Source organism: Myotis nattereri (assembly GCF_964212035.1).
Source record: "Myotis nattereri genome assembly, chromosome: 9".
Classification (NCBI taxonomy): Eukaryota; Metazoa; Chordata; class Mammalia; order Chiroptera; family Vespertilionidae; genus Myotis; species Myotis nattereri.
Window position 1 is genome coordinate 508,123 of NC_138084.1, and position 69,214 is coordinate 577,336.

Sequence of the window (69,214 nt, forward strand, 5' to 3'; positions counted from 1 at the left end):
TTCACGCGACGCCAAACATGAGCACAGAGACCCCGGGGAACATCGCTGCAGCAAAGCATGAATCAACGCGGAACCAGACTACAGCGGGCGGACTAGAAGCTCAGCGAAATTCTCATGGGCCAGTCCACGCGAGACAAAAAACAAGTCGCTAAGGATTCAAGGATTCGGGGTTGCCATGCTCGGGCCGAGTCTGTGAAAAACCAAGCTCATTCTCCTTCGAAAACAAAACCGCACACACGACCAAAAGTTAGTACAGATTTCCAAACCGGTAACAGGCCGGTGGAGCGAGGAGCCTCGTGGTCAGCCTGGCGGCTCTCAAGAACCTCGTCACCCTGCACCAACCAGACATGTATCACCTTCCTGCCAGACACGGTGCCACCAGCCCAGCCGCTGGCTCCGGCGGCAAAAACCAACAGCCGTGTGAAGGGGGAGCTGGACCCGCCAGGTGGTGCCGAGCGTTTTAAGGAGGGGGAGGAACTGAAACAGAAAAAACCTGAGAAGAGCCTACAACCCACCAAGGCAGCAGCAGCAGCAAAAGCTTTTCTTTGGGTGAGCCATCGTCTTCATTCCAGACCGCGTGGCCGCCACGAGAAAGGAGGCCCAGATCATAGCTCTTCGTTTGAAAGCTGATATATGTGGACTCCCCGCAAGCAGTGTGGGTTTTGCAAAAAAAAACAAACAAAAAAAAACCCCATGGCAACAGGTGTGTGTGTGTGTGAAAACCCTCATCAGTCCTGGATTCGTGATCGAGGGAGCCACAGAATTTACAAATGGATTCTCTTAGCACATTTTAAAGAGTATAGCGTGACCAACCGTTGGTATACGTGGATGAGTTCCATCATCGTAACCCGTCGGTGTAATTTAGTCATTACATGTGGAGAAAAAAAAATGCTTTTTTTCCTGCCCTAACCGGTGTTGCTCAGTGGATAGAGCGTCGGCCTGCGGACAGAAGGGTCCGAGGTCTGATTCCGGTCAAGGGCATGTACCTTGGTTGCGGGCACATCCCCAGTGGGGGGTGTGCAGGAGGCAGCTGACCAATGTTTCTCTCTCATCGATGTTTCTAACTCTCTATTCCTCTCCCTTCCTGTCTGTAAAAAAAAAAAAATCAATAAAAATATATTTAAAAAAAAATTTTTTTTCCTGCTAATCAGGAAATGGTTACACTGCCTTGGGTCTCTATATATTTTATTTGGCGTGAGAAAAATTAGTAATGAAGTGTGAAGGTCATAGTGGAAATTCTACTTTTCTTTCGAAGGTTTGGGGAGGGGGTTAAATGAAGCACGCTCTGACTACGACGACTTCTTAACGATCCAGCTTAACCTTGGGGTGAAGTTTCACAGCTAAAGCCACTGTATGTTACCCGGGTGAAGTTTATAGGTGTCATGGAATGGAGTGAAAACATTTACTAGTTTCTTTTTTTGGACATTTTTAGTGATTTGGAGGATTTCTTGTGACTTCTGATCGTTTAAGAAATGGTTTTAACACGGTCTTCTGGCATTCTTTCCTTAGGATTCAGTGTTTTGTATTTTGAGGGCACCCCCACCCCCACCCCCATCCCCCCACATCGGCCCATATATTTTATTTGCTAGTTTTTTAAGAAAGGAAAACAAGAAGTGGAGTGGATATTGATTGTAGCTACAAGATGATCCTGTTCAAGTGTTCGGACTGCTGTTGGGACTCCTATCACCATGGATAATGATAAAAGGACATCATAACTTTCACACTGTAATGCCCTCCTTGCTCACAAAAGCAAATGTTAGAACAGCGGTTCTCAACCTCGGCTGCACATGAGAGTCACCTGGGAATCTTTTTAAAATCCTGATTTCTGGGCCTCCGCCTCCGGAAGTTCTGTTTCTTTGTGATGGGGTGAGGCCACAGCATGAGTAACAAAGACACAGAATTTCTGGAGGAGGAGGCCCAGAAATCGGGATTTTAAAAAAAGATTCCCAGGTGATTCTCATGTGCAGCCGAGGTTGAGAACCGCTGTGTTAGAATGACTTCCACGGCACGATCAGATGACACAAGCGAAACTATTTAGGGGGGACCTTTCGGTAAAGTGCGTTGTACCTTATTTTAGTGCAGGAAATGTGGTTGGGGAGAGTGTGTGGGGGTCATTTTGGGGGCTATTCCCATAAACAATAATTCAAGTTTATGCCAAAGGGTTTCTTCATCGTTGATTCCGCCTGTGGCCTGTTTTCCGTGGGATTGGTTATTTATTTTACAACAACGTGTTTCAGTTTTTCAAAGTGGTGACTTGTCTGAAGGCACTGCTACCTCGGCCCTCACTTGTGTCGTTATGCTTTTTTAACTTAAATCACATTATTCAAATGTTCTGGAGTCGGCCTGTTGAATGTTCAGGTCTGAGAGAATTGGGGGCTGGATGGCACATGGGAGTGCTCTTGTAGGCAGCCCCTTTCTCTTTCTTCCAGAATCTTCTACAAACTACCCCCGTGACGTGCGGTCAGAGGAATAGCATAGGAGTCTTCGAGCGCATGAATTTCTAAAACGGCACTTGGGCCTCGAGTTGGAAGCCAGGCTCAGGATGGTGTCACGTAACTTCTTCTGCAGGTGAAAGTTCTGCCGTGCTGGTCGGTCCTTAGTAGCCCTGCTCAGGGTTTTAAATGACGACGGCCACTCTATCAGCATCGACAGTTACTGTCCTAAAGGAAGCTTGAGTGAAGTCCCACTTTTCCTACCGAGCGCTGCCTTTTGGATCTACGCTATAAGATCTAGAATTTCCTGGCCTCGTCTGGAAAATGACAGTATAGGGATTTTGAGCTTAAAAGAACCCTAAATAAAATAATAATAATAATAATAATAATAATAATAATAATAATGATAATAATGCAGATACCGGTTAGTAATGTGGATTGACCCTTTACTGGTTAATAATGTGGATACCGGTTAGTAATGTGGATTTTGTAATTAAAGAAAACAGTAATTTCAAGAGAAACATCAAAAGTGCTTTGTTCAAAGTCATGTCCATCGCTAGCTACACATCCCCCATCTTTCAGGTGATTTGTGGAGACCGTCCCAATAGAACTTTTCTTGTTTTCAGGCAGACCATTCAGAGACCCCATTTTCCACGTCTTCATACGTGTTGAAGTGCTGCTCAGAAAGCGCGTGTGCCGTCGATCGGAACACGTGGTCATCTGAGGGAGCAAGGGCTGGTGATCACGGTGGGTGGGTTCATACCTCCCAGGCAAGATCTTTTAACGTGTCTTTAACTGGTTTTGAAGTGTGTGATGGTGCGTCATCACGAAGCAAAATTACTTTGCCGTGTCTTCTGGCCCATTCTGGTGGTTTTACAATCAAAGCGTGGTTCAAATTGATTATTTGTTGTCGGTAGCGATCAGTTTTAATGGTTTCACCTGGTTTTAGAACAGCGGTTCGAACAACCCTTTCCCAGGGGTCGCCTAAGACCATCGGAAAACATATGTAATTACATATTGTTTTTGTGATTAATTACGATGCTTTAATTATGTTTAATTTGTAACTGGAAATACATCTTGCATATCAGATATTTACATGACGATTCATAACAGTAGCAACATTACAGTGATGAAGTAGCAACGAAGATAATGTTATGGTTGGGTCACAACATGAGGAGCTGTGTTAAAGGGTCGCGGCGTGAGGAAGGTTGAGAACCGCTGTTTTAGACGCTCATAATCCACCACACCTTCCTGATCCCACCAAACGCAGAGCAGCGTCTTCTTTCCGAAGGGGTTTGGCCTTGCGGTCAATGTTGGTGGTTGACCCGGATCAACCCATGATTTTGTGCGTTTGGGATTCTCAACATAAATCCACCTTTCGTCGCCAGTCACAATTCGATGTAAAAAAAAGGCTTTCTTTTGTGCCATTAAAGCAACATTTTATGATGACTTTTCGGTTTTCCATTTGTCTTTCGTTCAGTTGATGTGGCACCCGTTTTCCTTCCTTTAAAATCTTTCCCATTGTTTGTAAACGTTTGGAAATTGTTTGCTGAGCAATGCTTAATCTTTCTGCAAGTTGTTTTTTGAGTTTGACACGCATCTTCATCCAATAATGCTTGTCATTGTTGGTCTTCAAACTTTTTCAGTTGACCTGGACATTCTCTGACTTTCACATCGAAATCGTCACTTTTAAAGCGTTTAAACCAGAGCTCACAGGTATCTTGAGATGGAGCATGTTCACCATAAGCTTCCCGAAGTATACGATCACTTTCAGCAGCACTTTTCTTCAAAATAAATGAATTAAAACTTGCCGCAAATGCTCTTTTTTTGGCACGAAATTTGACATTTTTAAGCGTAAAAATATCTATGATGTTAACACCTTCAGCAAATTTGACATATGAAGTTTTGAAGCTTGTTGTCAATACAACAAAATAGCATACATATCAAATCGCATATATATCATCATATGTGTAACTCCATCTAGTGAAAAAAATTGCATTAACCGGTACAGTAGCACCCCGAAAATGAAATACTTGCATATAAATATATATATAAAAAAGTGTGTAGATTCTGTAGACTGAAGGTGATAAAACACTGATGAAAGAAATCAAAGACCGACATAAATGGAAAGATACACCATGTTCACGGATTGAATGATTCAGTGTTGTCAATTGTTGATCCAAAGATTCATACATCCAACCATTTCCCCAGCAGATCTTTTTGTAGATGTTGATAAGTTGGTTCTAAAATTAATAGGCTAATGCAAATAAGCCAGAATCGTTAAAGCAAGTTAGAGGAAGGAGAACACAATTGGAGGACTCACACTACCCGGCTTCATTTTATTTTATTATCTATCTACTACGGAATACCTGGTTTTACTAAAAGCTACAGTCATCAAGGTAGTGTGTCCTCTGAAGGGAACGACTCGTGGGTCAATGGGGCAGAACAGAAAGCCCATCTAGACCCACACACAGACCCACACACACACAGTCGGTTGCGTTTTGGCAAAAAACACAAAGGCAATTCGATGGAGAAAGGACGGCCTTTTCAGCAAAAGGGAAAAGTGGTGCCGGGCCGACTGGCCATCCGTCCGCAAAAACAGAACCTGGGCGCCCAAGAGATCTCACGACTCACACAAATTAACCCCCCGTAAGATCGTGGGCCTCACTGTGAGACATAAAACGAAAGAACAGCTAGAAGAAAACATGGGAGAAAGCCCTGTGACTTTCGGAGCCTGGGTCTCCGGCCTCAGTCAGCACTGCTGACGTGCGGGGCCGGGCAGTTCTGCCGGATGTGGGACAGTATTCCCCTCCCGTTACGACAACCAGGAATGTCTCCAGACATTGCCAGGTTCCCCTGGGGGCAGAGCGGCCCTTCGCTGAAAACCCGCGTTGGGCAGTTCTTTGGTGTCCAGATATGACACGGAAACATGGCCCGACAAAGAGAAAACGGCCGATGCCCTTGGTTGCATGTAAGATATTTCCTCTGCGAAGTCAAACCCCTAGGCTGGGAGGGTTTGTGTGTCATTTTATTTCAAATAAAATGAAATATTTGCAAATCACTTACCAGGCACAGAACTTGTATCCAGAATATGCCAAGAACTCCCAACACTCAGCAAGAAGAAAACAAACAGCACAATTTAAAAACCAACAATGAGCCTGGCGGGTGTGGCTCAGTGGTTGAGCGTCGACCTATGAACCAGGAGGTCAGGGTTCAATCCCGGTGCACAGGAGGCAGCCGATCAATGATTCTCTCTCTCATTGATGTTTCTATCTCTCTCTCCCTCTCCCTTCCTCTCTGACATCAATGAAAATATTTTTTTAAAAAATCAGCAATGATATATGCAGGTGATAAATAATTAGGGAAATGCAAGTTAAAGCCACAGAGGGGCACCTCCAGGTAAGACCAGACCATGGAAAACAGGCAGAAGGAACAGGGCCTGAGCCGGGGTGGGGGTGGGGGGCGGCCGGGAGGGGGTGTGCAGCAAGCAGAGCCCGCACGCTGCCCAGGGAGCAGGCTGCAGCGGGCTGCGTGCCAGGGCAGGCGCTGTGTTCCTGGGGTCAGCAGCCTATGGGGGGACTGGCTAGGAGGGCCAAGGGGTGGGGACCACAGAGCCACAGAGATGGCGGGGTGGCCTCCTGGCACGGGGCTCCCTCACCCCGCCCAGGGCAGCCTGGGCCGTCACCATAGCCGAATGGCCGCAGCCCAAGCCTGCTGGTGTGCGTGTCTGCGTGTCTGTGTGCCTGGGTGTCTGTGCATGTGTATATGTGTGTGTCTGCATGTATGCATGTGAGTGCGATGAGTAACTGTGCACATGTGGGTCTCTGTGTGCATGAGTGTGATGGCGTGACTGTGTGTCTGTGTGAGTGTGTCTCTATGTGTATGTCTGTGTGTGTGCATCTGGGTGTGTTCTTGTATATGTATGTGCGTGCCTCTGTGCTATGTGTGTATGTATGCATTGTGCTCCTGTGTCTGTGTGTATGTACGTGTGTCTCTGTTGTGCATGAGTGTAACATGTGTGACTGGATATACCTGTGAGTCTGTATGAGTGTGTGTGTGTGTGTGTGTGTGTGTGTGCACGCATATGAGTGTGTCGCTGTGGCTGTGCATGTGTGTGTCTCTGGGCATGAGTGTCTATGTATGTCTGTATGTGAGTGTGTGTGTAGGAGGCAGGGAGGCTCTGGCTGCCTGATCTGTTCTGAGCAAAGGCCCTGGGGCTGCGGGAGGGAGGGAGGCAGGGAGGGCGAGGCTGGGCGAGGTTGCGGGCCTTCAGGTGAAGTGAGGCAGAAAGAGCTGGAAGCCACCCTGCCCTGCCCAGAACAGGTTGGACCTGACGGAGCACTGCCCGCTGTGCGTGGGGGGCGGGGGGCAGTGAGGGGGGTGTGGGGACCGGAGGAGGGGGGCAGGCACTGTCTGGGCAGGAGGGGAAGCCAGGGTGGGCTGGGTGGGACCAGGCCTGGCTGAGCCCCTGGGCCACCGGGGCTTGGGCTGGGCCCCCTCCCCTGGGGTCCCACACGGCCTGTGAGCCCACTGCCAGCCGCGCCATTGGCCTGCAGGTTCTCCATCCTATGGGCTCCCAGTCCGCCTCCAGGAAGCCCTCCTGGCCTGCCAGGCCCCCAGCCCCCAGCCCCCCAGGCCCCCAGGCCCCGCCCCCAGGCTCTGGGCGGCTCCCTGAGCTGAGCTTTGACCCCCACGTCACGTCTCCTCCCAGCACCCACAAGGGCTTCGAAAAGGGGGGAACCCAGGGATCCAAGCGAGGGCCCCTAAAACCCTCAGCCAGGGACTGAGCACGAGGGCGGGCTGGCCACTGAGGGGGTCCTCACTCAGGCCCAGCACCACGCGGGGGTCACAGGGGTCAGACGGCCAGTGCGTCCCTCCTGCCTCGCATCTCACTGTCTGCCCTCAGGCAAAAGCTCCGGTCTCTCTTTCCTTTTTGCTTAAAATCGGGGCATCTATTGGTTTTATGACGTTCGGCCTCGTTCCAGAAGGAATGTGAGGAGAAGGAGCAGAAACGGGAGCTCCCTGAACCCGACAGAGACGAGCAGGCCCCCTCCAGGGGTGCCCAGCGCCCCCCACACCCCCCGACTGCCGCCCAGGCCCCAGCTCCTCAGCGGAGGGCGTGGCCCCAGTCTCCCCATCGGCTCAGCGCACAGGCCCAAGGGCCACGGTGGATGCGGTGAGGACGAGCCCCTGGCGTGACAGGGGTCAGCAGGGCAGAGGCTGGGGTCTCCGGACGCCCCCTGAGCAGGGACAGTCCTCTGGCGACCTGGTGCAGACTCACACGTTTTAGGTAAATTCGACCCCAAGCAGATGACCGTGCTGCTGGGCAGTGTCGCCAGATCCGCCGACCCCCAGAGGCACCCGGAGGCCCAGGAGGAGGGGACCCAGGCCGGGCCCGGGGTGGCCCCCAGGCTTCTAGAAACCCTGGGAGTGTGCGGTGGGATGGCTGGGGTCCGGGATACCCAGGCGAGTCCATGGAGCCCCAGCTGCACCCCCTCCCAACTCCTCCTCTTCCTCTTCTTGGCAGGAAAGTGCAGGCTGTGTCAGGGCTCACGCAGGGCTGGGTCCCACCACGGGACACCGTACGGGACCTGCCCCGTGGCCCCCAGGGCTGTGGGCTCGTCCGTCTTATCCATCCCCCTTGTCCATCCATCTCAGCTGTGCCCACCCTGCCGGCAGGCTTCCGCTGCAGCCCCGCTCTCTCCTGCTGCTGGCCAGGCGCCTGCAGGCTGGGTCACTCCCTGGTCCCCAGGTCAGGTGGCCCGACCGGAGCCTCCCCCCCACCCCCGGCCAACGGCACTTCTCCACACTCAGCTCATCGCTCGGACCCCTGAGGCGCTGGACGCCACTGCCCCCTCCACCTCTGACCTGTCCCCCGCCCCTCCCCAGGCTCCTGCTGCAGCCTCAGTGCCCACCCCACCCCCGGGGAGGAGGGGGGATCACAGCTGGGCCCAGGGGTGAGTGGGGCCCCGGGGATGGGTGCCTCTTGAGGTCGCCCCGAGGGAGTGGGAGGGTCCTCGCTGGCCCTGCCTGTGGGACCAGGGGGCGGCTCCAGAGGGAGGTCTGGGGAGGGTGCCGTGAGATGGTGCGGCAGGAAGGCGGCCTGGCAGAGGCCGGGCAGCTGAGGGGAGATTCAGCCCCCGCAGGTGGAGAAGTGGGTGTCAGGGACCCCGGGGGTGGCCCTGGATGGCGCGCCTGACCCCAGCCCCCCCTTCAGGCGGGAGGAAGCCCACGGCTCCCGAACACTACGTGCAGCTCCTCTGGCCCAGCCCTGGAGGCTCCCCCCGACTGCTACAGGGTCGGGGGGTCATGTTGGGGCTGAGGGACACTCGGGGGAGGGGTGACTGCGGGCCGGCCACGGGAAGGGTCCCCACCCTGCCAGCCCTGCCAGCCCTGCCAGCCCCGAGCAGAGCGGCCATCGCGTCCCCTCCCCGGAAATCCTGCTCGCTGACCGGCCTTGAGTCTCAGTTTCCACACCTGTGCAATGGGCACAGCACCAGGATGGACTGAGCAGGCCAGACCCGAGGGCAGTCAGGACGTGGCCGGCCGGGTGACACAGCCCCACTCACAGGCACACACCAGGCAGCACAGAGAACCCAGCTAAGAGGCCTGCAGGGCTGGGGCTCGGAGAGGCAGTCAGGCAGGGGCCATGGGGCCCCTAAAGGCCTCCTGAGGGGGCGGGGGGCGTGTCTGGCCGGGAAGGGTGAAGGGGGTGAGCCTGGTAGAGCTCAGATCGCCCCACACCTCGCCTGCAGGCGGGCGGGCATAGGCTTTGTCTTGTCACAAAAGACATTCAAATGAGAGACAAATATTTGAGCGGGAGGGGTGGCGGCTGCAGGAGCTGCTCCCAGGCCCTCATTTGGGTGTTAATTGGATTTAATTTAGAGATTTGCATGCTTATCAATGGGGTGGAGGGCCAGGGCTGGGGCCTGGACAGAGCCCCAGGGCTTGTAGGCAAATGCCAGGTGAGGAGGCGAGGCGGGTGGAGGGGAGGCCTCGGGGCACTGGGCGGGGCACCTCCTCACTGACACCAGGCAGCCAAGCTGGGGGAGGCCACGGGGGAGGAGGGGAGCGGGCCAGGCCGGAACCACGCGGAGCCCAACGGGACGAGCAGGGGAGGCAGTGGGTCCGCACACAGGGCTGTGGTGCCGAGCTCCCATGACACCCACCGAGGGCCGGCCGGCCGGGGTGTGAGGACAGCGCTGGGGCCTGTCACATGATGTCAGAGGAAGTGCACGCGGGGCCCTCCCTGAAGCGGCCGGGAGCCCGGCCCACCCTCCGTGGGCTCAGGGGGTCCCAGGAGGAGAGGCGTCTTGTCCGAGGCCATTCAGGGACCCTGGTCTGTGTCCCCAGCAGTGCCCACCCCCCGAGGGGCCCGTGGCCGCCCGCTGAGCCAGCTGCGCCCACGAGGGGGCCGGGAGGGACAGTGGCCGCCCACGCGTGAGGCTGTCCCAGCAGAGGAGGGGAGGGGGGGGGCAGGGGCCGCCGGAGCTGGGTTCCTGGAACGCTTGTTACGGGTTGAGGTGTGTCCCCCAAATTCACACGGTGGTGCCCTGAGCCCCGCAGCTTGGAGCGGCCGCACGTGGGAGCAGCCTCGGCGTGGAGGTGACGTCACAGCAGGTCCCCAGGGCGGCCTCCTCCCGCCGGGAAGGGGGTGCGAGGATGCAGACGCCGGGAAGGGGGTGCGAGGATGCAGACGCCAGGAAGGGGGAGCGAGGACCTGGGCCTCCAGGACCGGGACAGCGGCTCCTGCCGGCTTAGCCCAGCTCTGGGGCCGCAGCAGCCTCTCCAGCCGCCAGGGCCCGGGTGCTGCCGGGACTCTGCCAAGCCCACCCGAGGGCGATCACGCTGGGCCCCTGACCGTGTCCCAGGGGTCTGGCCCCCGCTGGTGAGCCGAGCAGGTGTGTGGCCTTGGGCCGGGGCTGCTCTGGGGGTGCTGATCCCCCCAGTAGGCCCCCCCCCCCGCCCCTGGATGTTCACAGCTCCGGTGACAAAGGCCTTTTCACTGTGTAGGGGCGGGCGGGGGTCCAGCCTGGAGGGGGGAGGGCGCCGCAGGGGGCAAGGCTGGCCTGCTGATGGCAGCTCCTGTGGCATCCGGGGCCCCTGGGTGACTGATGTGCCCCATTAATCACAGGGACCCAGGCAGGAGCCCCTGGGGGTCCTGGGAGGGGGTGGGCGGGGGTGGGGACAGGGCTCCAGACGCTCCTCCATCCGTCCCTCTCTCCTCCTCTTCCTCCAGCCCGGGCCGGGAGAAGCCTGGGAGCCGGCAGGGTGCTCGGCCCCGTCCAGCACCCAGGACCGGGCGTCGGTGGCCTGGCTGGCGGCCTGGCTTCTGTCCCTCGGGGCTGACAGACCCCCCAGCTCCTGCTCCCAGCAGGAGACCAGCAACAGCGGCCTCCAGGCGGGTGTGGGGCGCGAGGAAGCCTGATGGGAGGCCCCACCGCCTGCGAACCCCACGCACCTCTGGCACCTGGGCCTCGGGCCTCTCACTGAGCTCCCGGGCCCAGAGGTGGGGACATGACCCCTGAGAGGGCTGGACTCCAGGGGACCTGTCCCCACCGCCGTCACTCCTAAGAGCTCAGGACTGACTCACCCACAGACTTGGGATGGCCGGCACTGGGCAGCCCCGAGGGTCACCTGACCCACCCCCCGTGTTTATGGGAGCAAAGGCTGAGCCTAGGACAGCCCCACAGGGGGTCCCCTCAACCTTTATCCCTCCTCCACCCCCAGCAGCAGGTGCTGCCTCCCCCGCCTCCATCCCTCCCCATCCTGGGGGCCCCTGGGGCGCTGGGAGATGGGACTGGAGCCCACACCATCCCTGCCCTCCCCCCTCCAGTGCCCACTCGGGAGCCGTCCACTGCGTGACCTCCCTCCCAAGCCCTCCAGGCCGCACAGCGAGCACAGGAGGGTCCACGTCACCGCGGAGCAGCCTTCGTGGCCTCTCCCCTCCCCTGGGCCCCTCCCCAGGCGAACACAGCAGGGGTGAGAGGTGGGTCCCCAACCCAGCCCAGCCAGGGGCTCAGAGGCGAGGCTGCCTTTGGGCACAGCTGTGCTGCCAAAAAAAATAATAGCAAATAAAGTTTCACGCATATCCTAGAGAACTGAAATGCATAAACGTATCGCCACATATATTTATAGGCTGTGTACGAGGCCCCTGGAACCATAAGAAATGCAAAAACATCATCGTGAAGAACTCGTCTCGAACTGCCCCCCTTCAGCGTCAAATGGCCCCCCTGTGGGCGCGCGCCCCACACTGGGAACCCCTGACTCAGGGCCAACCACCCTCTCCCCCTCCATCGCCTCCAGGAGCCGCCGTTTCCGATCCCGTGGTAGGGGCCCCGCTTGGCTCTGGCAGTGACCGTGCGCGGACGCTCTCCCGGGGGTGACGGGTGACACACCTGCTGTCCCGGCTGGTCGCCCACCACTGCCCTTTACCCTCAAAAATGCCCTCCCCGGCCCGGCCGGCGGGGCTCAGAGGTTGAGCATCGACCTATGAACCGGGAGGTCACGGTTCAATCCCGGTCGGGGCACAGGCCCGGGTGGCGGCCCATCCCCAGTGCGGGGCGTGCGGGAGGCGGCCGGTCCGTGACTCTCCCATCACCGGTGTCTGTCTCTCTCTCCCTCTCCCTTCCTCTCTGACATCAATAACCACGTAGTTTCTAAAGCAACGAAGTACAGGGACAGACGGTGGCAGATAACGCCCAGGAGGGGCCAGCAGCAGCCGCCAGGACACCGGAAACGCCGAACAAACAACCCGTTTCTTCAATTCAGAAACACGCACGGCGGCCGCACAGGCCCCGAAAGCAAATCGACCGTGGCCCTGGGCGGAGCATCAGTCTGCGAAGCCCGTTGTGGACGCTGACCTGACCGCCAGAGGCCGTTCACCAACTGCTGCGGACGCTGACGGGCAGAGGCCGGGCCTCCGGCTGCTGTGGACGCCGACGGGCAGAGGCCGGGCCTCCGGCTGCTGTGGACGCCGACGGGCAGAGGCCGGGCCTCCGGCTGCTGTGGACGCCGACGGGCAGAGGCCGGGCCTCCGGCTGCTGTGGACGCTGACGGGCAGAGGCCAGGCCTCCGGCTGCTGTGGACATGGACGGGCAGAGGCCAGGCCTCCGGCTGCTGTGGACGCCGACGGGCAGAGGCCAGGCCTCCGGCTGCTGTGGACGCCGACGGGCAGAGGCCGGGCCTCCGGCTGCTGTGGACGCCGATGGGCAGAGGCCGGGCCTCCGGCTGCTGCGGACGCCGACGGGCAGAGGCCGGGCCTCCGGCTGCTGTGGACGCCGACGGGCAGAGGCCGGGCCTCCGGCTGCTGTGGACGCCGACGGGCAGAGGCCAGGCCTCCAGCTGCTGTGGACATGGACGGTCAGAGGCTGAGCGCCGGCTGCTGTGGACATGGACGGGCAGAGCCCAGGCCGCTGGCTGGGCACCCAAGGAAGCGGAGGGCCAGGTGTGCACCTGGGCGAGCGTGGGATGGGCCTGTCTTCGGAGCAGTCAGGGGTGTAACGATACAGTGTCTGGGATTTGCTTCAAAACCACGTGGGAGTAAATGTGGCCCCTTCTCAGGCACCCTTGCCGCCCCATCCTCCCAGGCTTCCCTCCCCAAACTCACGTGGCCCCCCCTGCCCCCCACCACCTGCATCCACACCTCTCCTGGGGTCAAGGCAAAGAGTCGCAGGAGAGCCCGGGGCCTGCGGCTCAGTGAGGTCCCAGAAGACTGCGGGGTGACCATGCCCCCTCCTGTCCCCTAGAGGCCAGTTCACTCCGCCAAGTCTGACCTCACCCCCCGCCCATCACCATGGGTACCCACAAGACATCTGCTCTCTGCCAGCCGCCAAGGGTCCCAACGGCTCTGACCCCAGCACTCCCTGCTGAAAGAAGGGGTGCCTTCGGCACCTTAAAACAGCCTGGGGGATCCCCGCCCCCACCCCTGCAATAAAAGAGAGCTTTGGGCCTAGACTTCAAAGCTGCCGGCCCAGGTCAAAGGTAGTGCCCGCCAGCAATCTCTGCAGGGCCTCTGAGCTGGGGGGCCTGGGCGGGGGGGGGGGGCGGGGGGGGGAGCCCTGCCTTGTTCCTCCCCAGGCAGCTCGGGCTCAGGCACAGTGGCCAGAAGCCGGCCACGGGGAGCCAGACACATCCTGAGTCCCCTACAACCCTGCGGGTGGCTCTGGGGTCACTCGCATTTGCAGGCCGAGCAACTTGTCCAGGGTCCCCTGGCAGTGGCAGGAAGTGGCCATCTGAACCCTGGCCCAGAGGGTGGGCTGCCAGTGGGACCGTCACCTTGGGCCTGGGCCTGGGCCAGACTCCCGGGTTGGTCAGCAGCTTCCAGACCTCAAGTTCCCAGCTGGGAGCAGCCCCGCCCAGACTCCCCCCTGCAGAGAAGAGGTGGGGTCTGGGGAGAAGAGACAGGAGCGGGCTGGCAGGGCCCAGGGTCGGGACCAACACCCTCCACCCATCTCCTGGGAACAGGGCCTGAGGGTCTGCAAGGGCGTCCCCAAGGCCCTGCCACCAGCACAGGTGACCGAGAAAGCCCGCCTTGCCTCCCCGCAGCGGGAGGGCCGCCCTGCCGCAGCCCAGGGCGTGGGGACCCTGCCAGGGGCATCCAGATCTTGGCCAGGTTGGAAAACGCCAGGTCCTGCGGCTAAACCATCTTTATTGTGCTCCCAGTTAAGGAGTCTTTGTATAAAAATAAGTTTCACGTTGCCAGGGTCCCTGGGCAGTTCAAGGGAACGTATAAAAGTAGGTGCTGTGTCCGCAAATCGCGTCTCCCTTCAGGAAAACTGCGCGCTGTGCCCAGCCCGGTGCCAGCAGACAGTCTCGAGGTGGCAGGCAGGGTCCCAGGACGCCGCCACCCGGGGAGGTCGGCCGGGACCTGTTTCAAACTGGCACGTGGTCAGGCTGGACGCAGGGAGTCAGGTCGGTGGGCGCGGGCTCGCAGACGGCGCGGCTCCCCGGGCGGCGGGACAGAGGCCAGGCCGCCCCTGCGCTGGCTCCTCGCTGGCTCCTCGCTGGGGATCGAGTTGCGCTGGGCATCGGGGCTGAGCTGCCGGGAAGCAAGGGCGACAGGAGGCACGTCAGTGCGGGATCCCGCCCCGCCTGCTCCCGCCACCATCCGGGCGGCAGCTCCGTGTGTTGGGTCGGTTTGGGAGCGCGAGGCTGTGGGTGCCGCGGTTCGGTCCGTGGCCAGAGCCTCCCTGTGGGGCGGGGCGGCGCCCAGCAGGGTGAGTCAGGCTCCGAACCGCCGGCTCCTTTCTGCCCGGCTTGCGATTTGCAATGCAAAGTCACCCCGCCTCCCAGCGCCCCGATCGGCCGGGGATCCGCTCGCGAGCGGGGCCTCACCCGCCCCAGGGCCGTGCCCCCCCCGCCCCCCAGCCACCACCCTCCCCCCGTCTCCGCCCTCCCCCCTCGGCGGCAGAGCAGCGGGAGGAAGTTTTGCAATCCCGGACAAACAAACGCCGGTCGTGCACAGGCTTGAAAAAGTTGGGGGGAAATGAACAGCGAGCGAAATCTAAGCTGTCGCCGGGCCTGGCGCGCGGCTCCCCTGGCGGACAGGGGCGCGAGCCGTGGGCCCGTCGTCTCCCCCGCGCCGCCCCGGCCTCCGAACCCCTCGCCCCTGCCGACCCGCCGGTACCTCGCGGGCCGGGCGCTCAGCAGCCCCCCAACCAGCTGGAGAAGTCGAGCAGCTCGCGCCCCACGGGGCTCAGCGCGCCCTCGCAGCCGCTGTCGTCGGACGAGTAGGCGGAGCGCGGGGAGCCGGGCTCCGAGCTGCCCCCGCGGCCTGGGGACGAGGAGGCGCAGGAGGGCGAGGCGGCGTCCGCGGGGGTCTCGGGCGGCGCGCGGGGGGCGGGGGCCCGCGCGGGGGGCGCCAGGAGCCCCCCGGCCAGCGCGGCGCGCACGGCGTCGTGCTCGGCCAGCAGGCTCTGCAGCGCCCCGATGTACTGCACGGCCGAGCGCAGCGTCTCCACTTTGCTCAGCTTCTTGCTGGCGCCGCCGTGCGGCACGTGCTGCCGCAGCGCCTGGAACCCCAAGTTCACCAGCTTCACGCGGTTGCGCTCCCGCTCGTTGCGCCGCGCCACGGCCGCCGCGCCGCCCCCGGTGCCCTCCGCTCCCGGCCGCCGCCGCCGACTGCAGCGCAGCAGCTCCGGGGACGCGGGTCGCCGCCGGGCGGCGCCGCCACCGGAGACGCCCCGCGCGGGGGCCGCGGTCCGGGGCAGCGCGCCGCCGTTCATCGCACCCGCACCCACCAGCCCCGGCGCACGGCAGGGAGGTGCAGGCGGAGGAACTGGGGGTGCGGGGACGACGGCCACGCCCCGAGGGGGCCTGCGGCACGGCGCCCCTCAGCCACCGCCCGGGGTCCGCGTCCCGAGTCTTCTGGGGCGCGAGGCGCACGAGGCCCGGAGACGGCGGCCGTGGGCGCCCGGGCGTGGAGCGCTCGTGTCCCGCGCGTGCAGCCGGGCGCTCCCAGGTCCTCCCCGGGCGGCGCGGCGGCTGGTTTTAAATGTACAGATAACCCTCCTCCGCGCCGCCGCCTCCTTCACACGCCCTCCTCCCCTCGCCTCGCCCTCCAGCCACGCTTCGCCCTCCCCCTCGCGCGCACAGCCTGCGAAGGCCCAGCGGGGAGCGCGGCCCCCACCCATCCCGGGGGGCACTGTCCGCAGGTCCCGGATGCGCCCACACCCCAGGCACAGTCCGCAGGTCCCCGTAGGCCCCCGCTCACAGCAGGTGCTCAGTGCGCCCCCCAAGACGCAGGACGCAGGTCCCGCGTGCACCCGCCCCCTCCCAAGGCTCCGGGCGCTGTCAGCAGCTCCCCGGTGCGAACCCCGCCGCCCGAGAGCAGCCCGCGGGTCTGCGACGGTCTGGCACCCCCACCTCCATGCGCAGCCGCCAGTCCCCAGCGCGGCCAGTCGCCCGCAGGCGCAGCGCGCGGAGGAGGGGAGGGCGCGGCCCCTGAGCTTGGGGCGCGGACCCCGCCGCCCGCACCCCGCCCCGCCCGGCTGAGAGGCGGACGCCGGTCTCAGCCAATCGCGTGCCGTCTATTCGGCCCACGCCCAGCCCCCGGGAGGAAGCGCAGACGCCAGGCGCGTGGCTCCCGGGAGGGAGCGTCTCTAACAAAGCTGCGCCCCGCCCCGCCCGGCCCTCCCCTGGCGGCGCCGGAGCACGCACCTCCACGTACACCTGTTCCCGGCGCGCTGCCCACCTGGGATCCCTCCACGCGGGATGGGAGGCGGCCACGCAGACCTGCGGGGGGCAAGGAGCCCAGGTAGCGCGCTGAGGTGGGGAGTCCAGGTTTCCAAAGCGCCTTTCTATTGGAGAGAGAGAGAGAGAGAGAGAGAGAGAGAGAGAGAGAGAGAGAGAGAGAGAGAGACACATCAGTGATGAGGGAGAACCATTGATCGGCCCAGCCCTCAACCCCAGCATGTGCCCTGACCGGAATCCAACCGTGACCTGGTTCATAGGTAGATGCTCAACCACTGAGCCACGCTGGCCGGGTTCCCCCAACCTCTTGCACACTCTCTGCCTGAGGTTTGCGTGCGCCCTGGCCCTTGGGGAGCCCTGACGCAGGGCCTGAAGGTTGGCACTGACCACTTCCAACCCGGGGCAACCATCTACCAACCCCCCCCGCCCTGCAGCTCTCTCCGGTCCCGTCTGGTCCCGTATTCCCCCCAAATCTTCCTGCCTCTGGGTCCGGTTCACTCCAGCCATTCACCCCCCTTTGGCCCTCCTCCCTTTTCCTCGGTTCTGCCCCTCTTGGCCTGGGCCTCCCTCTCCCACCTGCCCTGAGGGTGCTGAGATGGAGCCGGTGGGGGAGGTCCCTGGGCAGCAGCCTTGTGGCAGCGCAGGCCGGGTCCCTGGGGAAGTAGGAGGTCAGAAGAGTTTCCCTCTGACTGTCGGGGGAGAAATGTTGAGGTCTGAGGGGACGGGGCCTGAGGAAGCCCCATTAATGGAGAGGTTTGTCCTGCCCCTCAGGAGGCCATAGCCGCCAGGTGTTTGACAAGGGTCACTAGACCAGGGCCCAGGGCCGAGGGCCGGCACCTCTGGGCGTGGAGTAGTAGGGAGACCCCTCTGCCAGGAGGCACCTTCCGGGTCTGGCTGGGGGAGCCCCCCAGGATTACCGCCAGCCTGCGCCACTGCCCGACTGGCTCCTGCCTCCCTACAGGATCCCACTGGCAGCCACCTGGCCTTCCCGCTCGGGAGTGGCCTGCAGGCCAGCACCTGCCTGGAGCCAGGTAGGCCCGGGGCCACGTGTCTTAGGAGGATGGTGACCGGGAGGGTCATGGGCTGTGTCCACAGTCACCCCTCGGCCAGCAGAGCCGTCGGGTAGCAATGGGGGCCCCCACTCTGAAGCCAGGTAACTCTCAGGAGAGAGAAGAGAGCAGACGGCAGCCTGGGCTTCTGGGAAATGAGTGCCCACGGCCACCCCTGTGGGAACCTGCCCCTCGAAAGGTCTCAGAGCTCTCAGGTTCTTACAAAACTGGGGAAAAGGAAAGGAAGCTGGAGTGTCCGTTTTAATATGTAAAAAGGAAAATTTTGGCCTGGCCGGCGTGGCTCAGTGGTTGAGCATTGACCTATGAATCCAGGAGGTCAGGGTTCAATTCCCGGGCAGGGCACATGCCGGGTTTCAGGCTCCATCCCCAGTGGGGGGCGTGCAGGAGGCCGCCGATCCATGATTCTCTCTGATCATTGATGTTCTCTCTCTCCCTCCCTCTTTGAAATCAATAAAAAAAATATATTTTTTAAAATAAAAACATAACTTTTGGAGCAAAGATGATTACCAGGGATAAAGGAGGTGGTTCCCTCACCGTGAAGGGTGAGCCGGGGGGGGGGGTGGGGGACCATCCTGACATTCGGCTGGAGGAGGAAGGTCCAAGCTCCCATCACAGGCGGACATTCCACCCTCTCCCTTCGTGCTGGACAGAGCGCGGGAACGGAACGTTTAACGAAGAGAAAAGGTCAGTAACGCGGCCTCCCGGCTGGACCCGATGGAGGCTGAGGGCAAACCCCACCAGGAACAGAAGCAGACGGTGGCGTCTGAGTGCACGGAAGCAGTCCCCGGGTTACACCACCCACGGGCCACGAGACAACCCGTGAAAGGTGTCCACGGACCCAGCTACGCAAGGCACACTCTCCGGCCACGATGGACCTAGATGAGGCCGGGAAGAGAGAGAGATCTGGGGAACCTCCGCGCACTGGAGAAGGGTCCTAGATGGCGCCCTGGCCAGCGGCTCGGTGGGGTGGGCATCGTCCTGTGCACCCGAAGGTTGCGGGTTCGGCTCTCGGTCAGGGCGCGTGCTCGGGTCTTGGACTCGATCCGGTGCAGGGTGTGCAGGAGGCAGCTGATGGGTGTTATGCTCTCACATGAGTGTGTTCCCTTTCTCCCTCTCTCTCGCTCTAAAAAAAATTTTTTTTCCAATAAAAATATTTGGGGGGGAAAAAAAGATAGAAATAACCCATGATTCGAATTTGAAACAGCTTTGAAGCAGATAAAATGAAAGCATGGCCTTTGGAAATGTGTGGGACGCAGTACTTGGAGGAGAATGTAAAGCACTCGCCGCGGGCGAAACGGAACAAAGGTTTCAGATCGCCGACGTCGGCTTCCTTACGAAACTGGAAAATAAGAGGAAATTAAACCCAACGTAAGTAGACGCGCAGACGTGAGAGTCAGAGCAGAACCAGTGAAACTGAAAACAATGCTCAGCAATCAGCAAAGTCAAAATATGCAGCCGGTGAAGCCAGCGACACCCACACAGGTTTCCCTAAAACACAGAGAAGACGGCAATTACCGGCGTCAGGAAGGAGCGGGGGGCATCCCACAGGTCCCCGGAGGCCGAGAGGACGGGAGGACATCGGGGACTTTTTGCCAACGAAGATCTAATCGACGCCTCGAAAGACACAAGCTTCCAAAACTCGGTCAAGAAGAAGCAGGTGGCCCGGCCAGCGGGGCTCAGTGGTGAGCGTTGACCGAAGAGCCAGGAGGTCACGGTTCCATTCCCGGTCAGGGCACAGGCCCAGGTTGCGGGCTCGATCCCCGGTGTGGGGAGTGCAGGAGGCGGGCAATCCATGATTCGCTCTCATCATGGATGTTTCTATCTCTCTCTCCCTCTCCCTTCCTCTCTGAAATCAGTAAAAGTATATTTTTTAGTAAAAGAAGAAATAGGTAACCAGAAGACCCCATGTCTGTTCAGTAAATTGAACTCGTCGTCAAAAGCCTCCCACAAAGACAACGCCAGGCCCAGGGGCTGGCCTGGCTGGTAAACTCCTGCAAATATTCAGGGGAAAAATAAAACCAATTCTACATAAACTCGCTCGTGACGACGGGAAAGGAGGGAATACCTCCCACTGATTATTTCCCTCTAAGATCAGGAGCAAGACAAGGATGTCTCTCCTCAAAACGGCTGCCTCACGTCGTTCTGGAGGATTTAGTGCAAAACGGCAAGAAAAAAAAAACCCCAAAAACGGGGGTGGGAGAGGCCCAGATCGGAAAGAAAGAGGAAAATGTCCTCGTTCACAAAAAACACGGTCATCTACAAAGGAAGTCTGACCAATTCTAGAAACACTAATCACGGTGAGCTTAGTGAGGTTGCAAGACACAGATCAACACACACACACTCACACACACTCTCACACACACTCATTCACACACACACACACTCACACACACACACACTCACACACACACTCTCATACACACACATTCACACACAGACACACACACTCATACACACATTCACACACACTCTCACACACACACACACTCACACACACACTCTCATACACACACATTCACACACACAGACTCACACAGACACACACACACTCACACACTCTCACACACACACTCACACACACACTCATACACACACATTCACACACAGACACACACACTCATACACACATTCACACACACTCTCACACACACACACACTCACACACACTCACACACACACTCTCATACACACACATTCACACACACAGACTCATACACACATTCACACACACACTCTCACACAGACACACACACTCACACACACACACTCACACACACTCACACAGACACACACACACACTCTCACACAGACACACACACTCACACAGACTCACACACACACACACACACACTCACACACACACACAACTAAAAAATAACTAGAAACTGAACTTTGAAATGCCGTGTACAATAACATCAAGCATATGAAATGCTTAGATATAAATAATGGCCCAAGGTGTGCGGAACCTGTACACTGAAAACCACAGAACACTGGTGAGAGGAATTCGAGAAAACGTACAGAAATGGAGACACATGTGCTCAGGGATGGGAAAGCCCAACAGTAAGATGTCCGTTTCCCCAGTTCGCGCAACCTCCATCCGGATCGGAGCGGGTATTTTGTAGAAATTGGTGGACTGGTGTGAAAATGTCCTATGTTGTTGCCCTGCCAGTTTGGCTCCAGTTGGTTGGAGTGTCGTTCCATCCACGGAAAGGTGGTGGGTTCGAGTCCCGGTCAGGGCACACACCCAGGTTTCAGGTCCGGCACACACGGGAGCACCCGATCCATGGCTCTCTCTGTCTCTCTGTCTCTCTGTCTCTCTGTCTCTCTGTCTCTCTCTCCCTCTCCCTCCCCCTCCCTCTTTCTAAAATCAATAAACAAACAACAAGTAAAAGCATACGCTCTGAACTGGGCATGTGCCCGACCAGGAATCGAACCCTGACCTCCTGTTCGTAGGTCGACGCTCAGCCCCCGAGCCCCCGGCAGGGCGACGCGCCCAGCGTGCTCCTGTACTAAGTGGGATCTGGGCCGTTGTCTCTGCTCGTGGGGGCGCAGGCACGGGAGCGGCCCCCTCGCTGCTCCCAGTTCCGCGTCCTGGGCAGCGTCCGGGATGGACTCCTCTTGCTGTGTGAGAACGTGGCTGGCGCCGTGGGTGCTTCTGTAAACACTCGACATTTCTGCGGCTCTGAAGGCATTTCTGTCTGTCCCCCCCCCTTCCCACTTAAACAAAAACAGACCCTCAAGGACCCCTGGGCCAGGCGACCCTCTCCCATGCTCTCAGAATGCAGCTCCGACCTCCAACCCAGGGCTCCCTGCAGAAGGGCACGGCGACCCTCATCCTCCAGGCGGCCTGCGGGGGGCTCTGGAACGTTCCGGAACTTGGCACTTGTAAAGGTCACTGTGACATGTGTGGTTTCTTCCTAGTAAGTCCTGCTGGGCCTGGAGAGCCCTGGCTGTCCTCTCTTTAGCTCTGGGGTGATTCTTTTTATCACTTTTTAAAAAATACTTTTGCCAAACTGGTTTGGCTCAGTGGATAGAGCGTCTGCCTGCGGACTGAAGGGTCCCAGGTTCGATTCCAGTCAAGGGCATGTACCTTGGTTGCAGGCACATCCCCAGTGGGGGGTGTGCAGGAGGCAGCTGGTCGATGTTTCTCTCTCATCGATGTTTCTAACTCTCTATCCCTCTCCCTTCCTCTCTGTAAAGAATCAATAAAATATATTTTAAAAAAATAAAATAAAAAATACTTTTTAAAAATTTATTTCAGAGACGAAGGGATGGGGAGAGAGAGAGAGAAACATCATGGATCGGCTGCCTCCTGCACGCCCCACACCGGGCATGGAGCCCCAACCCGGACCTGTGCCCTGACCTCCCGGGACTCGAACCAGTGCCTCTCGGTTCCTGGGTCGATGCCCAGCCACGGAGCCACGCCGGCCGGGCCGGGTCTTGGCGTCTAAGTACCGTTTTCCACGAAGGGAGAGCAGACTCCTGGGAGCCGGGCTGGGCCCAGAGCTGAGGAAGGGGGGTGCTGGGATAGGCCTGGAACCTCTTGATTTTCAGGAGGTGACGAGCAAACTGCTCACAAAACGATGAGCATTGATCAACCCGACAGAAGCCAGCTCGCAGGGGCGCGGGGCCAGGTTTAGCATCCAAATAGGTAGATGCTCCTACGTCGGTGTGGCTCAGTGGGTAGAGCTCCGTGGTAGAGCGTCGGCCTGAGGACCGAAGGGTCCCGGGTTCGATTCTGGTCAAGGGCACGTACCTGGGCCCTGGTTGGAGCTCGAGCAGGAGGCAGCCCATCGGTGTGTTTCTCTCACATCGGTGTTTCTCTGTCTCTCCCTCTTTCTTCCACTCTCCCTGAAAATCAATGGAAACGTATCCTCGGGTGAGGCTTAAAAATAAACAAATAAATAAAAGAAAAAGAAAGTCAGTAGCTGGTCACAGGCGGTTGAAATGTATTTATTCGTTCACTCCTGGTGGAGGAGAAAGCCTTGTTGGCGGTAAATGTAGACGATGACGGACGTAGAACATCGTCACCTAGAATCACAGCACAGTGCCCCCCCCCCCCAGCCACGGGGACACATCCCAGGGCCCCAGGGGATGCCTGAAGCCACAGGTAACACCGAACCCCATACGGACTATGCGTTTTCCTCCAGACATGCCCGCGATGAAGTGTCATGGATACAGGAGCCCAGTGAGATTCCCAGCAATAGCCAGGAATAAAACCACCATCATGACAACACGCTCCAATAAACGTTCTGTGGCCGTGGCCCCTCCCTCCCTCTCTCCCGCAGACAGGCTCCTGCACTGGGCTCGCCTCGTCCTGTGATGATGCGAGGAGACACGCTGGCTGCCTACGTGACCGGATGCAGGGAGGCGACGCCTTGGGCACTGGGCAGCAGGAGGCCGCTGTGACCTCTGACCCTGGAGAATGGCCAGCACCGCTGCTCCCCTGCTCCGGGGCCGGGGACCTGAGCAAGGGCACAGATTTCTCCAGCAGCGTGGGCGTCCACAGAGGCGTGCTGCTGGGGTCGCGAGGGCCACGGGGAGCCAGCAAGGGCCGAGGGACTGTTTCACGGACGGCGGTGGACAGCTCCTTGGAGGACGAGGGGGTGGGGCGCCCCGGTTCCCGGCGGCCGAGTTAGCCTGGTGCGGTGACCGCCTATCTGATAAGCGAGGGCCACTGGGTGACTCACTGGCGGGGAACGTCTGCGGCCTGGAGACCCTGGGGACCCTGGACGGGGTGAGTCAGGCCCCGGCGGGACGGAACCGGGGCCTGAGATTTCATCAAACTGCTCAGAACGGCTAGCGTTGTGCGCGTGTGAGTTGTTCGTTCTGGGGTTTTGCGCCTCATGTTGCTGGACCACGTCGACCGTGGCCGACCGCAACCTCGGACCGTGCAGATCACCCGCTGACGCTCAGACAGTGAGGCTGTGACGGGTAACAGGACACACAGGGTCCTTCCCCACAAAATAGGAATGACAAGGGCCACACGCTCACCGCACAACGTGTGACACGGGCACGGGCGTGTGCCACACAAGCGGTCAGTGTTGACCTGCTGTGTGGACTGTGGCCAGGCCTTGATCGGGGCCCTGGTTTCCCCCTGGCCCCTCCGTCCCCGGACCCACCGGGACCCGCGTCCACCGGTCCCCACGCCTCCTCAGGCCCCGGGGCCAGGCCGGTCTCTCGGACTCACTGGTTTTGAGGAGACGGGGCCGGTGTCTGCAGGGTGCGCTCTGTTGGGGTTTGTGCCGCGATTAGACTGGGGTTGTGCATTTGGGGGAGAACCCGGGGTGCCCTTCTCATCTCGTCCTGTCAGGCCCCACGGCCTCAGCACCGCCTGTCCCTGGGGGCTGACCCTGGCCGCCTGGCTGAGGCGCGCTGGTCAGGTCGTGCCCATCTGTCCTGCCCCCTGCAGAGGGGAAGGAGGCCCCTGGCACAGCCCCCAGGGGGGCAGTGGGGCCCCTCCCCAGTGGGGTGCCCAAACTCAGCATGTGGGGTGCTCTTGCACGGCCACTTGCCGCTCCCTCCTCATCCGGTGTCTCACCAGCCCCTGTTCGTGCCGGTGGCCCCGGGCACGTGCGGTCCGACGCGGCCTGGCCCGGTTTTGCACACGTTGTTCCAGCTGTGGCCCCTGGGAGCTCCCGTTTGGCTCATGTGAACACAGTTTTCAATTAACCAGTTACTCACTGGCTGGGGGGGGGGGGGGGATGAGGTCCCTGGGCGGCAAGTCACATGTTACACGCATGCAGACGTGCATCACACATGCACACTCACAGGTGCACACACATGCACACCTGTGCGTATGCACATGAATACATGCACATGTACACAGACACAAAAACGCACACTCAGTGTACACACATGCACACAGACACAGGCATGTGAACACAGGCATGCACTCACACAGGCACATGAATGCTAGTATGTGCGCACACATATGCACATACACACACGTGCGCACAAACACATGTATACTCCCACTTGCACACTTGGAGGCCTGCATTTCCGTGGAAATGAAGACAGGAGGCAGCCTAGGCCTGACCCTCCGGACGGGCCCAGGGAGGGGACGGGAACCTGTCCGCTGGGCCAGCCGCTTGGAGCTGCAGCTGCTGCCGTAGGGCCCTCCTGGCTCCCACAGGCCGCCCGGGGGGAGGGAGCTGTGGCCGCTGCAGGTGTCCAGGGGAGAGGGCGAGGGGCTGAGGGCCGGGCAGCGCCAGTGGCTTCCTCAGATGCCACGGCCTCGGGCAGAGGGGGAGTCGGAGGGGAGGACATGGCTCGCCTAGAGGACAGAGGTGCTGGTGCCTGGAGCCTGCCAGTGGGCACCGGAAAAGGGGCCGCGGTCAGAGGCCTGGTCAGCTCCCCCGTGGCCGGTCCCAGGGGAGCCCGGTTATCTGCCCACGGAGGGGTTAGGGGCCGCTTTGGGAGGACACCAGAGGCCATCTTTGCGAAGTGCCGAGCACACAGTGGGTGCTCAGCAGGGGCAGGTCGGGACCCCAGGCCTGGCTCTCACCCCAACGTTTTCTCCCCGTGGGACACGCTGCTCTCCTCCCGAAGCAGAAGTGGGCAGACCCCACACAGTGGCTCGTCCCCGGGGAGAGGGCTCGGGCCCAGCCCCCACCGCCCACGCCCGGATGCCCCCCTCGGTCACACCTGCGCCCGCCGGGGCCACGCCTGGGGCCACACCACAGGCCCGTGGCGGGGGATCCCCTCGTGCCCCTGTGGGCCAGGGCGGGGCCAGGAGCTCCCCACAGTGCCAGACGCAGGAGAGCAGCTCAGCCCCAGAGGCGAGCCGCACGCACGGGAGGCCACACCCCGTGCAGGGGCCCTCGGTGCAAACCGGCCGGGCCTGGACCCAGATGGTGGTTTCACAGCATGTCCCCTCCGCCCATGTTGGCCCCCAGTGGCCCACTCAGCAGGGCCCCTCCCTCAGGTCCCATCAGGGGCCCACGTGGGTGCAAGTGAGCCCCCCTCGTGTCCTCAGGACGGCTATGTTCCACGTTACTCATCGTGCCTCTGCGCCTCGAAAATCGAGCTCCCTTTTCCGAAATGTCATTGTGACAAATGTGTTGCAGAAGACAGTACTTCCAGAGTGAGGTCCCAGCGAGGCCTGCTCCCAACGCCCCCCCCCCCCGCCCCCCGCCCCCCAGGACTGGGGCCGGGGCAGGACTCGCACACTCCCCAGACGGGGAGCTCACCCCCTACCCCGGCGCCCTCTCCTGCTCACCCACCTCCTCCCAAGGTGTCCTCGTGGCCTCACCTGGAACCAGGCCGTGTCCTGCTGGGCCAGGCTGGGGCAGCCAGGGTGGCAGCGCTGGCCTCACCGCCCCTCCCCTTCCTGCCCGCCCTTGCCCTTCCGGGCACCCGCTCAGTCCTCGGGGTGTGTTGACAGGTGGGCGGGCTCAGTCTACCTCCTGGGAGGGCAGCTGTGGCTGAGGTCCCGCCCAGCTGAAACCCCAGGGGAAGGGAGAGGGGGGAGGGAGGGAGGAGAAGGGAGGAGAGGAGAGGCGACCACCATGGGCCCTCGGAGTCGAGTCAGGGTGGCCAAATGCCAGATGCTGGTCACCAGCCTCTTTGTCCTGGTAACAGGCAGGTTGGGGGGGAGGGGAGGGCCTCAGGGGAGAGGGTGGCTGCCGTGTGACTAGGCCTCCAGCACAGCGGCTCCCCCACATTGGGGTGGCTGCCCCTGTGGGTGGTGTCTGCCCCCCCACCGGACAGCCAAATGCTTGGAGGAGGCCTGGGTGGCGGGTGCACTGGGGTGAATGGGGGTGATGCCTGGGGGTTGCTCTCACAGGGAGGACCGGGGCTGGGACTGGGGGGCCCACTCCCCACTGTGCAGAGTGAGCCGAGGCCCCTGGTTGTGTCTTTGGGGGGTGGTGTGAGTGTGTGTGTGTGTGTGTGTGTGTGTGTGTGTGTCAGGGTGTCTGTGTGGGTGTGTGCTGGGGTGCCTGTGCCGGGGGAATCTGTGTGTGTCGGGGGTACCTGGGCAAAGGCCTCCCTGAGACCACCCCAGGGGCACGCCTGGAGCTGAGCCTGTCTCGTGTGAGACCAGGAGGCTGGAGGGAGCCCCACTCTGGTTCTGCGCCCCCAGCTGCTGGGCCTCCTGGCGGCCACCATGGCGGCTCTCACTTACTTCGGAGCCCACTTTGCCGTCTTCAGCCGTGTGTCCCCGGAGGGCTCCTCCTACCCAGCCCTGCACCGCGGGGGTAAGTGAGGCTCGGGAGCCAGGCAGCCGTGGGGGAGCCTGGCTGGGGTGCAGCCCCCAGAGGGGTGGGCCTGGGACAGGCAGCAGGTCTCTGGCCGCAGTGACCAGAGGGGGTGTCCCCGCAGAGGGGGGCTCAGCCCTGGGGCGAGGGTCCTTGAGCAGCTCACAGGGACAGTGTCCCTCCAGGGCTCGACCTGAGGTGCAAGCACCGAGGAGGGGGCGGGGGGTGCGGGGGGGGGGAGTGAGGCCCAGCCCCAGCCTGTGCCCCGAGGCCCGGCGTCAGCCTTAACCCTGAGCCCCAGCCGCCCTGCAGGAAGCCTGGGTCTGGGCTGATAAGGGGCAGCCCCGTGGCCACCTGCTGCTGGGACGGGGGGGGGGGGGGGGGGCGGAGGGCGGGGGGCGGGGGGGCGGGGGGGAGGGGGGGCGGGGGGGCATGTGCTCCAGAGGCTCCAGCCAGCAGGGCAGGACGCAGAGGTGGGGCAGGGCCTCCTCCCTCCCTCGGGCCCTTCTGAGCGCGGGCTCGGGGTTGTGGCCGGAGGCACGTCCCCGCCTGATAGGGAGACAGGGCTCCCCAAAGTCCCGCAGCCCCCCTAACCCTCCTCTCTCTGCGCACCCAGTCTTCTTCGCAGGGATCAGCCTGGCCGGGCTCCTCACCCTGGGGGCCGTGCTGAGTGCCGCAGCCACCGTGCGGGAGGCCGGGGGCCTCATGGCCGGGGTGAGTCCTCCATGCCCAGCCCCCCGCCCCCCAGGTTGGAATCCAGAGTGTCAGGACTAGAAGCCCAGGGAGCCTCTCCCCACAGTGGCCTGACAGTGAATGGAGGGGTGTGAGACCCGCCAGGCCCCGCCCCTGGACAACAGGCAGGCCCCGCCCCCAGACACCAGGCAGGCCCCGCCCCCTAGACACCAGGCAGGTCCCACCCCCCAGACACCAGGCAGGCCCCGCCCCCTAGACACCAGGCAGGCTCCTCCCCCTAGACACCAGGCAGGCCCCGCCCCCTAGACACCAGGCAGGCCCCGCCCCCAGACACCAGGCAGGCCCCGCCCCCAGGGCAAGGACTCCTCCACCCAAACCAGTCAGGGTCCCCCTAAGTTGACCAGCCACAACCCTCCCCTGGCCCTGCTTCCGGCGGGGATCACCCGGGGCCATGAGAGGCGGAGCTGGCCCCCAGGCCTGGGTGCCATTCCCAAAGGCCAGGGGGGGCGGCGGGAGGTGGGGGTGGGGTAGGGAGTCCGGTTCCGTTAGACCGAGGCCAGGGTCTCAGGTGAGTTTCCTGTCCTGTTAGAAGAGGCCAGCGAGGCAGCAAAAGGCGCCCTGCCCGTCCATCACCTGAGGTCTGGGCTGAGCTGTGGGCCCAGGTGGACGGCACCCCGGTTCTCCTGAGCCCCACACTGCCCTGTGCAGCTATCAGAGGGGCCTCCCCCGCCCCCAAGGCCCCACAGGCCCCACAGCAGTGGCCTGTGTTGCCCCCAAACCTGCCCACCGGGTCCCCACAGACCTGTGCCCCCAGGGCTCGGGCTCCCCCTCTCTCCCCCGGTGCCCGTGCTCCCATCTGCTCCCCCAGCTCCCACCTGGCACGGGTTCAGTGCCCGGGTATAGGGGGTCCAGCCCCCCTCTATTCCAGCCAGGAGGCCCCTGCTTTGCTGCCTCCAGCCCTGGGGGTCGGAGACCCTGGAAGCCAGGGGCAGCGGGGGTGGGGGGTGCTGTGCTTCCCCAGCCGGTGTCCGAGCCCCAGGGCTGTCGGGTTCTTGCCCTGCCTGTGCCATCCATGCTTGTGGAGTGACTCCTGGCTGTAACCTTCTCCGAGGGCAGGGACAGGGCCACCCCCTGGAGCTGCGGCCCCAGCCCCAACCCGGGCCCCGCGGGCAGGACAGGGCCGGGCAGGGCCGGCTGGGTGTCTGGCTGGCGCCAGAGCCCAGGGCAGCGATTTTCAACCTGTGGCACCCGGTGCGCAGCGAGAAATGTACAACATGCCACATCTGGCTCTCGGGCACTGACCTCTGACCCCTAAGGTTGTCAAATAAAAAATGACAATGGCGCCCTCGCCCCCGCTCAGTGGATAGAGCGTCAGCCTGCGGACTGAAGGGTCCCAGGTTCGACTCTGGCCAAGGGCACATGCCTGGGTTGCGGGCTCCATCACCCCCCAGTAGGGGACCTGCAGGAGGCAGCCGGTCGATGATTCTCTCTCATCATTGATGTTTCTATCTCTCTATTTCTCTCCCTTCATCTCTGAAATCATAAAAAATATATATTTTACTAGGTGGACTGGTTAATAATGCAGATTTTTTTCATTAGATGGAGTTACACATATGTTGACATATATGTGATTTGATATGTATGCCATTTTGTTATGTTGACAACAAGCTTCAAAACTTCATATGTCAAATTTGCTGAAAGTGTTAACATCATAGATATTTTTATGCTTAAAAATGTCAGATTTCGTGCAAAAAAAGAGAGCATTTGCACGAAGTTTTAATTCATTATTTTGGAGAAAAGTGCTGCTGAAAGTGATCGTATACTTCGGGAAGCTTATGGTGAACATGCTCCATCTCAAGATCCTTGTGAGCGCTGGTTTAAACGCTTTAAAAGTGACGATTTCGGTGGGAAAGACAAAGAACGTCCAGGTCAACCGAGAAAGTTTGAAGACCGACAGTGACAAGCATTATTGGATGAAGATGCGTGTCAAACTCAGAAACAACTCGCAGGAAGATTAAACGTTGCTCAGCAAACAATTTCCAAACGTTTACAAACAATGGGAAGGATTTTAAAGGAAGGAAAACGGGTGCCACATCAACTGAACGGAAGACAAATGGAAAACCGAAAAGTCGTCAGTAGAATGTTGCTTCAAGGGCATGAGAGAAAAATTTTTTTGCATCGAATTGTGACTGGCGATGACAAGTGGATTTATTTTAGAATCCCAGACGCACAAAATCATGGGTTGATCCAGGTCAACCATCAACATCGACTGCAAGGCCAAACCCCTTCGGAAAGAAGACACTGCTCTGCGTTTGGTGGGATCAGGAAGGTGTGGTGGATTATGAGCTTCTAACACCAGGTGAAACCGTTAATACTGATCGCTACCGACAACAGATAATCAATTTAAACCACGCTTTGATCGTCAAACCACCAGAATGTGCCAGAAGACACAGCAAAGTAATTTTGCTTCGTGATGACGCACCATCACACACTTCAAACCAGTTAAGGACACGTTAGAAGATCTTGCCTGGGAGGTATGAACCCACCCGCCGTGATCACCAGCCCTCGCTCCCTCAGATGACCACGTGTTCCGATCGACGGCACACGCACTCTCTGAGCAGCACTTCAACACGGACGAAGACGTGGAAAATGGGGTCTCTGAATGGTCTCCTCAAAACAAGAAAAGTTCTATTGGGACGGTCTCCACAAATTCCCTGAAAGATGGGGGAAATTGTAGCTAGCGATGGACATGACTTTGAACAAAGCACTTTTGATGCTTCTCTTGAAATTATCGTGTTTTCTTTGATTACAAACTCCGCATTACTAACCGGTAAAAGGTGAATCCGCATTATTAACCGGTATCGGCGTTATTAAGTGGTATCTGCATTATTAACCGTTACACCTGGTAAAGAAAATACAACGGCCAACACAACAATAGCCGCCAGGTGCGAATGCATCAGAATTATACCTTTCCGTTTCTTGTCACATCGGCAGGATATAGAAGTCTTTTTGGTGTGCCACAAAATGTTATTGCTTATCTTACGTGCCACGAGGTGACAGAGGTTGAGAATCGCTGACCTAATCGCTGAGCCAGGCGCTGGAGGGAGGGAAGCCAGCCAGGCAGTGGCCTGCCCCCCAGAGGGGAGCCCTCGGGTGAGGGGCCAGCCAACGGGGCGCACAGTACGGCAGGCTGCCCGCAGCGGGCAGAGCTGGTGTGGAGCCCCGGGGAGGAGGCCTGCAGAGGCCAGCAGTGGCCGCCAGGGGGCGACGTGGTGCTGGCTTATGGCAGCAAACCGGGTTGCTTGTCTGGGGAGCCCAGGCCTGTTCTCAGCTGAGCCAGGCATCAGGGTGTCCCCAGCTCCCCTGACCCCTGACCTCTGCGGGCAGCGCCTGGGAGGCTGCCGTGGGTGTGTCCCGTCCCTGCCCACGACCCCCAGGCTGGCCCGTGGGTGCTGGACAGCCTGGCTCCCAGATACCCGCTCACTACGCTGCCTGCGTGCGTGTGCGTGCGCGTGTGCGTGTGTGTGTGCGTGCGTGTGTGCGTGTGTGAGCACATGTGAAGCAGTTGGGGCGCGGGGCGATCTTTCCCAAAGGGACAGGCGCCCGGCGGCCCCCCTTCCTGCCCCCGCCCCGGCCTCTCCCCAGAGCAGCTCCGGGACAGGAAGCCAGCGAGCCTGCAGGCGGAGCCCAGGCTGCGGGTGGCTGGAGGAAAGCCGTGTCCATGTGGGATGAGGACAAGGAAACCCTGGCCACACCAGCAGCCCGAGCCCCGGGAGGCCTTGGGGTCCGTGGCCCCTCCTCCGCCCAGCACCCCTTCTGCAGGGGCGGGAGCCGTGGGGGGAGAGGCCCTCTCGGAGGAAATGCCGCGCCCGGAGCTGGCTCGGGGCCCCGGCCTGGGAGGCAGCCTTGAGCGATGGTTTCCAGATGGGGAAGGTGGCCCTCAGCCAGCCACGGAGGAGGAGGAGGGAGAGGAAGGGAGAGGAGAGAGAGGAGGGAGGAGGGAGGAGGGAGGGGAGGCGGAGGCGGTAGAGGGAGGAAGAGGGGGAGGAAGGAGAGAGGAGAATGGGGGGAAGGGAGGGGGCGGAAGGAGGAGGCACCTCCAGGCCTGCAGGCTCCTGGGCAGGCGGAGGGCAGGGGAGAAGGGGGGCGGTCTACATCGGGCGGAGGGGGCCCTGCGCCCACACTAGAGTTTGGGGGCTGCTGGGTGGTCCGCCCTTTCACAGAGCCACCCCAACACACACACACACACACACACACACACACACACACACACACACACGAGCTATTTCTCTGCCCCGCCTGGCCTGGCTGGTGTCTGTGTGTCTGTCTGCATCTACAGGCACCTCGCTGGTCAATTGGTCATGGAGTCCCGGGTGTCTCCCCCAAGCAGGGTGGCCACGTGCCCCAGGCTGCGGGCAGTCCCGGAGGGAGGGGGGAGGCCGAGTCAGCCAGGCAGCCCACTCCGTGTGCCCTCACTCAGGGCGGGGGGGGGGGGTGCCGAGTGTGGCTTGGGGCCTGTGGACGCTGCAGACGCGGGGGTGTGGTCAGGGGCCGGACCAGCTGGGCTGTCTGTGGTGACCCTCTGCCGGCCCCACCGAGGTCTCAGGGGCACGAGTGCTTTGTCAGGGGGGGGTCCCCGATGCTCAGTGGCTTCTGACCCCCGAGAAAGAGGCAGAGAGGCAGGCGTGGCTGGACCCATGGTCTCCGGGGACCGCCACCTCCAACACTGGGGTCCCGGCCGTGGTCAGAGTGAGGGGACCGGGGCCCATGGTCTTGGGGAGGAGCAGGGTGTGACGAAGGGAGGGTGTGACCTGGGAAGGTCCCACCTGGCCTGAGCTGTCCCCACCTGAGGGTTGCAGCCGGGGGAGCCCAGCTGCAGAGGTTTTCAAAAACAAAACCAGCCCGGCCGGCGGGGCTCAGGGTTTGAGCGTCGACCTAGGAACCAGGAGCCACGGTTCGATTCCCCGTCAGGGCACAGGCCCGGGTTGCGGGCTCCATCCCCAGTGTGGGGCGTGCGGGGGGCAGCCGGCCCATGATTCTCTTTCTTCATGGATGTTTCTCTCTCTCCCTGTCCCTTCCTCTCTGAGATCAACAAAAATTTATTTAAAAAAACAAACAAACAAAAGATACGCCAGCTGTCCCTGCTGAGGCCTGGCCATTGCAAGGGGCAGGTCCTCCCAGGCCCAGGCCCAGGTCCAGGGACGGCTCTGCCTGGCCCTCCCCGGGGCAGGACCCCCCCACCCCACCCCCACCCGGGGCCGTCTCAGTGGGCAGGGTCAGGCCAGGGATCCCCTCCAGCCTGGGCCAGGAGGTGGGTGGGGTGGGCGCTACCAGTGACAGGCCCGGGGGCCAACACCGGCAATGGCAGAGGTTCCCGAGAGCGGCCGGCGGAGGGGACCCGTGTGCCTGCCCGGGCTGGGGAGCGGGGCTCAGGGCTCCTGACCCACGGGCACCCCTCTCCCCAGGGCTTCCTGTGCTTTGCCCTGGTCTTCTGTGCCCTGGTGCAGGGCGCCTTCTGGAGGCTCCGCAACCCCACCCAGGTGAGTGCCCTCCACCCACCCGAGCAGAGGCCATGGCTGCTCCCGGCCCCGTCTCTAGAGGAGAGATGGGCAGGCGGTTGGGGACCAATGAGGGGCCCTTCTCCGCCTGGGGGTCGGGTGGGGCAGCAGCTCCCAGGAGAAGGAGGGGAGGCAGGTACAGGCCTCAGACCCCCCCAACTAGGGCCCCTCATTCCTGCCCCCTCCTGGCCCAGGAAGATGGCTCCCAGGAGTTGGGGGAAGTGAGGGGGGGCTGTCCCCTCAGGGGTGGATTTGGGGGAGTCAGTTTCCCGAAGATGCACTGAGGGGTCTGCATCCCGATGGGGCCCTCGGGGCAGTGCCAGGGCCGCTGGGAGGAGGGTGGGCAGGGTGATGGAGGCGGCTGCCGGGTGATGGGGGCGGAGTGCGTGCTGTGTGCTGTTAGGTGTGTGACCACCCTCTCTGGTCCTTGCTGTCCTCACCCTCAGAAACCGGCCTTGTCTCCCTCATGGCTCCTTGGAGCCCAGGAGGCTGCGTGGCCCAGCCTCTGAGTGTGGCGGTCACCCCAAGCCTGCGCGTGGAAGGACACAGGCCCAGAGGGGGAGGGCTCACCCCGGCAGAGCCCAGGCTCATGGCCCCAAGTCAACGCCTTTTCCCTGCCCTGCCCCAGGGTCGCCCCAGACGGCCTCCCACGCTGGCATCACTCGGGGTCACTCTCCTGTGACCAGATCAGGAAAAGGACACCCCCCTGGCTTTTGGGGGGCTCGAAGCCCCTAAGAGGCGGCCGTGGCTCTCGGAGGGACAGGCCAGCCGTCTTGCTTGGACTGCATTGGGGCTCACGTCACCCATCCCCCCAGCAATGGTCTGGGTCACAGCGTGGGTGGTCCCGGTCCAGACAGCTGCCAGGGCGCCCTGGGCCCGCCGGCTCTCGGGGGAGCCACCACCCCTCCACCCTCTCCTCTCGGGGGAGTCCCTGCTGCAGGGACCGACAGGCCGGCGTCCAGCTGGGCTCCCGCCAGCGCAGGGGGGGCAGAGCTGAGGGCTCCCAGCTGGGCCTCTTCCCTGTCCCACCCCTGCCACCCACCCCCACAGGAATCACCCTGGTCTGGCCCGTGCTCCGACCGACGCTCGGGGTCACTTCGGGGCCCTGCTTGACCCCGGGCCACGGTCGGATGGACCCCACCTGCCGTCCGGGCGGCCTTGTGAGTGTCCAGGCCCGCGGGGGCACGAGGTGGCCTGGGCGAAGGAACTGGCTTCGGAGTCCGGGCGCGGCCTCCCCATCCGGCTCTGGGCGGCTCATTCCCCTGATGGGGCCGTCCCCGCGTCGGTAAGAGGGTCCCGGAGACCCCGCCACGGCACGCTGCAGGGCGGGCTGAGCCAGTGCGTGCGCGGGGCTCAGTGGGGCCCCCCTCAGCCCTCCCTCGGATGGGACGGTGGTGGTTGGTGCCAGGGCCTGGGCAGGCCAAGCCCCCCTCCTGTGCCCCCACCTAGGCACGTGGCAGGCACCGTGGCCTCGGGGTCAACCCAGGCCAGACAGGTCCCGCCCGGCTCCTTCGCCCACGAGGTCCTGGGAGCAGGGACGCTGTCTGCCCCGGGGGTGTCCAGAGCCTGACTCTAACCCTAACCCCCAGCCCCCCTGCCTCCCCCCAGGGGCCCCTCAAGTATCCTGAAAGGGCCAGGCCAGCTCATGCAGGGCCCCCCTACAGACAGGAAAGCCCAGGACAGGGGAGGCAGGCTGCAGACCCGGCGGGTGGGGGAGGGGGCCTGGCCGGCGCCCAGAGCTGGCGAGGCCAGTGGTGTGGGGACCGGTGGCCGTGCAGCGAATGCCGAATGAGACGGCGATCAATTACGCCCAGCCGCAGCCTGAGAGCCCAGCGTCCCCAGACGCAGGGGAAATGAATTGGCGGCTCCGCTGAATAATTCATTGGAGGATGAGTGCGCGGCCCCAGGGGAAGGCCGGGAGGCGCTGTCCTCCGCTCAGGGTCTGGCCCCGCCCCACCCTCACCTGGAGGCCACTCTTCTCCCGATTGTCCGGCCACCGCGTGGGCTGGGGCAGAAAGGACTGCCGGCCCCATGAGCTGGTCTGCAGAGCCCCCCGCAGCCCCCACAGGCCCCCCCCGAGCCCCTCCCCCCACAGGTTTAGCCGGCAGTGGGGGTCGGGGCACAGCCCAGAGTTGGCAAGCCCAGGCTGAGGGCCGGGAACGGGGACGTGACTCCCCTGGTACCTGATCTGAGAGGTGGACCCCATCTTGAGGGGCACCCCTGGAGCTCTGGGAGATGAGCTTAAAGTGAGGCGCCCTGGCAGGGAGCACCCAGGTGTCAGGACCCGCAGCCTCCCCACCCCCGGACACGGTGATGGGGACAGACGCCCAGGTCTGCAGGGAGAGTCCGGCCTGGCCCCCCTACCTGGCCCGGGCGGATCTGCTCCGTGGCCCCTGCCTCCGGGTCGTGGGGACGGACAGCCACAGTCAGCCCCCTGAAGGTGTTACAGTGACAAGCTGGCCCCAGGGCCCGGCCGAGTGGGGCAGAGCAGCTGGCGGAGGGGTGGACGCAGCCGGGGGTGTCCCAGCTCCCCGTCACAGCCACTTGCCCCGCGGGCCCAGGCCAGCTCCACCAGGCCCATCGGCACCAGGCCCCCACCCGCATTTCCCTGGGAGACAAGAGTCAGGGCCCCTGCCAGGCCCTCCAGCCCAGGGTGCTGCCCCTCCCGACGGTGGGAAGGCAGTGGCTGGGTTTGCGTTTGGGAGGACGCAGAGCGTGTCTCAGGGGGAGGGTTAATTAGCGCCGGAGCCGTGTTCCGGACGGAAGTCCATCTGGTTCCTAGTGGGCTTCGGAAAAGGCTGGTCCGGACAGCCCCACTGCCTGCCTGCTGGCTGCCCCAGCCCTCCAGGGGGTAGAGGTAGGGGCGGGGGGCGGCCCTTCCTTTCCGAAGGGCAGGCGTTAGTGGCGGGAGCAGGCATGGGTGCTCTATTCACCCCAGCCCTTTGGAGCACCTCGTGCACCCGTCATCATGTCCCAGCTCAGTGTGGCGTGGGGTGTAGGGAGGTGATGGATGGCTCAGGTCTCTGCGGTGGGAAGGGAGGCCTCAGGGGGCAGGGGAATTCAGAGGCCTGGACTGTGCCAGGAGACCAGCACCGGAGCAATCATGGAAGTCTTCCTGGAAGAGGCGAGCTTCCAGTTTGTCTTTGAAGGAATGACATGGCAAGGGGAGGGCATTCCATTTGGGGGGGCAGCATGGGGAAAGACACAGCAGGGGTGGTTAGGTGGGTGGAGGCAATGCGGTTAGGGTGCCGGGGAAGGCAGAGCCAGGCCAGGCTCGTTGTCACCGGATACCCTTCTCCTCTGTCCTCTACCCAAGGGGCTCTGCTGGTCCGGAGCTGGCCCTGTGGGCCCGAGGCTTCCCCTGGCCAGGAGCCCGGCGGCTTGGGCTTCCTGAAAGGCACAGACATTCTGGGGAAATGCCCAGAGCACCCCTCACACGTGGCCACACCTGGCCGCTCTGCCCGGGCCCGGCTCTGCCTGCCCCACTGCCCGTGTCCACAGACAGAAGCAGAGGGCACCTCCGCGGCCAGCCCTGCACGCTCCGCAAGCCCAGAGCTGGGGCCTCTGGCTTATCCTTCAGGACCCCTGGGAGCAGGAGTGGCGCTGACAGCCATTCTCGGGGTGGGGGGGTCCCTGCCAGTGAAGTCTGGGGAACCACTGTGACCGGGCACCCAGGAGAGCCGGCCCCACCGTCGGGGAGCTCGCCTGGTGGGGGGAGGATGGCGGAGAAGGGGGGCCTTCGGACACCCCTCAGCAGCAGGGGAGGCCCGCCTGGCGGGGGGAGGATGGCGGAGAAGGGGGCCTTCGGACACCCCTCAGCAGCAGGGGAGGCCCGCCTGGGGGCTTCATGGAGACCCTCTCGTTGCAGGTGGAGGATGCCCTGCTGGACACCTACGATCTGGTGTACGACCAGGCGGTGACGAGCCCGTCCAGCGCCCGGCGGCAGGAGCTGGCGGCCATCCACGACACGGTGAGGGTGGTGGGGAGGCCGCCCCCACGCCGGGCACCTCTGGGCCGATCAGCCTCCCCATGGGGACTGTGATCCAGGAGCTGGGCTCAGGGCGGCCCCGCCAGGGGCTGAGCCGGGGTCCCGGGCCACAGGCCATGGATGCCACCGGGACAAGAGCTCAGGCCTCCTCCCTGGGCCTGGCCAGGGCCGCTACCGAACTCGTGGGTCCAGAACAAAGTGCAAGGCCCCGCCCATGGGGGGCCAGGCTGCCCAGTCGCCCTGCGCCCCGTCCTGGTCTCTGCCAGACCCTGCCTAGTCACTTGGCCTGTCTGTGCCTCGGTTTCCCCTCTGTCACACGGGAGTCCTGGGGTCCTGAGAGCCCCCTCTGTCTGTCCTTGCAGTTCCTGTGCTGTGGGAAGAGCTCTCCTTCCGGCCTCCTGGGCAGCGCGGAGGCCGAGCTGTGCCGCGGACAGGAGGCGGCCACACAGGTGAGGGGGAGCCCCACGCGGGCGACCAGGGCCTCTGCCACCCCTTAGCCTCCCCCAGACCCTGGGGGACCAGCCCCCTGCTGGGCTCGGGGAGGGCTGCGGAGGGAGAGGAGGCTGCAGGGGGCGGCTGGGCGGGCGCGCCTGACCCTGGCACCGGCCGGGTCCTCCTCCACTGGACGCGGCTCCAGGCTCCAATCGCTCCTTCATTCCTCCAGCTCCCAGCTGGCAGGCTCCCCGGGGCCAGGCGCAGCGCCAGGCGCCAGACCCGCCCTCAGAAGCCTCCAGAGGCGCGGGGGTTGGGGGTGATGGGGCTGAGGGTGCAGAGCAGAGGCGGTCAGCCTTGGGGGGGGGGGCAAGGGGGGACACAGGCGTCCTCAGGGCCCCTGGAGGAGCCGGAGGGCCAGCCTGCGCCAACCTGGCTGCAGAGGCTCCGAGACCAGAGGCAGGAAGCCCCTCCTTCCCTAAGGCCCAGAGCGGGGCCTGGCACCCTTCCTCCCGGCGGCCTCCTCCCCCCCCCCCCCCACCGCCAGGAAACAAACCCACCCCATCACTCGGCTCCTGGCCGCCCTCCAGGAAACAGGCCGGAGGATGCAGATGGCGGGGCCAGGGAGGGAGGCTGCCCCAGCACCTTCCCCCCATGGGGCTGCCTGCTGGAGGGGCAGGGGCTGAGAGCCGGGGGGCTGGTTCCTGCCGCCCAAGGAGAGGGAGGCCTGCGTTCCTCAGGCACCTTCCCGGCCTGTGGGTGGGGACAGGGGCAGCACGGGAGGTGGGCACGGGCGCTGGGCCTGCCGCCTGCAGAGCCACCCCGGGGGGAGGGCGGGCGGGCAGGCATGTGTCCCGGACAGTGGTCTGCCCAGGGCTGCCTTCCCAGAGAAGTGGGGCCACATGGTGAGATGGGGCTGATCAGGGTTCATTTTCTTTTTTATATATTTTTATTGACGTCAGAGAGGAAGGGGGAGGGAGAGAGGGAGAGATAGAAGCATCAATGATGAGGAGAATTACTGATCGGCTGCCTCCTGCACGCCCCACGCTGGGGATCGAGCCCGCATGTCCTGACCGGGAATCGACCCGTGACCTCCTGCTTCATAGGTCGATGCTCAACCCCTGAGCCGGCCAGGCCAGGGTTCATTTTCCCGAGGAGCACCCTGGCCAGGCTGCAGGGCTGTGCCCAGGGATCGGGGTGGCTTCCTGGGTGGGACCAACCGGCTGCCCCAGGAGCCAGGGGCCCCGACTTCCAGGGCAACCGAAGTCACCCCGTCACCAAGTGTGAGCCGGGCTGGGCTCTGGCCCAACACAGCAGGCAGGCCCTGTAGAGTGAACGTGTGGACAGGACAGGCAGCCAGCCACCGAGTCAGCCTCCCCTCCCTCCTCACCCCGACTGCCGCCCTCACCCCTGGCCTGGGCGGGTGGGCGGGCGGGCGATGGGGCCACCTCGCTGCCTCCACGCAGGACTGCCTGCAGGGCGTGAGGAGCTTCGTGAGGACACACGGACACATCGCCTCCACCCTGACCAGCGTGGGCCTCGCCACCATGGTACCCGCTCGCCCGCCCCCACCACCCCTCCCACCAGGCCGGAAGGGCAGGGCCGGCCCCAGGCAGGTGGCCTGGGTGGAGGTCCCGCCTCTCCCCGTTCCTGAGACAGGGGGATCCTGCGGACCCATCACTTCCTGGGGAGGCTCCTGGGGCCGCGGGGGTGGGGGGGTGGAGGGGGCCTTCCCGGAGCCGCTGGCTCAGGCACCACCCTCCCAGGTGTACGCGATGCTGCTCAGCTCCTTCCTCTGGTTCGCCATCCGCTCCGGCCGCAGCTTGGACCGAAGAGGGACCTATGCGCTGAGGCCCCGGTAGGCCCCCCGCCCCGCCCCCCGCGTGGACCCCAGAACCAAGGGCCAGGCTGATGCTCTAGAAGACGCCCCGGCCGCAGGGAGGGGGGGGAGGGAGGGAGGGAGAGGGTGCTGGGGAAGGTGCCAGACCCACACGCACGCCACTCTACGGTCTGCGGGCACAGTGACTGCCTCTCCCCGGGGGTCCCCAGCCGCACCAAGACCTGACCTCACAGGTGCCCTGTCCACCAGCAGCGCGAGACGGGGTCTCCCGGCCCCCAGATTCCAGCCCCGGGCAGGGCCTGTGACCCTGGGCAACCCTGGGCCTCCGAGGCAGGGGGAGCAGGGAGGACACAGGCCCAGCAGCCAGGCAGCCCCCCTCTGCTCGCAGCCGGCCCTGCTGGCCACTTCCTCCGCTCACCCCGCCTGGTCCCTCCCGGCCACTGGGTCCCTTGCTGCCCCGGCACCTCGCCTGCCCCTCCGGGTCCCAGCACAGCCTCCTGGCGCCTCTGCTTCTCAGGCCCCGAGGCCGCCAGCCCCAGGAGCCCGGCTTCTTCCGGCGATCCGGGGGGAGCCCCGCCCTTCGCCACCTGGTCGACCTTCGGGGCCCAGGAGGACCCACGGGGGACCCTCGGCTGCTCCAGGACAACTGATGCTGCCTCACGCCGGCGGGCGCCCACAGAGGTGACGAGGCCCAGCCGCCCCGTCCCTCACTGAGATGAGAGCCGCGCCCTCCACCTGGAGGCCCCATTTCAGATTCAGGGGTCAGGCTGGGAATGGAGTCCGAACAGGGGAGCCAGCCCGGGCCGGTGTGGCTCAGTGGATAGAGCGTCGGCCTGTGGCCTGAAGGGTCCCAGGTTCGATTCCCGGTCAGGACACGTGCCTGGGTTGCGGGCTCCATCCCCAGTGGGGGGCGTGCAGGAGGCAGCCAATCGGTGATTCTCTCATCATTGATGTTTCTGTCTCTCTCTCCCTCTCCCTTCCTGAGATCAATAAAAATATGTTCTTTAAAAATTCTGTAAAAATGCATATGGCAGCAGGAAAGGGCATTTTGCCAGAAGCTATAGGCTGCTCTACCCGGGCCTGGCCCCAAGGTCACGTACTCGCAGCCCCCGCCCCACACACACACACACACTCCCTTTCCAGGTGGGGTGACCCCGTCTTCGTTTCAGAGGGAGCGGAGGCATCAACACCTTCCTCCCTCTGGCTTCTGGCGAGTGAGTGCTTTGTGGGTCGGTTTTTACCTTCAAGTGGAAGTTTCCAGACAGAAAAGTAGTAACAGTCACACAATGGAGGGTTCCGGGTGTTTCCGTGGAGGGTTCTGTCCGGGTGTCTCTGGGGAGGGTTCTGGGTGCAGGATAGTTAACGTTGGCGAGGAACGCGACCATGATGACCACTCGGGGATCTGTGGTCTCTGCTCTGGAGCCGCGGCCGGGCCCCGAGGGATCCGGGAAAAGGAAAATCACGTCGCTTTTCCAAAGGCGCGTCATCCCAGAGGCAGGCTCAGCGGCGGCGACGATGGGCCTTCGGAGGGAAGACGCCGGCCGAGGACAGGGCAGCCGCCTGAACTGCTTCTGGTAGAACGTCTTCATTCAGAACATCCTGTGTGGTTACTTATATTTTTATATTTTTTATTGATTTTTATTTCATTTTTTTAGAGAGCGAGGAAGGGAGAGGGGTAAAGAGATGGAAAGGTTGATGAGGGGGGACATCCATCGGCTGCCCCTGCACGACCCCCGCCGGGGACCGAGCCTGCAGCCCGGGCCTGTGCCCCGACCAGAGTCGAACTGGGACCTCCCGGCTCCTAGGTGGGCGCCCCACCCCTGAGCCGCCGGCTGTGTGGTTACTTCCAGTCTCTGAGTCTGTAAGGCCGGCCGGTGAGAGCAATGACGTTAACGCAGCAGTTCTCAACCTGTGGGCCGCCACCCCTTTGGCGGTCCAACAACCCTTTCACAGGGGTCGCCTCGGACCATCGGAAAACACACATAATGACATATTGACTTTGTGATCAATCACGATGCTTTCATGATGTTCAATGTGTCACAATGGAAATCCATCCTGCAGATCAGATATTTACATGACGATTCATAACAGCAGCAACATGACAGTGATGAAGTAGCAACGAAAGTAATGTAATGGCTGGGGGTCCCCACAACATGAGGGGCTGTGTGAAAGGGTCGCGGCGTGAGGAAGGTTGGGAACCGCTGCTTTAAAGACACCGCCCGCCACAGGAGAAACCGAACGCTTGGTGCAGGACATCCCCGCGCAGCTCCAGGCCTTGTCCGGGCACCAGTACCCTTTGTGCACGAAGCCCCTACACGAGGTTCCTTTTAAAAGGGGGCGTGAGCCCTGGCCGCGTGGCTCTATTGGTTGAGCGTCGCCCTGGGCACGGAAAGGTCGCCAGTTCGATGCCGGGTCAGGGCCCAGGCCCGGGTTGCGGGTTCCGTCCCCCGTTGGGATGTGTATGGGAGGCAACCAGTCAATGTTTCCCTCTCACATGGATGTGTCTCTCTCCCCCTCTCCCTTCCTCTCTCTCTAGAATCAAGTTTTAAAAATAAAAGTGGGGGGCTTATAATTCCACGTAGGAGCCCCTGCAATTCTCCTGTCCTTCCCGTAAAGACACCCAGCGGAACAGGGTGGAGGTTTGCACCAGACCTCGGAGCTATAAATAGGCTAGTTAATCCCCAACATCCTGGGGCTCCAAATCCGTGTACCTGATTAGCGGCCCGTCCTGGGCCTGCCGGTGTTTTTCGCTAATAGGTTTACGTGGCGTTAGCTCCGCATTCCGGTGGGAAGACGCTTTGCCTCCACCTGGGAAGATTACAAGTTTGCTCTTGTCTGTCCGGCACCAACATACGGAGAGTCCCGCCTACTGCCTTAGACCAAGCGTGTCAAACCCAAAGGCTCCCACGGGCCAAACCAATAAGGTTTACGTGGATGTGGCCGCAAAAAACCAAAAGCTTCAATCTTCACAGAAACGTCGGTTTATTCCGATAGAGACACGCTGAATGCAAAGGGCTGACATAAACGAGTCACCGTTCACATAAAATAACAGAACATTGTAATAAAAAGTAACATTTTTTCCTGAACATTCACTTACCAGACACTAACTGCACAAATTAATAAGCGTCACGTAAATAAACCTATTTTTCTTGTTCTCTGAAAGCAAAATATTTCCTGTTGCGCACACCCAACAAGTCAGTCCGAGACTAATGACGTGGCCATCGGCCGCTAAAATATTTGCTGCCGGTGTCAGTGGAGAGAAATGGTGCGCCTGCGCGTAAGGCGCGTAAGGGGAATGAATGCAACACGATCATAATCATCAGTCATTAGCGAACGTTGTAGCTCGTTATCAATAATTATATATGAAAGGATATTGTAAAAATTAAGTTAGAAATTTTTATTAAGACGTTCCTTACATATGTTATATCGGCTGGGCCGCAAAAACATTCCTTGTGGGCCGCGTGGGGCCTGCAGGCCGAGAGTTTGACATGCTCGCCTTAGACACTGAACGCTGCCCGAAGTGATGCTAAATTCCCTAGATGTTCCACTCGAATCCCACCCGCGAGCTATTTAGCTTTATGCTCTAGAACAGCGGTTCTCAACCTGCCTAATGCCCAACCCTTTCGCGCAGCTCCTCATGCTGTGGTGACCCCCAATTTCATGGTTACACATTGAACATCATGAAAGCATAGGGCTTAATCACAAAAACAGTATGTCATTATAGATGTGTTTTCCGCTGGTCTGAGGCGACCCCTGTGAAAGGGTCGTTCGACCGCCAAAGGGGTCGCGACCCACAGGTTGAGAACCGCTGCCCTAGGCAATCGCTAAAAGGACGCAGACTGCCTATCACAACAGCTGGCTGTAAAGGGCCAGGGACAGCAAAGGACAAGCTCTGGTTCTGGTCGCCAGGTAAACTCTGGTTCTAATATAGACCCATGGCCCGGCCGGGAGCTCAGTTGGGTAGAGCATTGTCCCAGGACCAAGGTTTCAAGTTCGATCCCCGGTCAGAGTGCAGACGGGAATCAACGAATAAATGCATAAGGAAGTGGAGCAACAAATCGACGTTTCTAAAATCAATCAATCAATCGATCGATAAACACGGTTACTAATTAACCCTGGGTTTGACTGAATATTGTCACAGCTGGGTTCCAAATGCTCCACTAAGGGCCCCGCCTGTACATGGACCGGATCCAATTCAGTGGCACCCAGGAGGGAAACGAGCTATGAAACCGCTAAAGAACGATCCAGAGCAGCGGCTCTCAACCTGTGGGTCGCGACCCCTTTGGCGGTCGAACGACCCTTTCACAGGGGTCGCCTGAGACCATCCTGCATGTCAGATATTTACATGACGACTCATCACAGTAGCAACGTGACAGTGATGAAGTAGCAACGGCAATAATGTTATGGCTGGGTCACAACATGAGGAGCTGTATGAAAGGGTCGCGGCGTGAGGAAGGTTGAGAACCACTGATCTAGAGCGTCCACCCTGGGGCACCTTCATGAGAGAAACCTGAACTCCAAAATCCAGAGGGGGCCACAGACCTGCAGGCTCTTGTAGCCAGCAAGTCGGGTCAGAAGCCGGGGGCCCTGCCCTGCCTGACGCCCCGTCTCTGCTGCGGACACGGCCTGAGCCAACGGCAGACAGCGACGGGCTCTCCTCGGCGACAGGCTCTCCTCCCATCCAACACCCGCCCGCCGCCTGGCTCTGGCCCCTGCGGCGCTGCGGCCACCGGCACTCACACTCCGCGCAACAGGCTGAGCCCGGCAGCTTCGCTACTCGGTTTGCAGGACAGAGACACACGTGGTTGCGTGCTGCTGACGGGCCCTGCCTCTTCCCAGGGGTGGTGCACAGGCAGCTCCTCGGCGATGCTGACGGCACTGGCTCGCGGACGGGTTTCGAAAGGCTGCGCAGGAATGCGCCCGATGACATCATGGAAGGTTCTCATTTACCCGAATAAAACCCGCCCCACCGGCCTCACTGTCGGCCAAAGATGAAGTCATGGCCAGTATTTGCCGTGGTGGTGGCTGTGCCCCTGGGGTAGCTCACACCTTTAGGACGTTTCGGAAGCAGCGAGGCTTCTTAATTTTCTTTTGTTTCTTAAAAAAATTTATATATATATTTAATATATTTTATTGATTTTTTACAGAGAGGAAGGGAGAGGGATAGAGAGTTAGAAACATCGATCAGCTGCCTCCTGCACACCCCCCACTGGGGATGTGCCCGCAAGCAAGGTACATGCCCTTGACCGGACTCGAACCTGGGACCCTTCAGTCCGCAGGCCGACGCTCTATCCACTGAGCCAAACCGGTTAGGGCTTAAAATATATTTTTATTGATTTCAGAGAGGAAGGGAGAGGGAGAGAGAGAGATAGAAACATCAATGATGAGAGAGAATCATGAATCGGCTGCTTCCTGTGCACGCCCCACACTGAGGATGGAGCCAGTAACCCGGGCATGTGCCCTGACCGGGAATTGAACTGTGACCTCCTGGTTCATAGTCAATATTCAACTGCCGAGCCACGCCGGCCGGCGGGCTTCTAAATTTCCTAAGGCAGCCCGTAAAGAACGGAAATGGGTTGCAGACTTATTAGATGCCGTACAGAAATGTAAACAGTGGGCAGCCATCACAATTCCGGGACATTCCGAAGCAGCCACCGAGGCAGCAAGAGGAAATTGTTTAGCCGATGCTGCGGCCAGACCTGCTTCACCATTCCCCAGGGAGAGGGACAGAGGTCCCACACGTCCAAGCCGTGAGGCCTCAGGTCGCCCCAAGCTGGGCGCTGTCTGTAACCCCAAATGGACCCAAATGGGAAGGAACATTCCCAAAATGGGTGAGTGGGTTTGTCTGTCCGTCATCAGTGTTTGGGTGGCAACCCAACTGTTGAGGTAAAAAACAAAAGAAAAACCTTAGCCAAACGTGAACAAACCCGTTTAACTGACTTCGGCTCGTCCTCTCTAAATTGTGGCGGGCCAGCTCAGCCAAGGGCTTGGTGAGCCTGAGGGGGGCGGCGAAGGATGGAGAAAAGACAGACAGACAGAGGGAATAAGCTGGGTCTAGGTGGATCTTCCTGTGCCTGGCTGAGGCCACAGAGAGATCCAGAGGCAACCTGAGCCTTTCTTTTATAGCCAGAGGTAAACAAGGTGATGGTCACCATCGTTACAATGTTCTTGTGAGTTTCACTGGTTTTGGCAGCACTTGCTGCACCTCCCACAGCTAATTAGCTTCCTAGGAAGGATCTAGGGAGCGTCATAAGGTCAAGCCTAATTATGCCAAGAGGACTGTGCCCTCTAAGCTGGGACTTGTTTGTGGCTTTGCCAACAGGTCTGAGGCTTAGCCCCATAGCTGCTCTCTACATAAATTAGTAAATCCCATCAGCCTTGCTGACTATATAGATCGGCGGTTCTCAACCTGTGGGTCGCAACCTCTTCGGGGTCGAACGACCCTTTCACAGGGGTCGCCTAAGACCAGCGGAAAACACAGATATAATTACATATTGTTGTTGTGATTCATCACTGTGCTTTAATGATGTTCAATGTGTAACCATGAAATTGGGGGTCCCCACAACATGAGGAGCTGTATGAAAGGGTCGCGGCATTGGGAAGGTTGAGAACCACTGGCCTAGATATTCTGCAATAACGTAAAACACTGAGACACTGATTGCTAGACAGGTCTCGGTTCCCCTGCTTTTGCTTTTGTCGCCGGGAGGCTGTGGTGTGGGTTTGGAGCTGTTGATGAACGTCTAGTGCTTTGTTAGAGGCGTCTTTCTTGAAAGCCAGTGTGTTTGCCAATAGAGGCACCTACGTCGCTAAAGGTTATGAAATGGCCCAACCAGCATGGCTCAGTGGTTGAGCGTCAATCCAGGAACCAGAAGGTCATGGTTCGATTCCGGGTTGTGGGCTCCATCCCCAGTGTGGGCTGTGCAGGAGGCAGCCCATCAGTGATTCTCGCTCATCATTGATGTCTCCCTCTCTCCCTCTCCCTTCCTCTCTGAAATTAATGAAAACATATTTTTTTAAAAGCCCAAACATCAGAAATAGGTGGCCACCCGGAGACACCGACAGGCCTGTATACCTGTAAATTAATGTTGAACTTTATCTTTTTATTTGATTGTCTTTATCTGTCTGCTAATATTAATGACTAGAGGCCCGGTGCACAAAATTCGTGCACGGGGGGGGGGGGTTGTCCCTCAGCCCGGCCTGCACCCTCTTGCAATCCAGGATCCCTCAGGGGATGTCCCACAGGGATCAGGCCTAAACTGGGAGTCGGACATCCCTCTCACAATCCAGGACCACTGGTTCCTAGCTGTTTGCCTGCCTGCCTGCCTGATCGCCCCTAACCCCTCTGCCTGATCGCCCCTAACTATTCACCTGCCTGCCTGATCGCCCCTAACCCCTCTGCCTGATCGCCCCTAACCACTCTGCCTGATCGCCCTTAACTGTTCACCTGCCTGCCTGATTGCCTCTAACCACCCTGCCTCTGCCCGCTGCCGCTGTGGCTTCATCCGGAAGGATGTCCGGAATGATGTCCAGAAGGTCATTCAGCTGTCTGGTCTAATTAACATATTATACTTTTTTTATTATAGGTTATTATTATACTTGTCCTTTAGGCTCTTCGCAAACCTTGTGTGTATAGCCCAACTGTTGTAATTGCTGAAGGTGCATAAGATAACTTTTCTATTACCAATAATATTCTTACGGTTTTTCTTTTGAAATTTTGAAGAAATGCTGTTGCAAAAAGTTAGTGGACCCCGGCCGGCATGGCTGAGTGGTTGAGCGTCGACCTGTGAACCAGGAGGTCACGGTTCGATTCCCGGTCAGGGCACAGGCCTGGGTTGTGGGCTCCATCCCCAGTGTGGGGCGTGCAGGAGGCAGCCAATCCATGATTCTCTCATCATTCCCTTCCTCTCTGAAATCAATAAAAAATATATATTTTAAAAGAAGTTAGTAGAAAAGAAAGATTAAGAAAGGACTTTTATACGTAAACACCGAAACCTAATTAACCAAAGGTGCTTATTCCCTACCAGTGGTCGGCAAACTGCGGCTCGCAAGCCACGTGCGGCTCTTTGGCCCCTGGAGTGTGGCTCTTCCTAAGCCTTAGGAGGACCCAAATTAAGCTAATAACAATGTACCTACCTATATAGTTTAATTTTTAAAAATTTGGCTCTCATAAGAAATTTCAAGAAACAGAGAAACCAAGATGGCAGCATAGGTAAACACCGAAATTGCTGCCTCCTACAACAACTTCACAAATACAACAAAAAGACAAAACGGACATCATCTAGAACTACAGGAAGGCTGGCTGAGTGGAAATTCTACAACTAAAAGGAAAGAGAAAAGCACTCTGAGACTCAGAGGAGCTGCGGAAGTAAAGTGCAAAGGTATGGAGGCTCGAGCTCACGCGGAAAGCGGCTGGTACCTGAGGACGCGGCTGTCTTTTTGAATTGGGAGGGACTCACAAGCTCCTGACTGCTCTGAACTCTGGTTCCAGGAAGTCTCTGGGGACCCAGGACTCATATGGGGAGAAACTGGACTGTCTGGCAGTGGGAGGAACTCGGAACTCCAGGGCGGCCTTCCCTCAGAGGTGCTTGCAGCAATTAAATTACCGGGACACTGAGACGCGCGGCCCCTTAGGGCAGGGCTGAGGATCTGCCATAGCTGCTTGCTCTGCCCTGTTGATTCCTTGAGACCCCGCCCCACCCAGGCTGCGGCAGAGGCTTTTGCATATGAATGCCCTGGCCATTTGCAACCTGAAAATTACCTAACAAATTACAGCTGGGCCAGACAGACCCAGAACATCCAAGAGAAGGCCCAAGGCCCCACAGCAGCTTGCATTGCTTCACAGCTGGGCCTCATCTGGGCACTTCCAAACTCCAAACAAAGAAGAGGAATCTGCAGATCTTTTCGTAGCTCCTGCTGGGTAGCCTCAGGCAGATGCTAGATTAGCACCTCCTTAGACCCAAGAGCCAGTGTACCCAGTGGTCAGAGTGGGACCATCCAGATTGCAGCTCCTCGGATCCATAAAGGACACACTCAGGGCGCAGACTCAGTGAGCACCAAAGCCCCACTGAAGCAAGTCTTGCCCCAGAAGGGTGTCTCCAGCACAGAAGTTCTCCCACTGCAGACACAGCTGATTCTCACAGCCAATTGGCCTGGAGGTCAATCCCTCCCAGTGATCCTACAACAATCAAGGCATAACTACAACAAGACTGCGCACAAAGCCCACAAGGGGGTGCACCAAGAGTGTCCTCCTCAGGTAACTGGGGAGGCTGAGCCACTGGGCCCTACAGGACACCTGGCACAGAAAGCCACTCTATCGACACAGGGAAGCATAAAAAAATGCAGACAAAGAAACAGGTCACAAATGACAGAAATGGAGGAAAGCAAACGACTGGATATAGAGTTCAAAACCACGTTTATAAGGTTTTGCAAGAATTTTATGGAAACCTCCAATAAATTTAGTGAGACCCTGGAGGATATGAAAAAAGGCCAACTAGAAATTAAGCATACACTGACTGAAATAAAGAATAATTTACAGAGATCCAACAGCAGACAAGAGGATCCCAAGAATCAAGTCAAAGATTTGAAATACGAAGAAACAAAAAATACTCAACCGAAGAAGCAAAAAGAAAAAAGAATCCAAAAATATGAAGATAGTGTAAGGAGCCTCTGGGACAGCTTCAAGCGTACCAACATCAAAATTATAGGGGTGCCAGAAGAAGAGAGAGAACAAGATATTGAAAACCTATTTGAAGAAATAATGACAGAAAACTTCCCCCACCTGGTGAAAGAAATAGACTTACACATCCAGGAAGCGCAGAGAACCCCAAACAAAAGGAATCCAAAGAGGACCACACCAAGACACATCATAACTAAAATGCCAAGAGCAAAAGACAAAGAGAGAATCTTAAAAGCAGCAAGAGAAAGACAGTTAGTTACCTACAAGGGAGTACCCATACGACTGTCAGCTGATTTCTCAACAGAAACCATGCAGGCCAGAAGGGAGTGGCAAGAAATATTCAAAGTGATGAATAGCAAGAACCTACAACCAAGATTACTGTATCCAGCAAAGCTATCATTCAGAATTGAAGGTCAGATAAAGAGCTTCACAGATAAGAAAAAGCCAAAGGAGTTCATCACCACCAAACCAGCATTATATGAAATGCTGAAAGGTATCCTTTAAGAAGAGGAAGAAGAAAAAGGAATCTTACCATTTGCCACAGCATGGATGGAACTGGAGAGCATTATGCTAAGTGAAATAAGCCAGTCAGAGAAGGATAAATACCACATGATCTCACTCATTTGTGGAATATAATGAACAACATAAACTGATGAACAAGGACTGATCCAGAGACGGAGAGGCATTGACTGGACTGTCGGGCCTTGGAGGGAAGGTAGGGGAGGGTGGGGGTAAGGGAGGAAAGATCAACCAAAGGACTTATATGCAAGCATATAGGCCTAAAAATGGACACGGACAACGGGGGGTGAGGCCATGAGGGGGGGAAGGGTAGGGAGTAACGTGGGGATAAGGACACATATGTAATATCTTAATCAATAAAAAATATATTAAAAAAAAAGAAATTTCAATCGTTGTACTGTTGATATTTGGCTCTGTTGACTAATGAGTTTGCCGACCACTGCCCTAACCCAACAGACTACTCACTATATGAACTCCCATCGACGCGGCAATGGCTCTGCACCCACAGCCTTCCCTGCTGAGGCACAGAGTTCACTAACGGGACGCGTACTGCCCTCCCGGCCTCCGGAGGCTTACACAACAGTTATAATTCACAGCATTATGTTGTTACGGCTTCCAATTGCACAACCAGCGGGAATCGAATTAACAGCATCATCACAGCGTTTCTAGCGGAACTGAAACCCATCTTGGGGTCAGACCATAAAAAACTGGAAAGATGGACTAGTATGTTCTGCCCTCAAACCATAAGTGAACGCTATACTGGACGCAAAATATAGCACAGTGAGATGGAACAAAACCTGCATCGATAGCTTAGAGATTAAAAGTCATCCACACAGGTTCTTTTAATAAAGGCCCCTAAGTCGGGTTGGTGTGGCTCAGTGGTTGAGGTCAACCCATGAACCAAGAGGTCCCAGGTTTGATTCCCGGTCGGGCACAGGCCCGGGTTGTGGGCTCGGTCCCCAGTGTGGGGCGTGCAGGAGGCAGCTGATCAATGATTCTCTCTCATAGACGTTTCCATCTCTCTATCCCTCTCCTTTCCTCTCTCTCTAAAAAAAAACCCAATAAAAACATATTTAAAAATAAATAAATAAAGGCCAGAAGTCCTGACTGCCTCCCATTTACCTGCCTTTTGCAGAGAAAATCCAGCCTCGACTTGCAGCCAAAGTCAGTCTTGCCCGGTGGTCCACTCTTCAGCAGGACAGATGCTGACACTGAGCCGTCCTAGGAATGAGCCTTCCTGGCACCGTGGACTCCATTGTCCAACCAAAGGGTGGGTCATCAGTGCATCCTTTGGACTGATTGATTTGTGTTTTTTAAATATATTTTTACTGACTTCAGAGAGGGAGAGGGAAAGAGAGAGAGAGAGAGAAACATCAATGATTAGAGAGAATCATGGATCTACTGCCTCCTGAACACCCCACACTGGGGATCGAGCCCACAACCCCGGGCATGTGCCCGGGAATCGAACCTGGGATCCTTCACTCTATCCACTGAGCCACACCAGCGGGGGCCTTTGGGTTGATATATGACCAAAAGGAGGACGTGTGGACAAAAAGGGGCCGCCTGTTAACCCTGACAGGCTCAGGGAAGGCCTGCATGGCAGACTTATGAACTCAGAGCCCTAGAGTAGCCACAGAATTGTGACTGCATACTCAGAAGCTAGAAGAATTCCAGGACAAGTGGAATAGGGAAGCAGACGGGTAGTTAACCAGCAGTTTGCAGCCCCCCAGCGAACCCCATCTTCCCTAAACCAAGGACACTTAAGAGCAAATGGTTTACACGTCCCCCCAACCAGAGGGTGAATAGCTAAACCACCTACTCGGGCAGACAGGCAGCAGAAATCCAATGAAGTGCCACCTGCCAACCACAGCCACAGACAGGCAAACTAAGATAGTAAAGCTCATGGTGGTGCAACAGCATAAAACTGATGAATATTCTGGCCCTAGCCGGTGTGGCTCAGTGGATAGAGCCTCGGCCTGCGGACTGAAGGGTCCCAGGTTCGATTCCAGGTCAAGGGCATGTACCTGGGTTGCAGGCACATCCCCAGTAGGAGATGTGCAGGAGGCAGCTGATGGATGTTTCTCTCTCATCGATGTTTCTAACTCTCTATCCTTCTCCCTCCTCTCTGTAAAAAATTGATAAAATATATTTAAACAAAAAAAAACCCAACAAATTGATGAATATTCTCTTGATCCTCCCCTAAGACTTCCCCTAACGCCTGTCGGAGCAGCTGCAGGAGCAGCTCGGCCTGCGGGCTGATGGCCCCGGGTGGCGGTGCGTCCAGTATCCTCCCAAGCCCTCCCATCCGGCTGCGCCAGGGCAGGTCCTGCTCGAACCCTGCCCCCTGTGCTGACTGTGGGAACTTAGTCCGAGGTCCTCCTCTCTCCTCTGCTCGCTACTGACAGGTGTCAGGTCTGAGCCCCTCTGCCTGGGGCTGGACCTCCTGGGACGCCGGGTCTCAGACGGAGAAGCCACGAGAGGCTGTGGGTGTATAAGGATGAGTCCTTATTGCGGGAGCCAGTGGCCAGATCGCCCTCAGACAGAACAGGCCCCACAGCCAAGTCCATGCAGGCAGGCAGCGGGCACCGGCGGGTGAGCACACCTCTCCCCCATAAAGCAGCATCCGTCCCTGCACCCACAGCTTCAGCTGAGCAGCCGCACGCCGCCTCCTAGGCCAGTGGTCGGCAAACTCATGAGTCAACAGAGCCAAATGTCAACAGGACAACGATTGAAATTTCTTTTGAGAGCCAAATTTTTTCAACTTAAACTATATCGGTAGGTACATTGTTATTAACTTCATTAGGGTGCTCCTAAGCTGGCCTTTGCTAAAAACATCCTCAATCTGATGGAGGTACATTCTCTGAGGTCGACCCCTTCCACCTCTCCCATCCACACTCGTCTTGTAGACTTGTTTCGTCCATCTCCTTCCGTTCATCCTCTCTGTATGCCCAAACCATCTCAGCATGCCTTTCTCAATCCTCGACACTACATCTTTTTTCACTCCACAACGTTCCCTAAAATTAACTTAATAAACTTTACTTAAAGTTTTAAGTCAACTTCGCACTGTACGTGCGCGCCCGCACGTGGTATTTTGTGGAAGAGCCACACTGAAGGGGCCAAAGAGCCGACCACTGCCCTAGACTCACCGCCTCATGTCGTAGCTGCACCTGAGCTCCGGCCCAGCAGCTTCTCCATCTCTCCTGCCCAGCTGCTCTCTCCAGCAGACTTCTTCTCCCCCATCCCAGCTGCTCTCTCCAGCAGACTTCTTCTCCCCCGATCCCAGCTGCTCTCTCCAGCAGACATCTTCTCCCCCATCCCAGCTGCTCTCTCCAGCAGACATCTTCTCCCTCCATCCCAGCTGCTCTCTCTAGCAGACATCTTCTCCCTCCATCCCAGCTGCTCTCTCCAGCAGACATCTTCTCCCTCCATCCCAGCTGCTCCCTCCAGCAGACTTCTTCTCCCCCCATCCCAGCTGCTCTCTCCAGCAGACTTCTCCCTCCATCCCAGCTGCTCTCTCCAGCAGACATCTTCTCCCTCCATCCCAGCTGCTCCCTCCAGCAGACTTCTTCTCCCCCCATCCCAGCTGCTCTCTCCAGCAGACTTCTCCCTCCATCCCAGCTGCTCTCTCCAGCAGACATCTTCTCCCTCCATCCCAGCTGCTCCCTCCAGCAGACTTCTTCTCCCCCCATCCCAGCTGCTCTCTCCAGCAGACTTCTCCCTCCATCCCAGCTGCTCTCTCCAGCAGACATCTTCTCCCTCCATCCCAGCTGCTCCCTCCAGCAGACTTCTTCTCCCCCCATCCCAGCTGCTCTCTCCAGCAGACTTCTCCCTCCATCCCAGCTGCTCTCTCCAGCAGACTTCTCCCCCGATCCCAGCTGCTCTCTCCAGCAGACTTCTCCCTCCATCCCAGATGCTCTAACCAGCAGACTTCTTCTCCCTCCATCCCAGCTGCTCTCTCCAGCAGACTTCTTCTACCTCCATCCCAGCTGCTCTCTCCAGCAGACATCTTCTCCCTCCATCCCAGCTGCTCTCTCCAGCAGACGTCTTCTCCCTCCATCCCAGCTGCTCTCTCCAGCAGACTTCTTCTCCCTCATCCCAGCTGCTCTCTCCAGCAGACATCTTCTCCCTCCATCCCAGCTGCTCTCTCCAGCAGACTTCTTCTCCCTCCATCCCAGCTGCTCTCTCCAGCAGACTTCTTCTCCCTCCATCCCAGCTGCTCTCTCCAGCAGACTTCTTCTCCCTCCATCCCAGCTGCTCTCTCCAGCAGACTTCTTCTCCCTCCATCCCAGCTGCTCTCTCCAGCAGACTTCTTCTCCCTCCATCCCAGCTGCTCTCTCCAGCAGACTTCTTCTCACCCTCCATCCCAGCTGCGCTCTCTCTATACTCCATTAGATTTCTTCTCACTCCAGCCGACTCCAGCCAATGAGTGGGTCAGTACCTACTTTTACGCTATTTACAGAAAGAAGGCTTGGTGCCAACAGTGACATCAGTCACACTGGCCACTGAAGGGCGCAGTGTGCCGTGCGTCCTTGCACCGGCTCACGGTATCTTGGCCTGATAGGATTCCCAGGCTCAGAGTCCTTGAACATCCCGTTGAGGCACATGCCCAGCGCAGCCTGTGGCCATTCTGGTGTGTGGATAACAAGGCCCCTGTGCTCCCACCGGCCTTGACTATCCAAGGACCTGGCATGGTTCCCGCAATGCCCACCTTTATATATATATTTTTTTATTGATTTCAGAAAGCAAGGGAGAGGGAGAGAGAGAAAGAAACATCAATGATAAGAGAGAGTCATGGATCGGCTGCCTCCTGCACACCCCGTACTGGGGATTGAGCCTGCAACCTGGGCATGTGCCCTTGACCGGAATTGAACCCGGGACCCTTCAGTCCGCAGGCTGACACTCTATCCACTGAGCCAAATCAGCTAGGGCTAAACGCCCGTTCTCGAAACCCCTGAAAATGAAGGTCCTAGGATGGCCATTCCATCCCCCGGCTCCTTTCCCCACAGGCACGCATCTCCTAAACTTCAAGGGACCCCATGAGACCTGCTCCCAGGGGAGCAGCGGGCAGTGGCAGCTCTTCCCGGGCTCACCCCTGAGCCTGACTTCCCAGTGAGCCAGAGCGGCCCAGCCTGGGCTCACGGGTGGCTTCTTCTTCGTGCTTCCCTGTTCTGAGTGTGTTTCTGCTGCAGCCAGTAAGGCCTTGCTTGCTTCCTTCAAGAAGACAAGAACGGCCCTGGCCCATTTGGCTCAGTGGATAGCGCATTGGCCTGCGGACTGAAGGGTCCCAGGTTCGATTCTGGTCAAGAGCATGTACCTCGGTTGCATGCGGGAGGCAACCAATCGATGTGTGATGTTTCTCCATCTCTCCGTCTCTACCCTTCCCTTCCCTTCCTCGAAAAACCAACGGAAAAATATCCTCTGGTGAGGATTAACCCCTCCCCTCCAAAAAAATTAGCCTTTAAAAAAAAACAAAAAGCAGAAGATAAGAACCAAGGTCTCTTCCTCTCCCTGGTAACAGGACGGTCTGAAACCAGAACTTCTAAACTAAAAGCAGTTTATGGTGGGTGGTCATGCCCTAGGCCAGAAATCTTCCCGGACAAGGCGAATTTCCACCGTAACCAAGCCCGGCTGTGTCTGTTGTCTTCCTGCATCTGGATACCCTGCCTTTGGGATGTCACAGCAGCTTCCTTTTCTTGGACCCTCAGGGCACAACCCGAGCCCCAGTGCAGAACCACAGGTGTTCTGGCTGCTGTGGTCAGCTGTTGACGGCTCACTCCCTGGGACCCACCTGGGTATGGAAGAGCGTGCGGCCCGGGTCCGCGGCTCAGCTGGCTGCGTGTCCTCCGGGCACCGAAGGGCCGGGGTTGCGGGCTCCATCCTCGGAGCGGGCCTGCAGAAAGCGGCTGGTGGCTGTTTCGCTCTCACGTCAATGTTTCTCTCCTTCTCCCTTCCTCTCGTCTAAAATCAATAAAGACATATTTAAAAAAAAGAAATGTCTATCATTTCACCTTTTATCCAGTCCCAGAGGTTCCCCGCTTTGCTCTCTCCCGCCTCCCTGGTCCCTCCCCAGTGGGTTTCATGACACCCACTTACGCCTCCTCCTCTGAGCGCCATGCACAGAACGCGGGGAAAACCGCCGTCCTCTGGGGCATCGTCTCAATCTGTTGGGATTCTGCCTCCCCACATCGTCCACAGTTTGGCTCAAACGCATACAGATTCTCTGAGTGCTTCTCACGCTGACACGCGGTTACTTAATGAATGTATGCACGTACGTTTTTAAAGTAATTATAGATATCATGGCCCCCGACCCTAAATAAATAGCTCAGCCAGGTCAGCATTTAGCTCCTGAAACAGAATCTATCCTCCAACAAAACCGCAAGCCCACTTTCCATCCAGCTAAACCGAGTCCCTGAAGGCACCAAAACATAATCCATATTCCATTGTCCCCACATCCACGGTTATTGGTGGTTGGTTCACACTGAGGTGTAATCAAGGCCCCTGTTGGTCACTTTAGTCTTTTCTCATTTGTGGCCCTTTCCTTGCCCCCACCCCCGCCCCCGCCCCGACCCCCCGCCCCGGCCGTGAGCGCCTTCAGGAGCCCAGGCCCGGTTCCGGTGCTGAAGGTCCCTGGACGCCACGGCCACATGCGTGGTGCCATGCTGTGTGCCGTCTGTCTCCGTTTTTCCTGTGACTGGGGGTTGGCGCTACGGCTGGGTCAGGGGGGAGCTCACCCACATCGGGCACGTGGTGTCTGCGTGGCCCAGGCCGACGGGGCTGCTTGGCTGCTGGGTGACCACCGGTGCTTCCACTGGAGACTCGCAGCTCTTCTTTGCAACCAGCCACAGGCTGTGCTGTCCCCGGGGCCACCCCCCCGCCCCCCACTAGTAGAGCTGGCCTGGCCAACTCTGACAGCCAGATAAGGTCAGAGTGATGGGTATCACTCGGAGATTCCCTCTCCTCTCCCTCTCTGCGCTCTCACCCGCCGGCTCTGCTGGGAGCCCACAGGAAACGGCTCTGCGCAGAGGCCCTCAGGCCAGGAACCCAGGAGGCCTCCAGCCCACATGCGGGCCATCCTGGGAGGGACCCTGCGCCAGGGCTCAGCGCTGAGCGGGCTCGTGGCCAGCAGGAAGGAGAGGACTTGCTGCGGTTTTATTTATTTTTATTGTGTATATCGTTATTATTATTTAAACTAGAGGCCCGGTGCACGGGGGCTCGGCCTGGCCTGTGGGGATCAGTGGGTCTCCGCCACCGTAGCCCGGCCTTACCCGCCAGCACATGGGTATCCAGCCCCCTGTCCCACAGGCGGCCGGGGAGGAGCCCGAGCCTGGGCTGGGCCCCTCGCCGCTCCCGCTCATCCTGCCCCATTGCGCCTGCCACCGCCGCTGCTCGGGGCACAGGAGAGAGGCTTGCCCTGCCCAGCTGCACTCGCCAGCCGTGAGCCCGGTGTCAGGCGCCCGTCTGTCAGCTAAGCAGCGCTCCCGCTGTGGGAGGGCACTGACCACCAGGGGGCAGCTCCTGTGTTGAGCATCTGCCCCCTGGTGGTCAGTGCACGTCATAGCTACTGGCCAGTCGTCTGGTCATCCGGTTGTCTGGTCACCTAGGCTTTTATATAGAGAGAGGAAGGGAGAGGGAGAGAGAGAGAAGCATCCATGATGAGAGAGAATCACTGATCGGCTGCCTCCTGCACGCCCCCTACTTGGGATCAAGCCCACAACCCGGGCATGTGCCCTTGACAAAAATCGAACCCGGGACCCTTCAGGCCACAGGCCAATGCTCTATCCACTGAGCAACACCAGCCAGGGCGACTGGCTGCCGTTTCAAACCGCTAAGCTTTGGGCTGCTGGCTCCCTCCTGTCCCTCCGCCAGCCCTTCTTCAGGAGGTCGGCTTCCCACACCCTCGGGCCTACTTGCCAGCTTGCGGGATTCCTAATTTTATTTCTTCCTCGGTCCTGTTTGTCCACTTAGCATTTTCTATCCACGTTTCCCTTTCATTGGGGTTCTCCAACGTCATGGCCCAGAGCTTCTGTCTTTCTCACGCTGCTTTGAAATTCTTCTAGACTCACAGGAAGTTGCAAAGAAGCGTCCAGGGAGGTCAGGCCCCCCTCGCCCGGAAGCCCGAGGAGGAACCTGCTGTCTCAGCCGCCCCTCCTGGCCTCACAGAGACGGAGAACATCCCCCTCCCCAGAAGCGGGGCGAGCGGGGGTGGGGGTGGGGGGGAGAGCGGCAGCCCAGGGGTGCCCCAGCTGTGCGGGGGTCGGAGGATTTGATGAACAAACGGGCATTGTTGGCGCTACGCAGAGGGGTGCATGCAGCTCTCTCGAGGTTGGCGGGGCCAGGGGACCCCGTTCTGGTCCCCCAACATTTAAGGGCCCCAGACAAGTCCGCTCTGTTACCGCAGTTTGGAGGGATTTAGACGCAGAAAGGTAGCGATTACAATGAGACGGCGACCTGGGACTGCCCGGGGCAGAAATCGGCAGCCTAGCCAGGACACAGATGGACGAAAGGGCCAGGGTCCCTGTGCTCAACCCCCACTGGGGACCTCAGGCCTTTTCCACGCGAGTGGGTGCAGTGCCGGGGGTTGGGGGGCGGGGCGGGGGAGGCAGGCCCCAGGTCCTGCGCCCCTGCAGCCCTGCGGCACCAACACCTTCGGGAGCCCCACTCCCGCTAGGACCAGGCTGGGAGGACAGGAGACGTGGAGAGGGAGGATTCCGAGAGCGGAGATGCGGGCCAGGCCTCCGCCTGCTGGCATTACGGGGTGCACACCAGAGCTCCTCTCCCCCCACATGCCTGATGGGACCCGAGACAAGACTCAGGAAACACACACACACAAACAAAACCCACCTTTGACCTCCTCCTTGGCGGCCTGAGGCCTGAGATGCAGGGCCTGGGAGGAGCTGCCATCAGGGATCAAAGTCCTCCCTGGTCCCCGGTCAGAGCCGGCCCAGCAAACATTCGTTTAACGAACATTAACTCTTCCTCTCCCTGTGAACGGCCTTCTTGCTCTGAAATCCAAACCACAACCCAGCCACCTCCTCCTGAGCCCAGGAGCCCCCGTCCAGTGGACAACCCGTCCATCCGTCTGTCCGTCCACAACACACGTGGTCATTTCCTCTGTTGCAGTGCTGCCTGTCGCTTTGATTCCTAGTCCCACCGAGGCAGTTAGACGAGAAGAAGGAACATGGCACGTGTCTGGGGGGGCGGGAGGTGGGGGGGGTCCCCTGCCCAGCCCGAGGCACGGACTCTCCCTTGGAGCGGACGGGGCCGGGGAAGCGGCCTGAGCCTCTCGCTGTGGGGCAGGAGCGGGTGCCCATAGGGCCAGGTCTCTGTGGTGGCCCTGCCTGGGGCGCACACGGGGTGCTGGCCGAAACCTGTGCGCACCCCCCCAGCAGCCACCGTGGGGACTTTGGAGGAGAGAACCTGGTGGGGGGTGGGGGGAGGAGGGGGAGCTTGTTCGCAGACACTAACGGGAACTGCCCTGAGGAAGGACCCAGAACATTCCGGAACCTGCCCCACTGGCAGGCTCGTTTGGGGCCCTTGTATTAGGATGTTGGAGTCTTCCTTTCTTTTTCTTTTTTTAAAAAAAATATTTTTATTGATTTCAGAGTGGAAGGGAGAGAGAGAGATAGAAACATCAATGATGAGAGAATCACGGATGGGCTGCTTCTTGCACACACTCTACTGGGGATCCAGCCCGCAACCCGGCAGGCACCCTGACCAGAACCGAACCCGGCAGGCACCCTGACCAGAACCGAACCCGGCAGGCACCCTGACCAGAATATGAACCCGGCAGGCACCCTGACCAGAACTGAACCCGGCTGGCACCCTGACCAGAATATGAACCCGGCAGGCACCCTGACCAGAACTGAACCCGGCAGGAACCCTGACCAGAATATGAACCCGGCAGGCACCCTGACCACACTATGAACCCGGCAGGCACCCTGACCAGAATATGAACCCGGCAGGCACCCTGACCAGACTATGAACCCGGCAGGCACCCTGACCAGAACCGAACCCGGCAGGCACCCTGACCAGAACTGAACCCGGCAGGCACCCTGACCAGACTATGAACCCGGCAGGCACCCTGACCAGACTATGAACCCGGCAGGCACCCTGACCAGACTATGAACCCGGCAGGCACCCTGACCAGACTATGAACCCGGCAGGCACCCTGACCAGACTATGAACCCGGCAGGCACCCTGACCAGACTATGAACCCGGCAGGCACCCTGACCAGACTATGAACCCGGCAGGCACCCTGACCACACTATGAACCCGGCAGGCACCCTGACCAGAACCGAACCCGGCAGGCACCCTGACCACACTATGAACCCGGCAGGCACCCTGACCACACTATGAACCCAGCAGGCACCCTGACCAGAATATGAACCCGGCAGGCACCCTGACCACACTATGAACCCGGCAGGCACCCTGACCAGACTATGAACCCGGCAGGCACCCTGACCAGAACTGAACCCGGCTGGCACCCTGACCACACTATGAACCCGGCAGGCACCCTGACCAGACTATGAACCCGGCAGGCACCCTGACCAGAATATGAACCCGGCAGGCACCCTGACCACACTATGAACCCGGCAGGCACCCTGACCACACTATGAATCCGGCAGGCACCCTGACCAGACTATGAACCCGGCAGGCACCCTGACCAGAATATAAACCCGGCAGGCACCCTGACCAGAACCGAACCCGGCAGGCACCCTGACCAGACTATGAACCCGGCAGGCACCCTGACCAGACTATGAACCCGGCAGGCACCCTGACCAGAACTGAACCCGGCAGGCACCCTGACCAGAACTGAACCCGGCTGGCACCCTGACCAGACTATGAACCCGGCAGGCACCCTGACCACACTATGAACCCAGCAGGCACCCTGACCAGAATATGAACCCGGCAGGCACCCTGACCAGAACCGAACCCGGCAGGCACCCTGACCAGAATATGAACCCGGCAGGCACCCTGACCAGAACCGAACCCAGCAGGCACCCTGACCAGAACTGAACCCGGCAGGCACCCTGACCAGACTGAACCCGGCAGGCACCCTGACCAGAACCGAACCCGGCAGGCACCCTGACCAGACTATGAACCCGGCAGGCACCCTGACCAGACTGAACCCGGCAGGCACCCTGACCAGAACCGAACCCGGCAGGCACCCTGACCAGACTATGAACCCGGCAGGCACCCTGACCAGAATATGAACCCGGCAGGCACCCTGACCAGAACCGAACCCGGCAGGCACCCTGACCAGACTATGAACCCGGCAGGCACCCTGACCAGAATATGAACCCGGCAGGCACCCTGACCAGAACCGAACCCGGCAGGCACCCTGACCAGAACTGAACCCGGCAGGCACCCTGACCAGAACCGAACCCGGCAGGCACCCTGACCAGAACTGAACCCGGCAGGCACCCTGACCAGAACCGAACCCGGCAGGCACCCTGACCAGAACTGAACCCGGCAGGCACCCTGACCAGAACCGAACCCAGCAGGCGCCCTTCGGTCCGCAGGCGGAGGCTCCATCCACTGAGCCACGCCGCTGGGCGAATTCTTTTTTTCCTTAAAAGAGGGTAACGCTGCCTCCTGGGGGCACCTCCCCGCGGTGGCATTCTCTGTGCCAACAGCTCTGTCTCACTGTTTTGGGTGGTCTTTGTTTATTTCCACAGGAAACCGAGGCACAGGGCGGGGCTCAGCCAGTCCCCCCAGAATGGGCGCCCCAGGGGAGCGGTGAGTCAGCAGGCCCTGGAGCTGGGCTTGGCACAGAGGCACCGTCCCAGCGGCTCAGAAGAGGCAGCCCTGCTCCGTGTCCTCCCGCACACCCTCACGTCCAGGCCCCCCGTGTCCTCCCGCACACCCTCACATCCAGGCCCCCCTCCCCCGTGTCCTCTCGCACACCCTCACGTCCAGCCCCTCCACCCGTGTCCTCCCGCACACCCTCACATCCAGCCCCCCGTGTCCTCCCGCACACCCTCACGTCCAGCCCCCCCCCCGTGGCCTCCCGCACACCCTAACGTCCAGCCCCCCCGTGTCCTCTCGCAAACCCTCACGTGCAGCCCCGCCCCGTGTCCTCCCGCACACCCTAACGTACAGCCCCCGCGTGTCCTCTCGCACACCCTCACATCCAGCCCCCCGTGTCCTCCCGCACACCCTCACATCCAGGCCCCCCCCCCGTGTCCTCTCGCACACCCTCACATCCAGCCCCCCGTGTCCTCCCGCACACCCTCACGTCCAGCCCCGCCCCGTGTCCTCCCGCACACCCTAACGTCCAGCCCCCCGTGTCCTCCCGCACACCCTCACATCCAGCCCCCCGTGTCCTCCCGCACACCCTCACGTCCAGCCCCCCGTGTCCTCCCGCACACCCTCACATCCAGGCCCCCCCCCCGTGTCCTCTCGCACACCCTCACGTCCAGCCCCCCGTGTCCTCCCGCACACCCTCACGTCCAGCCCCGCCCCCGTGTCCTCCCGCACACCCTCACATCCAGCCCCCCGTGTCCTCCCGCACACCCTCACATCCAGCCCCACCCCCGTGTCCTCCCACACACCCTCACATCCAGCCCCCCGTGTCCTCCCGCACACCCTCACGTCCAGCCCCCCCCGTGTCCTCCCGCACACCCTCACATCCAGCCCCCCCCGTGTCCTCCCGCACACCCTCACGTCCAGCCCCGCCCCGTGTCCTCCCGCACACCCTCACGTCCAGCCCCCCGTGTCCTCCCGCACACCCTCACATCCAGCCCCCCGTGTCCTCCCGCACACCCTCACGTCCAGCCCCCCGTGTCCTCCCGCACACCCTCACATCCAGGCCCCCACCCCCGTGTCCTCCCGCACACCCTCACATCCAGCCCCCCCCCCGTGTCCTCCCGCACACCCTCACGTCCAGCCCCCCCCGTGTCCTCCCGCACACCCTCACATCCAGCCCCCCGTGTCCTCCCGCACACCCTCACGTCCAGCCCCCCGTGTCCTCCCGCACACCCTCACGTCCAGCCCCCCGTGAAATCCCGCACACCCTCACGTCCAGCCGCCCCCCGTGTCCTCTCGCACACCCTCACGTCCAGCCCCCCGTGTCCTCCCGCACACCCTCACATCCAGCCGCACCCCGTGTCCTCCCGCACACCCTCACGTCCAGCCCCCCGTGTCCTCCCGCACACCCTCACATCCAGCCGCCCCCCGTGTCCTCCCGCACACCCTCACGTCCAGCCCCCCGTGTCCTCCCGCACACCCTCACGTCCAGCCCCCCGTGTCCTCTCGCACACCCTCACGTCCAGCCCCCCGTGTCCTCCCGCACACCCTCACGTCCAGCCCCGCCCCGTGTCCTCCCGCACACCCTCGCGTCCGGGGCACCACTGCAAGTGGGAAACCGAGGAACCAGCCTGAAGACACACGGAAGGAAGACGTGGCGCCAAACCCCGCGGGGCAGCTGGCCCCATCTTCCTCACACCCTCCGCCCCGCCTGTCCTGGGGGTGGGCAGAGGGGGCACAGGGAGGGGTGCCCCACCCCAGGCATGGCCCAGGCAAGCCACACCTTCCCCTCACCCCCCGCCCCCCGTTCTCTAACGCAGCCCGGCTGGGCACTTGTCCTCAGTGAGTCTGGGGGCTCAGCTCCACCCACAGGGGAGCCTTACTCAGGACCCGCCCCTGGTGCCCGCCTGCCCTCGTCACACGGGCACACGCCATTGCTGCCGGCGATGCTTGGTGGCGTGTGTCAACGTGACTGGCCATGGGGTTCCCAGACGGAACAGTGTTTCTGGGGGTGACCGCAGGAGAGGTTAGCATTTGAGTGGGGGACCCGTGAAGCAGGTGGCCTCCAGTGGGAGATGGGGGCTCGGCCTGAGCGGAGCCAAAGGCGGAGGAGGGAGGAATTCCCGTTCCCTGCCTCAGCCCTGGGGCGGGACCTGCGCTTTTCTCAGCCTCCACCCGTCCGGGACTCACACCGCGGCCTTCCGGGGCTCCGGACTGGGGTGACCTACACCCCCCGGGCTCCATAATCTCCTTTATAACATATATTACACACGCACACACACATACACACACACACAGCACACACACACGCACACCACACACACACACTCACACACACACACACGCACACCACACACACATGCACACCACACACACCACACACACACACACACACACTCACACACACAGCACACACACACACACCACACACCACACACACCACACACACACACAACACACACACTCACACACACAGCACACACACACACTCACACACATACACCACACGAACACACACACCACACGCACACACACGGTTCTCTGGAGAGCCCTGACTACACGGAGGGGCCCCTCCAGGCCTCACAAGGTCAGTTGGTGGGCCCCGGGGCGGGCACTTCAGAAGGGGTCCCGGCCGCCGGCGTGGCTCCGTGGCTGAGCGTGGACCTACGAACCAGGAGGCTCGATCCCCAGTGCGGGGCGCGCAGGAGGCGGCCGGTCCATGATTCTCGCTCAGCGTTGTTTCGCTCTCTCTCCCTCTCCCTTCTTCCTCTCTGACATCAATAAAAACATATATATTTTAAAAATTAACCAGGAAACAAGTGGGGTGCAGACAGACACGGGCCATGGTGGCTCCTCGGATTCGAACCACAATGAACAGCCCAGTTCTCGCCGCAGCGCTGGCCGCCGGTCACCTCGCTGCAGGCCGGCCGGTGGGCACGGCACCCCCAACGTGGGCGTGAAAAGGACGCCCTGGGCGGCTCCCTCGCAGGTGGCTTGGGCTTCTGGGCACCCCACGCTGGTCTGGGGGACACCCTCTCAGGGGCCTTTCCAAACGCAGACTCAACAGCGGTCAGCAGCTGCCCGTCCCCCGGGCTCGGGGCCCGGAATCGCCTTGCAGGACCCGCGGCGGAGGCGCCGGACGCAGCCTCCTCGCCCACTCGGTTCCGCCGCGGGAGCCCGAGAACAAAGCGCTGCTGTCCCGGCTCAGCCTCGGCGGGCACCTCCCCGCTTCCAGGGGGGCCTCCGGGGTGTCCCCGGCGCCGGGGGCGGGTCGGGGAGGGGGTCTCCCCTGGGCTCCCCGGCTGCAACCGGTCCCCAGGCGCAGCCTTGGGGCGCTGGGAGGGCGCCCCGCGCAGCGCGCCCCGGGACGGCCCGGGGCTCTAGCTGCCCCGAGACCCGCCGGTGCCCGCCGTGGGCAGGGGGCGGGGCCTCGGCGGCGGGGGCGGGGCCTCGGCGGCGCCGTATAAAGAGCGGAGCCGGGCGCGCGCCCGGGCAGAGAGCGAGCGCGCAGCGGCGGCAGCGACGACCTCACGTGTCCGGACCGGCCTCCCGCGTCACTCTTCCCCGCGCCCCCCGCGCCCCGCGCCCCCGGCCGCCGCCCCGGCCCCGGACCCGGCCGCTCGCCAGGCCCCGACCCCGCGCCCCCGCCCAGGACCGGCCGCGCCCGGGCCCGCCGCGCCGCCATGGGGGTGGAGGGCTGCACCAAGTGCATCAAGTACCTGCTCTTCGTCTTCAATTTCGTCTTCTGGGTGAGCCGGGGGGGCGGGGGGTGTCCAGGGGGGCGGGGGAGGGAGAAGGGGGGACGGGGGAGCAGGGGGAAAGGGGGCGCCCCAGGCCCGCAGGCCGCGCGACCCGCTAGGCCCCGCCGCCAGGGGGGGGCGGGGGGGGCGCAGTCGGCCGCCAAGTTGCGGGGCCACCTGTGCGCGCGGGGCGCGGGGTGGGGGCGTCCTGGGCGGGCAGCCGGCGAGAGGGGGGTCGTCCGGGCCCCCGCGCCCCTCGATGGCGGGCGGGGGGCGGCGAGCTGGGTTGGGGGGGCCTGTGGTCAGTGGGGTCCGGAGCCGCGCGGCCGGGCCGGGCCGAGGCATCTCGGGGCCTCGGGTCTGTCCCCGCGCGGGGATGGCGGCGGGAGCGGGGGGTGCTGGCTCCGCGGGCTCCAGGCGGCGCACCCTGCCCACCCCGCCCGCTGGCTGCAGAGCCCGGGACCATCCTGCCTCGCGGGGACGGAAGGGGGGCTCGAGGGCGGGGCTCACGGCGTCCCGCCCCCATGAGCTCATCCGGCCGCCGCCCCTGGGTGGGTGGCTGGTCGGGGGGTGCAGAATCTAGGGACCGCCCACCCCACCCTGGGCCCAGCCCAGCGCACCCCTCATCCGGCTGCCACCGCCCAGGGGATCCTGCGGGGGGTCCCGGCTCACGGGGCCTGGTGTGGCCGAGGGGCTGGGGGGCCTGCACCATGGGGGCCCCCGTGGGGAGCCTGGTCCCCCGCCCCCGTCACCCAGACCAAGGCTGCAGCCTGGCCTCGCGGGGGACCCTGGAGGCCCTGAGGGGTGCGGGGCGGCGGCAGCCCCTCCAGCTGGCACAGGGCAGCAGCCGGGGGACCTGGGCGTCCCCGTGGGCCCGGGGCCAGCCTCGGGCACCCACTTGGGAAAGAGGCGCCCACAGGACGGTCCCGTGTGGGTGCAGGAGGGTCTGAGCCGTTTCCTGACCCGGGTCTCGGCTGCCGCCAACGGCTGGCTGGGCTTGCACTTTTGTTCTCACTTCCTGTTGGTGCGCAGGGGCCCGGAATGGGTGGGGGTCACGCGCCCCTCCCACGGCCATGCCCTGCCTCCCCTGGGCAGTGACCGGGACCCCCTCCCAGGCCCCACGCTGCCGGCTGCTCACCCTCCACGGAGAGGACAGGATGCGTGGGGTGGAGGGAGTATTCCTCAAGTGGGCGCAGGAAGGCAAACTTTTAGGGTGGCCTCCGGAGCAAGGGTGTGGGGTGAGGAACCCACCAGCACAGCCGGGGTCCAGGGTAAGAGGGCAGGGACGGGCGGGACTGAGCTCCAGCTAGGGGTGCAGTGAGGTGTCATTTCCACCCCGGGGCGGGCCTGGCATGGCCCCAGGCAGGCACCGGGGCCTTTGCCGAAGGGATGGTGTTGTCGGACTTAGCGTTTGCCTGCTCTGGCCCTGGGGTAGGGGTCAGGGGGCCACCCCGACACCCCTCTGGCCCCTGAGCTGGATGTGAGGCCGACGACGCTGTCGGGAAGTGGAGGGTGGAGGGTAGGCGGGGGAGGGGACTTCTCAGGAGTGGGTGCTTGTCCCTCCCACCTGCCCCGCTGGGGCCGTCTCCAGGGGAGCCCACGCCTGTCAGAGCCCGCGGGCTGGCCCGATGGTCTCCAGGCAGCGGGTGGAGCACGCACGGCAGGTCCCCCGGGCATACGTATGGCGTTGTTTCTAGGGTCTCTCTCTCCTGGGCCCCAGCAGAGCTGAGCACTGCATCCGTCCACGGTCGCCTTGGTCCCACGCACCCACGCTGGGGGGAGCGCTGAGCTCTGCGTGCTGGGGGGTACCCTGAGGAGCCCCTCTGGGCCCCCTGCGTCACCTGGCTGCTGCATGGCGCCGTGGAGTGGACCTGGGTGGAGGCCCCACCGGGCGGCTCTGGTGCTGGCCCTCAGCCTCCCCCTGAAGTGGGGTCCTCTGAACCCCGTCTCCGGGGTGTTGGTGGGTGAGCTCACCGAGCGGCGAACTCGGGAAACAGGTATTGGCTGTGCAGGCCTGGCCTGGGGCACGGGCCTCGGGCGCTGGGTGGAGGGAGTTCCCAGTGCCCAGCCTGACGTGCTCGCTGGGCATCCCGGCCACAGGGCAGGAGTGGGTGCCGAGGCGGGAGCCCAGAGAAGAGGGTGACGCAGGCGTCTGGATCCGGGAACATTTTAGTTACGTCTTAGAGAGTCAGAGGCCCCCACGGGGAGTGGCCTCAGGCGGCCTGGCAGGCGGGCCCGGGGAGGAGCGGTCACCCCCACGCCCCCTCGGCACGCCTGCCCTCACCCTTGCTGCCACCCTGGGCCCCGGGCGGCATCCTGGCCTGCTCTGGGCTCCCGGCCGGCCGGCATCTGGCTGTGAGGCGGGGACACAGTGCCAAGCAGTGTGGAAATCCCCCGCTGGGGTGGGCCGGGAGCTTCCTGCCAAGGTGGCCGGGAACCGAGCTGCTGGGGCAGGTCAGCGCGGCCAGACTCCATCCCTGCTCACCAACCGAGCCGGTGGCCTGGGGCAGGCGAGACCTGGGGCAGGCGAGACCTGGGGCAGGCGAGACCTGGGGCAGGCGTGACCTGGGGCAGGCGAGACCTGGGGCAGGCGAGACCTGGGGCAGGCGTGACCTGGGGCAGGCGAGACCTGGGGCAGGCGAGACCTGGGGCAGGCGTGACCTGGGGCAGGCGAGACCTGGGGCAGGCGTGACCTGGGGCAGGCGAGACCTGGGGCAGGCGTGACCTGGGGCAGGCGAGACCTGGGGCAGGCGAGACCTGGGGCAGGCGAGACCTGGGCAGGCGTGACCTGGGGCAGGCGAGACCTGGGGCAGGCGAGACCTGGGGCAGGCGAGACCTGGGCAGGCGAGACCTGGGGCAGGCGAGACCTGGGGCAGGCGAGACCTGGGCAGGCGAGACCTGGGGCAGGTGTGACCTGGGCAGGCGTGATCTGGGCAGGCGTGACTGGGGCAGCGACTGGCCTCACCTGGAGGTAGGTAGGGTGCTAGCCCTCTCCTTGGGGGCTGTCCAGAGAGCCCCGGAGGTGCCGCTGGTCCTTGGGGGCGGAGCGCGGCGAGCGTGCCCTGCCTGGGCCTGGCGGTCCTCTCCCTAATGCAGCCGGTGGCCGCGGTCCAGCGGCCGGGCTGCCAGGCCTGGCGGGAACGAGGCTGATGAGAAGCCTCGCTAACGGGCATTTAATTTTCGCTTCCAGACAGCACATGACTGTCTGTCCCTTAGCGGTGCTGTCGCCTTCCTTCCGGGAGAGGGGGTGGCCCTGGAGGCTGGGGTTGGGGGGCGGAGATTTCCTGCAGCTCCCTGGGGGGCGGGCTCTGGGGTGGGCGAGGGGATCCTAGGTGCCCCTGGCTGAGAAGAGGAAGTCTGAGGTCTGACCCTGGGACCCGCCGGCTCCGGGAGGGTGTCCTGAACGGCCCGTAGCGCCCTCAGCATCAGCTCAGCTCTGCTTCCGGCCGTTGAGTTCAGCTTTGTTTTTATCTCTTGCTGCTTCCCTGTCTGGACGGAGGGGCCGCCCCAAACCACTGCCCCCCAAGACCCAGCCCCCGGCTTCCACGTCACCTGAAATCCGTGAAGGGGAAGAAAGCGAGTCCTCAGATCAATGAGGTTCGCAGTCCAGGAGCCTGTGGGAGAGAGAGGGGCCCTTTGGCACTCGCCCGTGTTTTGGAGGGGCCCGGGGTGGGGGCGGGGAGCCCAGCTGCTGGTTCTGGCCCTGGCACCCCAGGACCCGGCCGGGCACTCGCGAGGGCTGGGTGACCTTCAGCCGGGAGACACCTGCCCGGGGGCTGGACTCTGGGTCCCAGACAGGAGACCGGCCTCGCCGTTTCCCACCTGCCCAGCACAAGGCGGCTTGAGCCAACACGCCTCCAGAAGCTTCTGGACCTCTCAGCACCCCCCCCCACACACACACACACACTCTGTGCTTGGGGGCCTGGCCCCAGCCCCTCCTCCTGATGGCAGAGTAGGTTTACATGAGACCACTTGGGGGCCTCCACCTGGGCCCACGGGTGCTCCGGGAGCACCCACCAGCCGGCAGGGGCCATGCCCAGGGGGCTGACAGCTGGGTCCCCATCCCAACTGGCCCCCAGCACGGGGCAGCGAGGGCGCCTGGGACAGGGCCGGTGGCCAGGAGCC

At 60.9% G+C, this 69,214-nt stretch overlaps 3 protein-coding genes and 1 long non-coding RNA gene across 9 annotated transcripts in view; 2 read left to right on the plus strand and 2 right to left on the minus strand.

The window, feature by feature from the left end:
• Window positions 1-14,066: 14,066 nt before the first annotated feature.
• Window positions 14,067-15,658, minus strand: ASCL2 (achaete-scute family bHLH transcription factor 2; the record flags this gene model as incomplete). The annotated part of the gene is made up of 2 exons (XM_081098919.1): window positions 14,067-14,472; window positions 15,061-15,658. One exon carries the CDS (start codon window positions 15,656-15,658, stop codon window positions 15,077-15,079), a length of 582 nt encoding a protein of 193 aa, XP_080955045.1. The 3' UTR covers window positions 14,067-14,472; window positions 15,061-15,076.
• Window positions 15,659-26,171: 10,513 nt separating this feature from the next.
• TSPAN32 (tetraspanin 32) lies at window positions 26,172-40,412 on the plus strand (the record flags this gene model as incomplete). Of its 5 annotated transcripts, none has more annotated exons than XM_081099205.1 (9): window positions 26,172-26,278; window positions 26,781-26,895; window positions 27,512-27,609; window positions 33,054-33,128; window positions 37,015-37,116; window positions 37,497-37,583; window positions 39,033-39,116; window positions 39,333-39,424; window positions 39,924-40,412. In XM_081099205.1, 8 exons carry the CDS (start codon window positions 26,805-26,807, stop codon window positions 40,054-40,056), a joined length of 762 nt encoding a protein of 253 aa, XP_080955331.1. In that variant the 3' UTR covers window positions 40,057-40,412. The 5 variants fall into 5 exon arrangements, with proteins under 5 accessions (XP_080955331.1, XP_080955328.1, XP_080955330.1 ...); XM_081099202.1 differs by having other exon boundaries at window positions 26,176-26,271; XM_081099201.1 differs by having other exon boundaries at window positions 26,206-26,271; window positions 26,742-26,895.
• Window positions 40,413-46,488: 6,076 nt separating this feature from the next.
• Window positions 46,489-56,955, minus strand: LOC308525125. Its single transcript, XR_013996450.1, has 5 exons — window positions 56,333-56,955; window positions 55,695-55,851; window positions 55,390-55,559; window positions 50,724-50,933; window positions 46,489-47,312 (listed from the first exon to the last, which is right to left on the minus strand). It is a non-coding gene; the product is annotated as an uncharacterized lncRNA (long non-coding RNA).
• Window positions 56,956-64,849: 7,894 nt separating this feature from the next.
• The window catches only part of CD81 (CD81 molecule), a 15,791-nt gene continuing 11,426 nt past the window's right edge, over window positions 64,850-69,214 (plus strand). Inside the window, exons 1-2 of one of the 2 annotated variants that reach the window (XM_081099518.1) lie at window positions 64,850-64,940; window positions 65,002-65,098. In XM_081099518.1, the coding sequence (XP_080955644.1) occupies window positions 65,033-65,098 (66 nt within the window). In that variant the 5' untranslated portion in view covers window positions 64,850-64,940; window positions 65,002-65,032. Of the gene's footprint in view, window positions 65,099-69,214 lie in introns of both variants that reach the window. The other variant, XM_081099519.1, reaches the window with a different exon arrangement.